This window comes from Mus musculus, chromosome 3, assembly GCF_000001635.26.
Source record: "Mus musculus strain C57BL/6J chromosome 3, GRCm38.p6 C57BL/6J".
NCBI lineage: Eukaryota > Metazoa > Chordata > Mammalia > Rodentia > Muridae > Mus > Mus musculus.
The window spans coordinates 101,507,969-101,572,943 of record NC_000069.6 but is presented as its reverse complement, the minus strand read 5'-3'; the positions used below and the strand labels follow the sequence as shown (position 1 = coordinate 101,572,943).

General features: G+C 46.7%; 1 long non-coding RNA gene across 9 annotated transcripts; it reads left to right on the top strand.

The window, feature by feature from the left end:
- The first annotated feature begins 36,043 nt into the window (after positions 1-36,043).
- On the top strand, positions 36,044-61,389 carry Gm33162. Of its 9 annotated transcripts, XR_867519.3 has the most exons (5): positions 36,044-36,769; positions 51,866-52,064; positions 52,696-52,774; positions 56,332-56,461; positions 60,857-61,389. It is a non-coding gene; the product is annotated as a predicted gene, 33162 (long non-coding RNA). The 9 variants fall into 9 exon arrangements; XR_003954535.1 differs by lacking the exons at positions 36,044-36,769; positions 51,866-52,064; positions 52,696-52,774 and adding exons at positions 55,711-55,828; positions 58,165-58,322 and having other exon boundaries at positions 60,904-61,389; XR_375914.3 differs by lacking the exons at positions 36,044-36,769; positions 51,866-52,064; positions 52,696-52,774 and adding exons at positions 55,711-55,828; positions 58,165-58,322.
- The last annotated feature ends 3,586 nt before the right edge of the window (positions 61,390-64,975 follow it).

Sequence of the window (64,975 nt, the reverse complement as noted above, 5' to 3'; positions counted from 1 at the left end):
TCCGTCTAGGCAATTCACGGGCTCTACAAGCCTCTCTCCCTGACAGGCCATTACACACTCCTCACAAGGTTGCTGCAAAGATCAAATAACCTGCAGAGAGGGCTTGGCAAGTGCCTGGGCCTTCCTAAGAGTTAGATAAAAGTTCCCCCAGCCCCGTTTCACTGAATATAAAACTAGGGAAAGTTTGCTGTTTCTACTTAGTGGAACTCAATACCTACCAATCACATTTATCACAAGCCGGGCAATGGTCTAAGCAAAACAAACAACAACGTGAAGTTCAGAGCTGTGAGGTGACGTGCCCAGTGCCTTGCCACTGACAAGTGACAGAAGGTGACACATCCACCTCCCAACCCATACCCAGGACACTCGGGCATGGCACGTGGGATGCTAATGCTTTGTCTCTAGCATATGAGATGCTTGGAAAGTTTTGACCATGTGGTAGAGAGCCAGGGCTGAAGCCAAGGACCAGAGAAGGGCAGTGCTTTTATGAGGGACAAAGAACAGGGGAGGTTGGAGCTGGCATTAAGACCGGAGCACAGCAAGTTTCTTGGAAACTGAGCACAGCCTGTTGAACAGTTATTCACATGAATTTGCCCCCAGGGCCTGAGTAACCAGGCTGCAACTTGTGTAACCGGGAAGCGTGAAGGCAGGCAGTTATGATCGGAGCAGCTCGGCCTGCCTCTCCCATTGGACCCCAGGGCAGTCAGTCTGGGACAGGCTTTCCCAGAGAAGGTGGCAGATCTGGTTCCTCCTACAGGTTGCAGAGGATAGCTTCTGGGCTTCAGCATTGCAAACTGGTCCCTAGAAGTCAATTTTTGTTCTGTCCTTGCCGAGGCTTGTGATGGTGGGTTTTTGTTTTGTTTTGTTGTTTTTTTAAACACTGTGGATTTCAGACCAGCTTTTCTGAAAGACAGAGGTCCCTTCCTCCTCCCTCTGGCCTGTCCCCTCTGCTCTCCCTTCCCTTCTCTTTCTACACTGGGGCTCTGACTCAGTGCAGTTAATCTGTGTGTAGGAAAGCAGAAATGTCTAAAGAGCCTGCTCAGTATGCGAGGAATCCTTTTATAGTATGAATAATGGCTCCATTAAAAACCTACGGCAAGGTTTAAAACTTTTCCTGGCGTGACAGACAGGAAGGGCATGGGTGCCACCCTGTTGCCCTGGGAACACACACACCCCCACTTACTATAGTAAGAGGCTTCTCTGGGGTGTCTCCCCCACCAGAGCAGACAGCGAAAGCCTCGAAGCCAGCTCTTCACCCCGTGTGTGTGTGTGTGTGTGTGTGTGTGTGTGTGTGTGTGCATGTATGTGTGTGTGTGTGCATCCCCAGGCCATCTGCTTCCATTCCAGAGCACTGGCACCCACAAAGGAGGGAAGCCAACACCCACTGAGCAGCTAATCCTGCCTGCAGCAGGCCGTGGTATTTTGGCCCGTGGTGGTTTATTGTGTCAAATCCCATGGAACTGATGCAAGTGGACCTCCACAGTGAGAAACTCAAGTCTGGAAAGGCTAGTGACTTGAGTAGATGGAAAGTATTGAGTGCTGTCTATAAAACATGTTTTTGACATAGGCTCCGTGGGCATGGATGTAAAAACATCTCAAATCACCATTGGTCATTTTACCCCAGCACGCTCACCCTACATCTGAACTCTCCTACACTCTAACATAGCACCAGTACTTGTAGGTTCTTCCAGCTGAAGATCTGCCCAAGGTGTGCTTGTTCCCAGACAGCAGTGAGGCTGGCAACCAGACAGTCGCTTGCTTAGTAAGTCTCATCCCTGTTCTTCTGTAGCAGCCGGCTGAATCACACTTCCCAACCTCCTGGAGGTTCAGTCAAGGGACTCTTGGAGGCAATGGGATGTGAGCTAGCCTAACACATGCATCTCTCCTCTGCTCAACCACAAGCCCTTAGTGCAGATTTGAATTAAAACGAGCCCCATAGGCTCAGAGGGAGTGAGTGGCATTACTAGGAGGTGTGGCCTTGATGGTGTGGGTGTGGCTTTGTTGAAGGAAGTGTGTCACTGGGGGGAGGGGGCAGACTTTGAGGTTTCAAATGCTCAAGTCACGCCCAGTGGCTGACTCTTCCTGCTGCCTGCCAATTCAGATATAGAACTCTCAGCTACCTCTCCAGCTTGTCTGCTTGCCTACCTGCCTGCCTGCCTGCCTGCCTGCCTGCCTGCCACCATGCTCATCACCATAACAATAATGTGTAGCCACCAGCAGCCAAGAGAACTGGGTTCCTGAAAGGAAAGCTGGGGGTGGTTGGGAAGGATGGACAAGAAAAAAATGAGACCGAGACAAAGTTTCTGATCAAAGCCAGATGCTTAATTCTTAAAGCCGAATATAAAGGGGGGAACCACCCCCCATCCACCACCACCCTCACCACCTCCACCACCCCCACTCCCCCCACCACCCCCACACACACAAGTTGCCCAGATCTTGACAGGAAAACAAGCACAGCTGCTCAGCAGGTAGTGGTTTCTTGCAGGAAGCTGCAGACAAGGCAGGACAATAGACTCCACCCTAGGTGGGCTAGTCCAACTGTGCAAAACAAGGTCTGATTTAGCCCGCTTAAGGGCACAATAATGGACTAAGCCTGTGGACTACAGCCCCAACTAAGTGCCTTTCTTTATAAGAGTTGCTATGGTCATGGTGTCTTTTCACAGCAATAGAAACCCTGCCTAAGACGCCCTTTCACACAAAACAAGTCTCCCTCTGTCTTGAGAGGATCATCTCATATTTCCACGTAACTGTACAAAACATATTATTGTGGCTCATGGTTTCAGGGTTCCAGTTCCCAATTGACTCCATTGCTCTGGGCCAGAGGTCAAGGTGTGTTCTTATCACACAGAGGGAACTGCTTAGTATCAAACCAGCCTTCCTCAGCTGACAAGATACAGATTGAGCTAGATGCAGGGCAACATATACCCCCTGAAAATATATCCTCTGTCACCTATTTCTTCAATTAGGTCCCATGTCTGGAAGTTTTCACCGCCTCTCCAGAACACCACCATATTCCAAATCCATTGGCAGATTAGTTGACTGATGAAGGCAGAGTCCTCGGGTCTGGATCTTAGTGACTGGATCCATCAGCTATGGACCTCATCTTCAACCCCTGTACCTTTAGAATGATGCTTACGTCACAAAACCCAATAGCTGAGTGGTGGGGTAAACAGCGGTGCTCTTTAGCACAGGTTCCTCTTTGACTGTACCCTGAAACCACACAGAGAAATTTAGCCTTGAAAAGTGGAAGCCAGGCATCATACTATTAACACTCCCAAGCCGGGCGGTGGTGGCACACGCCTTTAAAATCCCAGCACTTGGGAGGCAGAGGCAGTCGGATTTCTGAGTTCAAGGCCAGACTGGTCTACAAAGTGAGTTCCAGGACAGCCAGGGCTACACAGAGAAACCCTGTCTCGAAAAAACAAGAAAACAAACAAACTAACTATTAACACTCCCAGGGGACTGCAGCTAATGTAAAGCTAATGTTAAGAGCCTTTGCCTCAAGGCAATGCTCTCAAAACTGTATCTAATCTTCCAGTATCAGCACCAGCTGTGGATTTGCTAGAAAATGTACATTCTTAGCTATGTGTGATGGTGAACACCTGCAATTCCAGAACTTAGGCAGCTGAGGCAGGAGAATTGCATATTTAAAGCTCTCTATCATGAGCTATATAGGAAGTTCAAGATGCAGCCTGTGCTACATCCTGAGACCTTGGCAAGGAAGGGAAGGTGGAAGAGACAGGAAAGGAGAGGGGAGAGTAATGGGAGGGGGGAGGAGGGAGGGAGGCAGGGAGGGAAACTTCCTCTAAGCTCTCCAAGTGAGTCCAGCACTCCTGGAAGTCTGCAAGCCAGCAAACTTCACCTTGGTAACGCAAAACTGGCAAAGGTTGGAATAATTACACGATGGAAATTGTCAAATACCATGGACTGGGCAAAATGGGCTTTCCCCCAGAGCAGCTGTAAAATACCCCCTAGCACACGGATAGGACTGAGCACCAGAAAGTGAAAACGCAGTAGGGTGGCTGCAGCAAGCTATCAAATAAATGCCATGACATGAGACTGCCCAGCCCAGCACTCAGGAACCACTCGACAGCATCCTGTGTGTGCCAAGTCCTGGTACTCAGAGCCTCTGGAAGCTAGGAGACTGGCACTCGGGGAAGCAGAGTGGATGAAATTTCAGATGCATAGTCCATGTACAGAATGGTGTAAGGGGAGCTGTAGAGATGACTCAGCCACTCAGAATACTTGTGGCCCTTACAGAGGACCCAGGTTCAGTTCCCAGCACACATAGGGTAGTTCTTAACCACCTGTAACTCTGGTTCCAGATCTGATGCCTTCTTCTAACCTCTGAGGCACCTGGCATGCACACTATGTGCTATGGCACATGTGCATGAACACCCACTCATAAATAAATAAATAAATAAATAAATAATATATATTTTTAAAATTAGACTTTTTTCAGGGCATGGTAGCACACGCCTTTAATCCTAGCACTTGGAAGACAGACAAAGCCATATCTTTATGACTTTGAGTTCAGATGATTGGTCTACATAATGAGTTTCGGGACAGCCACTTTGTATCCCCTGCCCTACTCCCTATCAAACACATGACCTCTCCTCCTATAATTATTATTATTACATATGTATGCATATGAAATATGGGGATGTGTACGTGAACAACATGCTGGATCTGTTTATTGTTGCCTGTGTCTATCTTCATATGTCCTTAGGCCTGGTCACTTATGGTGAAGCCCATCTCTGGAGAATACTGATTCTCCCTCTTCACAGCCATTGGTACCCATAGCTTGTCACATGGATTAAAGTGGAAATTTCTAGTTTCTTTGGAATCAAATGATGGTTTGTTGGGCCACACAGGAGAAAGGATGTTTTGCTATAGTGGACACATGAAAGGACCTGTGATAAAGGAGTATAAATAGGACCCCACAGACAATGGGAGATGAGCACTGAGCATTCATTTGGTTTGGTCTGCCTCAATATTATTCACTAATAATGACACAAATGTGTTGGTTCACCTTATATAGCATTGTTGAGATCCACTTGTGATAATGTCACCATTGAGAGAAACTCTCCCAAGAACTGCTTGTAGGGTCCCTGCAGCAGCTTGCTGCTTCTGCAGCCTCACCTCAGGCCAGTTGTCAGCCTTTCAGTTTTTTCCGGATTGAACACAGCTGTTGGTTCATGTGTGGTGTCTGCCTGCCTAGAGGACTGCTCTGTAGCTACTGAGTCATATTTGGTGTTTCTATGGGTCTGAACTGCTGAGAAAGAAGATCAAGTTCACCCCCAAAGAACTATTGCTAAACAGGTCTACTTCCCCCGTATCCTAATAACTTTTCTTTTCCACCACCTCTGCTGGGTGGTGGGCAAAAGGAAAGGTTGAACATTTATTAAAAGTAGGTTGCAAAAGACTTGTGCCTACAGTGAATCTTGTGAAAATTTCCCATTCCCATTTCCTTATCAACAGGACTTGGCATTTTGCAGTCTAGCAAACAGTGTATGTGACTATATTGTAAATGAAGAAGGTAAGAAATAATGGGAGAGAAAATAGCAAGCCAGCTTTGAATAAACCAACATGCTTACTAAGTTGGGTATGATTGTGTGGTAATACACTACCCAGAATTTTAACACATGGCAATCTAAGCTACCTTAAAGCATAATTAACTACCTGAGTTCTATTTAAATATTTCTCCCAAAAGAGGGATAGGGTCTGCTGGTCTTGTTTAAATCTATACCACTGGGACTTTTGCCAATTATTCATCAAGTGGTTTAGAAGGCAGGGTATTATTTTACCATGAAAATGGCTCCATTAAGATCCTGTCTTAACAATGTAACTGTGTATGAAATGGGTATAATCATTTGTTTCATTTCATTACTGTGTGTGCTAACTGTGGATACTATATTTTACACTACTGTCATTTCTCAAATCCAGTGGTACCTAATGTGATATCCTTCATGGAAGAATTAGTCGCATTGATCATAACACACTCAGTAAATAAAGATTAATATTCAATAAATGTTGGTAGTGTCTTTGTCATGCTACAGCTAAAGTTCTATTTTCAATAGGCAAAAAAATTAAACAAACAAGCAAAACATAAGAACAAACAAACAAACAAGAAAGAATGGCTTGAGGAGGTGTTTTCAGTCTTGGCCTTTCTACAATTTGAGGAAAAATCTTTGTGGAGGATTCTCCTCTTGTATCCCATGCCATGTTTACCAGAGAGAGAGAGAGAGAGAGAGAGAGAGAGAGAGAGAGAGAGAGAGATGGGGGAGGAGGGAGTTTCACTCTGGCTCACCATTTCAGAGGTTCCATTCCTCCTGAAGCTGGCTCCATGTAGCAAGGCAGTGTTTGTGATGGGAGAGCATAAGAGAACAAAACTGTTCCACCCTTGGCCTCATGGCCACCAAGTCATAGAAAGAGCAGCATGCTCTGCTATGGGGCCTCATCTTCCTTCCTCTTTTATTCCACCTGGGTTCTCAGCCTAGAGGATGATGCCACCCACATTTAGAGCAGTACCCCCAACCCCCACTGGTAACATCCTCACAGACACCCAAAGATGTCTTATTAACAATCTTCTACCCATGTCTCAAGACAGTCAAGTTAAGGTTGACCAGCACATAGCCTCATCTACATTGTGACTGTGAAAATTATCTCTAAACATCACTAGATGTGTTAACATCACCAGATGTGTGCTAGCATCACCAGATGTCTGTTAGAGAACAAAATCACCCTTAACTGAGAACCAGTGATTAAGAAGAGTTTAGAAGCTGCAGGTGCTCGAGTATACCTGTGATGGAAGCACTTGAGACACAGAGGTAGAGGCATCTGGAGTTCAAGGTCATCCTTGAAGGTTGGAGGCCAACCTGGGCTACATGTCTCAAAATGGAAAAGAAATTGGTGGGGAGATTGAAGGGAAGAGACCTTTATTGAACCTCAGCCAATCAGCCCCTTAACAGTTTAGGGAAGCTGTTTGGGTTGGACCATTAATCACTTGGAGACTGTCTTAGTTAGGGTTTTATTGCTGTGAACAGATACCATGACCAAGGTAACTCTTTTTTTTTTTTTTTTTTTAGATTTATTTATTTATTTATTATATGTAAGTACACTGTAGCTGTCTTCAGACGCACCAGAAGAGAGCATCAGATCTCATTACGGGTGGTTGTGAGCCACCATGTGGTTGCTGGGATTTGAACTTCGGACCTTCAGAAGAGCAGTCGGGTGCTCTTACCCACTGAGCCATCTCACCAGCCCCAAGGTAACTCTTAGAAGGACAACATTCAATTGGGCTGGCTTACAGGTTCAGAGATTTCAGTCCATTATCATCAAGGTAGGAGCATGGCAGCAACCAGGCAGGCATGGTGCAGGAGGAGCTGAGAGTTCTACATCTTCATCTGAAGGCTGCTAGTAGAAGACTGGTTTCCAGGCAGCTAGGGTGAGGGTCTTAAGCCTACACCCACAGTGACACACATACTCTAACAAGGCCACATCTCCAAATAGTGCCACTCCCTGGGCCAAGCATATACAAACCATCACAGAGACCACCTGCAGCTATTTGCACTACACTCATCCTTTTCGTTCTCAATGTCTCTGATCATGGCCTCCCTTCTCAGCCACACAACACCCAGAACGTACATCATCAAGCACACTGCTTGGCTTGGGAGTATCCAGGGCTTCTCAACTCCAGTGGCTTCCATCCCTCCCGAAAGACAATAAGGTGCAGTGACTGAGAATACTGGCTCTATGAACTCACTGGATCCTAGCTCTACTTCCATTTGATAGTGTGACTTTAAGATATTTGGCCTCCCTGGGCCTCCGTTCTCTTGTTGGTCAAATGGAGAAAGCACTTCTTCTCCCTGCTTTAGAGCACTATAAGGCGACACAGATAACAAGTGACCAGCATGGACTGTCTCTCACTAAACAGCTCTTACAGAGTACACTTATGTCATAGGCTGTGAACACAGAAGCACAAATCCTGCTACTCAGTATGCTGGGGAAGACAGAGCCACAATCATGCCTCAAGATGATGTGTGGTAATCGTGTGAAAGGCTGCCCCTAAAGGAAGAGCTGAACCGTGTCCTGGGACTGGAAGGAGGCTTCTTGAGAAAAAAAATGGTGGCTTCTGAGAAGCTCCTGCTGGTTGCCTGGTAAATGCACCTCTTCCCCTGGATGCATGCTAGACTGAAGTGGTGGTGGGGAGGGGGAGGGGGGCTTGAAGGAATGTGGGAAGGCCAAATCTTTCTCCAGTTCTTTTTGATATTTTTCTCTATCTTGCCAAACTCCCAGTCTTTTCTTATAACTTATTGGTAGTCTCCCCAACTCCCACAGGGAGAGCTGCTGAGTTTTGGTAGGGATCAAATCCAGGACTGCACACACGCTAAGCAAGCCCTCTAGTGCTGTGCTATGTGTCCTATCATAGCAGATAACCAATTTATCTTTTGATACTTATCTTTTTTAAAAAATGTGTACCTGGGCTGGAGAGATGGCTCAGTGGTTAAAAGCATTGGTTGTTCTTCTAGAGGTTCTGAGTTCAATTCCCAGCAACCATGTGCTGGCTCACAACCATCTCTAATGGGGTCCAATTACAGATATGTGTCTGATGACAGCTACGGTGTACTCACATACATAAAATAAATAAATCTTTTTGAAAAATATATATGTATGTAACACGTGCTTGTGCCTGTATGAAGTTATGTGCATCACATGTGTGTAGATACTCATGGAGGCCAGAAGAGGGCATCAGTGCTCCTGTACTTACAGGCACAAGTGATTTGTTCTTTCTCTCTCTCTCTCTCTCTCTCTCTCTCTCTCTCTCTCTCTCTCTCTCTCTCCCTCCCTCTCTCTCTTTCTCTCTCTCTCCCTCCCTCTCTCTCTCTCTCTTTAAAAAGATTTCTTTATTTTTGTTTTATGTGCATGAGTGTTTTGCCTGAATGTATGTCTGTGATCCACTTGTGTGCAGAGTCACTGAGGCCAAAAGAGGACTTTGAATCCTCTGGAACTGAAGTTACAGATGGTTGAACTGCTCTGTGGGGTCTGGGAGCCCAGCTGGGTCCTCTGTAAGCTCAGTACACACTCTTAACCACTGATCCGTCTCTCTGGCTCCCTTGATGGCTGTTTTGTTTTGTTTTGTTTTGTTTTGTTTTGTTTAATTTCAATGTATTTTTTGCAATATGAACATCTTTCTGTGTTTGTGTGTGGTTTAAATTTTTTTTAATTAAAAACATTTTTGACAGGACTCAGAAACATAGATGATTATATAACAGATATGCAGAGGTTATCATCTATGCTGAATGATCACTGGCATCATGTCTATCTTGCTTCATCTATTTCTGTCTTTCTACCATGACTTCTTTCCGACTTTGTCATTTCACCTATAAACACTTTCATATGCTTCATTCCTTCACAGAAGAGAGCTTGCCTAGCATGCGGGGCCCCGAGTTCAATCCTAAGTACTGAAAGGAAAAACGGAAAATTACTTTTTCGATCATGATGCAGCACTCACGGGACTCTAACAGACACCACCACGCTTACGTTCATTTATCTCTCGTGCCCTCAGTTACACTCCTATTCAAGTCTAGTCTAATCTAATTTCTCTCTGTATTTTAAACATGATGAATATCACCCACTAAACCAAATACATATGCTACTAGCGGTTCATGAGCTATTGTTTGAAAATTAAACTTTAAGTTCCAGACCTCTGTACTGGGGCCTTAGTCAAGTAAGAGAGAGCAGAAGTGGAGGCTGACAAGGGGTGTTTTCTAGGGAAGAAAGCTGCAGAGGCCCACAATGGGCCTGCAGCAATCAGATACTTCCCTCTGTGGAGGGCCTGCACGGAGGGAGGGAGCCCGTGATAAGCTTTTGTGTGCTGGCTTTGTTGCCTCCCATGGCTCTCCTCCCAGAAAACCTTTCTGCTTCTCTTCTCCCAGGATGCCTTTCTGGGGTGCCATTCTGGGAGTGAGGAGACTAGAACTCTTGCTTATCTCGCTTCTGCCTGGACTGTGTGACCCTGGGGGGCCCAGAGACTGCTAATTAGAGATGGCTGGGAAGATTACTGACAGCAGTGCCCAGCTCTAAACTCGATACCCAGTGCCTCAGAGGGCCAGGGCTCACCTTGATAAGTCCCCAAGACAAAGCAAGGGGACAGATTGCTTTCAACAGAGCGTTCAACCTCTGAATACCGTTCTTGTTTAAAGCCCGAGGCTGGGAACATTCCATGGGCTGGCAAGCTTAGTTCTCTTCAAGGTCAGGCCTTCCTCAGCATTTCTCATTAGAGATGTGTCCCACGGCTGGCCCTGATCTTGGCTTTGGGGGCCGTTATATAATTCTTAGGAAGACCTAGAAATGCAAACATATGGTGCCCTCAATTTCCAGCACTGAGGAAGTGCTTGATAGATATTTTTAGCTGGCATTGAGAGACGGCTTCTACACATAAATACATGGGTGCACATGTGTATGTTCACATGTGCACACACACACATACACACTCGAACACATGCACAAGCACTCGCACAAATGCACACACCTGGGCATATGGCCACATTTATTCTGCAGTGTTTCACCTCTTAAAGTTAAATACAACATCTGGAGCCACAGAAAGGGGAAAACATAGACAAGAATCAGTGTGTTCTTTAGGCTGGGCCGCTTGTGGGGCAGGACACAGGCGTGGGTACTATATCTCTGCAGGGCCAGGCCTTCTTGTGCTCCCAGCTTTGGCTTGGAGGGTTTGGGTAGTGTGCGACTTGTCCTTGAATTCGCTTACCAAAGCCAGTCAAACATAGTTCTGTGCACACAACTCAAACATAGTTCTGTGCACACAACGGCATCTGTTTCATACATATAATGAATGAAGGGTTGGGGAGGGCTAGAGATGACTCAGTAGGTAAAGGCACTTGCTGGATAAGCTTGATAATCTGGGACAAAGCCAGATAAGGTGGTGCACACCTGTAGTCCTAGCAGCTTTACAGTGGGATAGGGGTACAGAGGCAGGAGACTGTCTAGCTAGCTTGGAGCACATAGCATAGAAGAAATACCAAAGAGAAACTCTGCTGTAAGAGAGAAGAAAAGAACTGATTCCAGTAAGCTGGCCTCTGATGTCCTTGTACATCCCACAGCACAAGCATGGGCAAAGGAACACCCCGACCCCATAAACAGATAATATTCTTAAAGAACAGAGTTCCCCTTTGTTCTAGGGGGGAATGGAGAAATGAAAAGCCTAGGAAAAAGCTTGACTCAGGAAGAATGGGTGGATGTGGAATATGTGTTCCCCAGAAGTTTGATTAGAGACCCTGGAAATGAAGACTCCGAAAGCATTTTACTGAAAGAAGAAACTACACCATTTACAGAGGAGCACCGCTGTTGGGAACCCACTGTCCAGATCGAACCAGGCTCCCACTCGGCCTCCCTGCTTACTCCCTGTGACCGACAGCAACCTTCTCTTCTCTTCTGTATCTTTCCTTCCCAATATGTAAAGTGGACAGAACCCTGAGGGTTAAATAAGGATTAAGTGAGATTACAGGGCAGGCACCATGGCTACCACACAAAGGGCTTTCTGCGTGTGGCTGGCTGGTACTATGGTGCCCTTTAAACGCAATGCAAACACTCTTCCTCTGCACAGCAGAATAGATGCGTCAGTGTTTCCTTCTCTTACTCTAAAGTCCTGTTTGCTGGAGAATGGAGCAACTGACCTAAGCAGGCCCAAAAGTCAGCTGTTTACAGGAAGCTAACTCAGAACTCCCCCCCTTTTACCTAGAGGCTACAGGGCTCCCTTGGCTAGCAGGGCTGGCTTGCAGAGACTGAACTGTGGGCTTGTACTAGGCTTCTTTTGCATTGTCTGAGCAGTGCTTAGACTTGTGTGTGCAGTTTCCTGGGTATAGCAACTTAGGAGTGCACAAGCGCAAACAACAGACAGAGCAGAGGGTAGGAGTGCCCAAGAGGCCCTGGCACAGTTCCTACTGCGTTTGCTGGATGCCTGGCTCGGTTGGCTCCTTTCTGCTCCCTGCTTATGGTGTAGGCCTTCTGTTTCCTTACATTCATAATAAGCAGCTGCGAAAAATCCTTGTCAACTGCAGGGCAACCTACGTATTATTGTGGGAAAGGTGGAATGGATGCCATTGCCCAAGTCCTGGATAAATGCTCAATTCTGTATGTTTATTTCTCTCTTCGTATTTACAGCGCATCTGTTAATTCCACTTTACAAACAGTGAGGCCCACAAGTAAGCTGCTGATGCCCAGTCACCAAGAGCAGAGAAGGGAGAGAAAATGATGTAGTTTAACCCCAGCTACCATAGTAATGCATCCCTGTACTAATTCTCTCTCTCTCTCTCTCTCTCTCTCTCTCTCTCACACACACACACACACACACACACACACACACACACCATTTCCAGCTTTCCTTTCCTTCCAGTTCTGTCTATTGAGCCCAAGGGGATGATGCTCTGAAGGGTGTTTTGCATGGACAGTACAGACAGTGCCTTCTCTGTACACACTTCTGCATGTCCATGACATCAACCCTACAGCAAATACTCACTTGCTGCTCTCTGGCTCCTTTGTCTAATAAACAACATGAAAAGGTCACAACTCAGAAGAAGCTAGTTCATGACTGGTTTCTTTCATGTCTCCTCCCATCCCTGATGTTCACAAGCCCTGCCACACTGGGACTTCTATATTTAGGATTGACAGACACAGTGATGACATCCAAAGATGCCTGTGTTCTAATAGACCCCATGAATATGAGGGTTACATAGCTATGGGGATTAAGGTATTAAAGTTGATAATCAGATGATCCTCAAATGGGAAGGTTATATTGGCTATTGTATTGGTTAGTTTTGTGTCAACTTGACACAGCTGGAGTTATCACAGAGAAAGGACCTTCAGTTGAGGAAATGCCTCCATGAGATCCAACTGTAAGGCATTTTCTCAATTAGTGATCAAGGGGGAAAGGCCCCTTGTGGGTGGGACCATCTTTGGGCTGGTAGTCTTGGGTTCTATAAGAGAGCAGGCTGAGCAAGCCAGAGGAGGCAAGCTAGTAAGGAACATCCCCACGGCCTCTGCATCAGCTCCTGCTTCCTGACCTGCTTGAGTTCCAGACCTGACTTCCTTTGGTGATGAACAGCAGCATGGAAGTGTAAGCCGAATAAACCCTTTCCTCCCCAACTTGCTTCTTGGTCATGATGTTTGTGCATGAATAGAGACCCTGACTAAGACAGCTATAAAGACATCAAGGTCACTGTGAGGATCCTTAGAGGGAAGGAGAGAGGCAAAGAGAGTCAGAGAGAGACATGACTGTGGAGGGTCATGGAGAAGCAACACTCTGCCCTGACAGTGGAGAAAGAGACTGTACACAGAAAAAACATAAGGCCTTCCAACACTGGAGAAGACAGGAAATCTAATTTTTTTCCATTAAAAAAAAAAAACAAAAACCAAAAAACATAAAAGCAAAAAACAAGCCTGCCAGCACCTGCACTTTAGCCCAGTGAGAGATATGGCGAAGTTCTAGCCTACAAAGCTATAAACTGATGTGTTTGTATTGTTTTAAGTCAGTAAATTTGTGATCATTTTTTACAGCCACCATGAGAAACTCATAGGCAGCCAAAGTCCCCTGTCATTCAATCCTTTCTCCCCACCAAAATGTGTATCATTTTACCAAGGGAGCCACTGCAGCATTGCCTGAAGAAGACTCCCTTCAAAACTCAAATACAGTTCATGATTCTGAGATGCACAGTGTGTCATGCTGAAAACGTCCTTAACATCAAGCCCTAACAAACCCTCTGCACTCTTGCAATCCTGCATCTTCACTCGGTCCTCTCTAAGGCATGTAGACTCCTGCAATTATGTACGTCTTACACTTGAAGACATATGGAATGTGACTTGAAAGGATCAGAAGTAAGTTAACTCATCAGCAACCTTGGAGACTGCAGCAGAGCTCAGATACCACATGGGATAGAACACTTCAAAGGAGAACTTAGTTCAAAGAGGCGATAGTGGGGAAAGGACAGATGCCCTAGAGGTTAAGAGCATTGGCTGCTCTTGTAGAAGACCCTGACTCAGTTCTTAGCACCCACATGGTAACTCACAACTGTCTGTAATTTCTGTTCCAGAAGATATGACATCCTCTTCTGGCCTCTGGGGCACTGCATGCTACACATGGTGTAAGACATATAGGCAGGCAAAATACCATACACATAAACTAAAAATAAATAAATCATCATCCAATTCTTTTTAAAAAGTGAAAGAGGGGAGAGAGCAAGAGAGGTTTGCAGATAGGAGAAGAGACAAGAGAGAATAAGGGAGAGAAGGTAGGAGGAAGAGAGAGGAATGGAGGAAACAAGAGGGAGGGGACAGTGACAGTGAGAGGGAAAGACAGCCAATAGCAAGCCTGAGAGAAGGTCAGGACACGGGAGGATTGTAATAGGGCCTTACAAAGTCTACATTCTGGCATAAAAATTGAATTAAGATCTTCATTTGTTTTCTTAAGCAAACAAGAATCCAAGAAACTTCACAGAATATGTCCTGCAATGGCCGTCTTCATTGCAGAGTAAGTCATTAATCAGGTAAACATAAATAGAATACATAGTTTCAAGTATAAACAGAGCTTCAGTTTACAGAATGGATACACTTATCATCTCTGCATGCCAGCTAAGGATCAGATGGCAGCTAAGGAGAGACATAAAGTAACAAGAAACGAACAGAGCAGGAGTCGAGTCTCTCCTTCTACCATGTAGGGCCTGGAGATTGAACTCAGGTCAAAAGGCTTGGCAGCAAGCACCTTTACCCACTGAACAGCATCCTATCAGCCCCAACGGAAGATAAACACTCAGAAGATAGTTAACAATCCTGGGATGACACTGAAGATCTAATAGATGAAGCTATTTCTTTATAATACAGGAAAGATTTCACTAACCCATAAATAAGGCAGGAATTCTTCATTCAATTTTATTTGAGAACTGGCAGACAAACAGACAGTGCAGTCTAAGGACTTCTTATTTCATCTTCCCTTCTACAAAAATTAGCTATCACCTGGTGTCCAGCCAAGGTCCTGGAGTCCCACTCCATATGCCTGTCATTACAAAGGTGGAGATGTGTCCCTCTGGAAAACAAAAGGCCACTGCCCATACAGAACTCTGGGCAAAAGGACAGCCGACCTTTGAAAGTCACACACACACACACACACACACACACACACACACACACACACACACACACAGCAGTTCTCTGCTCAAAGATCCATCTTTACTCTCTGCAACGTACCAACATAGCTTTTAAGGACTGGAAGGTTTTTATGTTGAGCAGAAAAGCAAGAAGATCTAAAGAAGAAAGCTCACGGGGGGTGGGGGGCGCTCAGCTGAACAGAACATAGGAGATGAGGATTCTCTGGGCTTCCCTTACTCCCTCCACAGTCCTTCGGCACTGAGGGAGAGTCAGCTTACTCTCAGGGTGGTGGGCAGTTCTGCTGCCCTTTAATAGTGTTGGAGCTGACCTGAGGAAAGATACAGGGAGACTCAAATGCAGATGTGATCAGAAAACACAGCAGCCCCACAAAAACGAATGGGCTGAAAAGGCTTTAAAGGGGGAGGGGGTTCTGCAAAGAGGCACACTATCTGTACAAGCACATCTGGAGTTCCAAATTTGCCATGTGGAGTTCTGGGAAGCAATGCCCAATGAATAAGGAAAATGCCCAGGCTATCACTGGCAGGCACTTCAGAGGTTCTCTATGTGCAGGTGTTCCATGGAACCCTGGAGATGATGCAGATGGTTACATTGTAATCATCCTGGCAGGAAAAAAAGGGAGGGTATGTAAAGAGGTGCCCTTCTCTTCCTTCCTTCAGTTAGCAGACTACTGAAACAACAGACCCAAAGAATGGGGTCCCCAGGAACCCAAAGGGAAAGGCTAAAGGCCCTGATGACAGTCAGAGGACCTTGCCTCCCAGGAAGAGAGTGTACACAGTCTAACAACTTATCAGAGCACCTTGCCAGCCAGACCAGAGCTGACATAATGCTGAGGCAATGACGGGCAGGGTGCCATTTTTGTTTAATTCTTTAAATTAATTTTGACATCCTTGGTGTTGCCTAACTCTCCTCCCTTCCTTTCCTGCACAGGCCACACACACACACACACACACACACACACACACACAGAGAGAGAGAGACACACATTTCCCCCATTGCTTGTTAGCTGAATCTTCTGGCTTCTATTTAAAGTTGAACCTTACGTCAGAACCTAGAAGATGAACTTGAGGACTCCTTTATTTGTTCCTCTTCCCAATGTGTCCACACTGACTAAATCTCTTTGCTTCTCTCTTCAGTTGGTTTATTGGGGATGGGAATCCTGATGGATCTGCCATTAAAACTAGGAGACACTCGTAGCTACCTCTTGTCCTTACGCTATCCCAGTCCAAAAGGACCTAACTCTCTCCTGCTTCCTCTCTTTCTCTGCTCAGCCCGGAAGTCCCTCCTACTCGTCCAGTGATTGGCTCTTTTATTCATTAAGGGATTGGTTCACAAGAACAGCACCTGGCCCATCCACAACGGTGGATAAATGATAGAATGTCTCCTTTAGGGCTGAGCCCTCGACAGTCACTTATTCTCAGCACTTAGGCCAGTTATGAGTCTCCACATAACTGGTGCCCACTGCAAAGTGAGGCGTCTCTGACCAATGTTGAAAGCAGCACTAATCTATGATTCCAAACAGTGTCCACCACATTTGCCCCTAAACCTATATAGGAAGTGTGGTCCATGAGGAGGAGCACTATATCCTAAACAACTTAATGCATTTCCTAATCCATTCAAATGCAAACCTGGGGAATATGGACGGGAGTGGGTTTGAGGGAGTGGAACAATGTTGCTTGGAAGAAAATAAAACTAGACCAGAGGAGTTTATCCATATGGTTCATTAAGCAGAGATCCTAGGTTTCGTGTTGTATCTCATAAAATTAAAAGAAGGTGCCCAGGGGGCTCAAGAGATGGCTCAGTGGTTAAGAACACTGGCTGCTTTCCCAGAGGACCCAGGTTTAATTCTCAACACCACCTGGCAGTTCACAACCATCTGTAACTCCAATCCCAAAGGATCCAACACCCTCTTCTGGCCTCCACAGGTCCCAGAAAAACACATGATGCAGACATATATGCAGATAGATCATGCCTGTACATTAAATACATAATAAACAAGAATAAGTAAATAATTTTTGTTTTGTTTTGTTTTTAAAAAGAAGGTAGAAAGAGTTTATTTGAGCAGCTGGCTGTTGATTTTGACCTACAGGTCAAAAGATGCCCTGCTGTTCACTTGGAGATGTCTAATACCCCTAGCTTAGTTTTGATGAAGAGATTCAAAGGCTCAGGGGAGTTGGAATACTTAAGTAGATTTGCTGTTCAAAACCAAATCCTCAGTAAAGAAGCTGTTATTGCTTTCAGCAGTGTCAGTGAGTGGGATAGCTCAGCAAAGGCCACCTCCATAACTCATGTGGGGACCAGCTTCACAACGTCTCACTATAAGAAGCCAGATCCCCAAAGGCCTGAAGGAATCAGGCCATGTCCTCTGCTGTCTTCTCTCTGAGGCATAAGGAATCTATGACACGCTGTGGCCTCACACCTACTATGTATAGTTATGCCCTCTATGCCTCCTGTGACACAGGCTGTCCTGTCACCATGAAAGGATATTGTCAGGTCTTTTCCTATGCTCTCCCATGCTCCCTCTGGGCACATCTCCCTTTCAAGTCCCATCACGACATCACAGATATGATGTACTGCCTCTTTATTATATTCTCTCACCTCAAGGCCAGATCATGGCTCCCGTGATTGTGAGACTCTCTTTTAATGAAGCTCACTTGTGAAGTGTAATTTCATGTCAGCTCTTTTCCTGAGCCAACTGCTACCACTCTCCTATTTTTATAGTGTCTACCATTTAGGAATGATTTCCAAAGGAACTTAAGAGTTTGGGTAGCCAGGACATTGACTGACATTGACCTGGTGGTAAGTCACCCAGGGATATAGCCAAATACATAAAGTTCCCGCATTGGCCACAAACTCTCCAAAAATAGCTACAATCTGTAATCACTACAAGATAATGTCTGGATGGCAGCTAAGTTTGACTGAGATGGACACTGAGTTCTTCCTTTCTGTGTCTGAACTCCATTCCCTGGACAGGAAAAAAGCTTCAGCTCTCTGTAAATGTTTGTATTTCTGAGTTTCCACAGAGGGTGATCTTTTGTCCTGAGTAGCAGTAAAGGTGTTTTAACAAATATATAAAGTAAAAACTACACACACACACACACACACACAAGCGCCCACTCTAATCCTCCATGATGGGAAGATCTGTGAGCTTAATGAATGCCTGATCCCCTGTCACAATATTCCACATAACATTGCTTCTGGCCAGAGAACCAGCTTTACAGCTAAGGATGTGCATCAGTGGGTTCATTCTTATGAAATTCAGTTGCCCTACTGTGTTCCCCACCATCCTGAAGCAGATTGACAGAATGGTGGAATGGCCTTTTAAAAATACAGTTACAGCACCAAATAGGCCAGTAGTGCCGGGCTTGGGCCGGCTTTTCCGGAAGACTGTTTATGCTTTGAATCTCATCTATGGGACTATTTCACCTATAGCTGCAAGTCCAAAGGACCCCCTTTAATATAATCAAATATATTGGTCTGTTGCTCTGGGGAATCCTCACATGAATACATGGCAGTTGTAGCTCTGTTAGATAATCATTGTTCCTTTCTTAAAGAGACAGGGAGAGGGTTTGGATAAAATAATAATACTGTAAAAACGTAATGACGCCTAGTTCTTCTGGTTCTTAGCAAATACTTAAACAGTCATTGCTACCATTTGTGTTCCATATTATAAACGTTTCTAAGATGCACATTTTTATTTACATGAACAAATTCACACTTTCTTTTTACTTTTTTTCTTTCCTAAATATCCACTCTCTTGTCTTTCTCTTCTCTGTCTCTCTGTCTGTCTGTCTCTCTCTCTCTCTCTCTTTCTAAGTTTCGTGTAGCTTAGGCTGGCCTCTAACTCCATAAGCAGCCAAGAATAATTGTGAATTCCTGATCATCCTGCCTCTTCCTCCTGAGTGATCCCTGAATGAGGCGGGTGACCCCTCGGGGCTTCCTTTGCTGGGAGCACTCTACCAACTGAGCATCTGCAATCCTATGTGGGGTATTTCTCTAATCAGATTTATTTTCTTTAGCTGAAACATGAAACATGAAATTCCCAAACCAACGGATATCTGTAACCTTATAGCTCTTTGTGTACTACCCACCCTGTCAAGTTACTTTTCCAAATAATTACGATACATAGCAGGACGGGAAACAGGAGAACCATCACTAGCCCTGGGAGTTGCTATTGGCTTTTTGCAAGAATTGGGTTTTTAGGGACGAACCTTCTACATACCCATCAAGAGGAGTGGGTTGGGTTTTTGCTGAATTCAGGGCAGAGCCAAGTGAGAGAGGAGGAACAAGCCCCAGTCAGGAAAGGGCCTCTGGGGTCAAGTATGAGGATAGAGATAAGGAAGTCAGCAGGTTCTCTGTTGGTGCGGGAAGGGGCAGGGCTGCCAGTTCACAGTGGCCCACCAGGAACGCTGCAGGTAAGCCAGCAAGCAAATGATAAGAGATTGCTGAGATCTAATGGTGATAGGAAGGGTGGGAAGAGGGAGGGTACCCATACCACACACACACATACACACACACACACACACACACACACACACACACAAGAATAATTAGAAGAACCTGATAGGGAAGCCAAGGACCTTGACACTTGGGAAGGAAGCCTAGCTGCTGGCACCCAACGCACTGTTATGTAAGCCACTCTGTCGGGTGCTCAGTGCAGACATGACATAGTATTTCAAGTGTCTCGTGTTATCCCTTTATGCCCTTATCCTGATCTTTCAGTTCTTTCTCCTGCATTCTATGCAGTGAAATGACCCCCCCCCCCCGACTCCACAGATACACAGGTAAGCTGCTCCCCAGGGAGGAAGGAGCTATCCCTTCTGCCTAGAAGATTCTTCCCCCAGAAACCCACTTGGTGCCCTCCTTCATTTCCTTTAGACCTTTACATCATCACCAAAGACTGTCTGGGGCTTAGACCCTGGCCTACCCTGACTCTTGATGCCAGAGCCCTCTTTCCCAGCTCTGAGCCCCAATACCTTCTCTGTACTTTCATTTACTAGGACTCACAGTTTTCACTTCTCTCCATTTAGAAGTGAGAACTTGTGAAAAGAAGGAGAAACAGGAAGAGGAAGAGGAGGAGGAAGTGAGGAAGGAGGAAGAAAGGAAGGAGGGAGGGGAGGAGGGAAGGAGGGGGGAGGGAGGGGAGGAGGGAAGGAGGGAGGAGGGAGGGGAGGAGGGAGGGGAGGAGGGAGGGGAGGAGGGAGGGGAGGAGGGAGGGGAGGAGGGAGGGGAGGAGGGAGACTACCTTCCTGCTGGAGGGATTTTTGTCCCTTTCCTTCACTGACTTATCAAGCATACTGAAGTCTGACATAGTCATACATGTCTGACAAGTAAAGGTACTCAGTCCTTGATGAACAAATGAAGAGCATTGGGTGCTGATGCTTGGTACATGTATTACTGTTTCAGGGCTTACCCCTGGATTAGCCATGCTAAAGATGGCATCAAGGTCCACAGACAGCTCTCAACAGCCCTCTATATAAGAACATTCTCCTGAATGTCTATCAACGGGAAACTGAGACACACAGGGCCAAAAGACCTGGCCTGGACTGCGGCTGCTGCATGGAATGCTGAGTGCCTGTCGCCACATCTCAGGCAGCCTCACTTTGTCCCCATGCTGGGCAATGGCAGGGACGGTGACTAGAATGTCCCTTGTCTAGTGTCCTAGGATGACGATGGTAGGCCGGGACAGCTGTTGCTCCCCAGCATTGGTGTAACCCTGCACCACAGCTGGCCACCGCCCAGCAGATAAGAATTCAGCTTCCAGCCTTGGCTCCCTGGTAATCAGCAGAGTCCAGATCGCCCTGGATCTGCCCCTCACACGCGTGCCTGGGAGGACAAGAGAAAAGGAAGCCGAGAGGGCACAGCAAATGAGGTCAGGGAGAGGCAGGCAATGGAAATTCTAGACTCACCGGGAGCCAAGGGGGGGGGGGGGCTGGGAGGCTGGAGTTGCTGGCTATGCTCAGCGGGCACCCAGTGGGCAGAAATCCCATTGCCTGGTTCTCCTGGGGCGGGGGTTGAAGGGCAGGCTGTATCTCTGTAGTTGTATTGTGATGGCGAAGGAGGAAACGAGAGCAGCTGATCCAGCCGGGGCCGGGAGTGCCCACGTGTGCACAGACCCGCCTTTGTGTTCTGGGCCCGGACAACGGCTGCATTCTTCCCCCACCTCAGTGACGTCCTTGGTGGACATGTCCCCAGTGCACATGGTCAAGAGATTAAGCGGCTATGGATCAGATGATACGGCAGTCCCTCTAGTACCCACTCTGCTTGGGCTGTGGCGACCCTTGTCACCGAGCACAGAGTGGGTAGGTAGCTGGCCCCAGCCCTGCCAGTAAGGCTCACAGGGGTCTCTGATAGCTACAGTCTCTGCCTCTCAGAGGTCAGAATTTCAGAACTCAGGTGCTTGAGGGGCCCTGAGAGCCAGTCCACACCTCAGTGAAGTGACAAAATCAGAGACAGGGACCATCAAAAGCATATCCTGCCCAACCTCAGTGAACTTTCTGCTAGTTAGCCTTACTGAGGTGACAGGATCTGAAGGGGGGTGGGGATGGTGCCAGTTGGATTTCTGGGGGACAGAGCTTCTAGGCACAGGGATACTCTGACACTGTCCCAAGCTGCCAGTGTGTGTGTAGAACAGGAGAAGAGCTAAGGTAAGACCACCGTTCCCATGATTCCCAGCCTCCCACCAGGGGCCTTAGACCACATCCCAGAGGAGCCAGAGGGAGACAGGCGGCTGGCTCCATGGAAGAAAGACTTGTCACTAGTCTGTCTCCTAACCCCAACCGATAGTTTCCGAAGCAAATGGTTTTATGTACCAAAGCCAAAGGCAACAGATGAAGCACCCAGGGTGTTGTTGCCTGCTACCCTGCTTAGTCACACCGCAGGACCACTGATGGCTCAGCTACTTTGGGAAGGGCATCTTTCTCTAAATGTAACAAAAACATCCTTTGACTAGCACAATGGCCACTTCCCCTGGCCTCCTAGGCTCATCCGCTGCTCGCGGCTGGAAAACTTGCTTCTCCTTCCAAGGAAGACAACTTCACACTGTAAGATCTTGAGAGAGAGATTATCCTCTCTAACCCTTCATGTTCTCACCATAAGATGGGGCAGCAGGTAACAAACTTGTAGCCAAGCCTGAGGCTTGAGCTGATCTCAGGATAAGATGGGGTTTATAGTCCCCGCCCTCATTCCCTCACTGAAGTTGTCAACCTGTGGGTTGCTACCCCTTTGCGGGGGGGGGGGGGGGGTTGTATATCAGATATTCTGCACATCAGACATTTACATTACGATTCATAACAATAGAAAAATCACGGTTATGTAGTAGCAATGAAAATAATGTTATGGTTGGGAGTCACCACAACATGAGGATCTGTATCAAAGGGTCACCGTGTTAGGAAAGTTGAGAACGGTTCCCTCACAGGCTACTGTGAAGTTCGAATAAAATAATCAGTGAAACATGAGGATGACAATGACAATGATAAAGACAGCTGCCCCTGCTGTTACGGCTGCTGTGCTTGGTTACTGTACAACTGTGCTATATAAAATATCAAGGAGATACATACGTCATTACATTTCTCTTCACCTTTAATGATTATATATTAAAGTTTCCTCTTTTTTTAGTATACAGATCTACGAAGTTTAATGTATGGACTTAGGAGGGACTCAAAAAGTCCCCTCACACTATGTCTTTGCACTCGCAGCTGAAGCCACTCCTAAATCTGGATCCGTGATCCATCTTCAAGGTGTTTGTCCAGAACACCCCACAAATGAAGTGCCTCCACGCAGAGTCTTTTAAACTTGTAGTTGGAGATAATACATATCTCACACCATAGTAAGAATGATAAGAGAGTCTGCCTCTACCCCATGGCCCCAGTGGTAATCTTGTAAAACAACCAAGAAACAGGGAGACTTCCCCCTCGTGCCTCCTCTGCTTCCACACCCTGCTGTTCCTTAGCTCCTAGCAAGCACTGATGTGCCCTCTATTTTGTGTTTTGTTTGGGGTTTCTTTTTTGTTTTTCTTTGACCCAGTGTAAATCTTTGGAGACATGCCCAAGTCATTGTGTGTATGAATTGGCCATTCAAGTAACTATGGCCAAAAGAAATATTCAGCATATTCCATCACCCCAGAACTCCCTACTGAGTGTTATTCAATGGCATAGATGTGCCACAACTTGTTTTTAGCACTCACTGAAGGACATCTCAGATGTCCCTAGGTTTGGGCTGCTATCAATATGGCTGTTATAAACATTGGCACCTAGAATCTGTTGTTGCTTGGTGTCTGAGACAGGGCCTTGCTGGATGGCCCTGGATGGCCTAGGACTACAGACGGTGCTCAGGTTTCCTGAGCATCAGCATGACTGTCTTGGCTGCTTGGAAGTGGCTCTGAGGGAGGGTTGCTCCATATAACCCCCTCTGCCTTCCTGCTCCAACTCATCCTGTAGGTAAGTCCTTCACCCACACTTCTGAACCATTTGATTCTCCCTAGCACGACCCACTCTTCCTTCAGAACTCTTGTCTTGTCCTTCAGTAATTATTTGTTAGTTTCTTCCAATAATATCTAGCATTTCCTGAGGCCTTACTATGCTGAGGCTCTTTATGAGTTTAGGGATGTGTGTGTGCACGTACGTGTATGTTATATGCGTGTGTGCACATAAGCATGTGCAAATGTATTCACCGGGGCAGGTACATGTGGAAGTCGGGGGCTTAGACCACATATCTCCCACAATTGTTTCTCTACCTTATTCATTATTCTTGAAGCAGAGTTTCTTACCAACCAAGAGTCTGTGAATAGACTGGCTGACCCGCTAGCCTCCCTGGGATCTGCCTGTCTCTGACCACTAGTGCTGGAGTTATGGTTGGGCACTGCCATGCCTGGTATCTACTGCGAGCTAGGGATCCAAACGCAGGCCCTTCTGCATGCCCAGCAAGCACTTTGCCCGCTGAGCCATCGCCCCGACCCCCTGATTTTAATTGGAATCATCTTGTAAGCTAAATCAATTTGGGACATACTTCCTCCCATCCAGTATATTCTGCATGCTAACAAAGGGTCTGACATTGTACAAGCATGCAATGAGTGTTTAATGTCTCCTTGCACCACAGCCTTGACTCTTGCTGCTCTCCAGAAACATCGTTCCTGATCAAATCCACAAAATTATCCAGTCATGTTGCCTTGGGATCAATACTTGGGAGAGAGTGGATGGTAAATTTGGCCGTTGGCTCATTTAATGATTATCCTGACTGAGGTTCAGCTGGGTGCCAGGGTGACATGCGAGTGAGGTGGGCATGAGACCCTCCCTGGGCACGTCCCTCCAAGATTCTACTCGGATGCCCTATATGGACCTGGAGTTGTGGGGTCCCAAAATGCATTTCAGTTTGTACTCCCCAACCACCTGCTTACTCTACAGTCCATGCAGAACTGAAAGAGAAATGAACATAGCTTCCATCAGCTAAACCCTGGGGCTGCCACCAGGAAGTTCTTTGAGAGAAGTTACAGAGCCAAAGGATGCTCCTCATACAAAAGAGGCCCATTTGGCCAGCAGGTCATCCTCAAGTCTCAGAGATACACAAGACCTAGCTAGATTTTGCCCCAGGTGCTTTGATGCTGTGAGACACTAGGTTTGCACAGATGAAGGAAGCAAGGTACCCCCCACAGCAGGCTCGGCTAGCTTATCTCCTTTGCCCTCCGTTGTCTTCTCTGGTTCCTGCTCACACCAGCCACTCCAGGCCAACTCCATGACTGGCTGTCCAGTATGTACAAGGTACAGCAGGCAGTCACACTCCTGCATTTCAGCCCGTAGGCCTTTTCTTTGGCTTTGTTTTAGGGACACATTTCCTTTAAGGATTCCAACTGCCCTTAGCTGGCAGGAGAGATGAGCATTCGCACAGGAGCCTGCTGTGTTAGTGACCAGCAAGAAGCCCCAATCATCAGAGAAGGGCAAAGCAAAGACAGGGCACCCTGGGAAGGGAGGTGGGAGGGGGCATGCCCTCCTCCTGCTCTGCAGGTTGGTTCCGTATGTTTGCTTAGATGAGGAGATCCAGGCCCTCTGAGAGCAGGTGTCAGCACTGTGGTTATTAAGCCTTGTCCTGTGTGCCCTCCATCCTTTCTGACTTCAGTGACCATCCTTTGGACAATCCAATCACTCATGTCCTCCTCAGCACAGGTTCTGACAACCCCTATAATAGGATCCTTTGGGAGCTCAATTAATTCTTCCAGGGAAAGGCTCTGGAGGCCTTAGGAGTGAGACTCGGGCTAACGATCTCTCTGGATGGAATATGGGCCTTCAGTTCCTTCCTTGATGTTTTATTCCTCCCCTCTCAAAGCAAATCTCTCTTACTTTGTTGATCACACGTTGCTGAAGACATCTGTGCTTATCTTTACTTCACTTGCAGATTCCCCCCAAGACCAAACCAACTCTTAAGAAGGTAAATCCAGCATTCAAGGTCAAGGTTGGTGTGCTTTCAACAGCCCAAGGTCTCTCTGAGCAAAATATAGAACAGTCAGTTCTTTCTTCTTTTTCTCCTACTGTGTCTTATCCTTGGCTCTTCAGCTAAACCACGGTCCACAGCCAAACTTGACCCTGAGGCTGACCTCTTTGAACCTCATCTCAACAACAGGATCCTCTCAGGTGGCTATATACGGCTGCATGTGTGTCATCGGAGCAGAGCCGCAGGCAGACAGAGGGCAAACACCTATCTCAACACCTCTGCCTTTGTCTTCGGCTCACTAGTCCACCCTAGGCCCCGAATCAAGCCACTCCCAGCCCCATCTTCCTCTTCCAACGATGAGGGATTGAGAGTCCCGACTCTAGTGTGCAGAGAAACATCGTTTTAGGCTTACACAAGGAGACTTACGAATTCTGAGCCTCAGGATGAAGCACTTGGCTCCTGAGAGGATTGCTTTTTTCTTCTTTCTTTTCTATAAAAATGCAGATAAGCTGCTAGGTATCATGGAGGAGACCTTTTATCCCAGCACTCTGGAAGCTGAGACAGAGGATGGTGGATCTTGGTAATTTATAGACTATCCTCGTCCTTATTGTGAGCTCCAGGACAGCCAGGGCTACATATACTAATACCCTGCCTCAACAGGCCTCCCCTGACAAAAGTAAATAGTGGTGTGTATAAGGTGCCTTGAGGAGAATAGTATGACTCTAACAATAACACAGACTACTACCCATTTCCATTCTTTCTTCTTCCCTTCCACATGACCCACCCGTGTCTGCATCTCTGGGAACTAACCTAGCAAGGACTCTTTCCTTGAATAATATGTAATAAACAGTAAGGAGCAAAAGGTTAATATTTTTCGGAAACACAGTGAATTTTCCATATTTTGTCCCCCTTTGGTTTTGATGCTTGGAACAGTATCAGATATATAGGCAGCGCTTCAAAAACGTTTGCTGAATGCTTAAATGTTCTTACAGAGATCTGTAGAGATGCCTGCATGGTGTCAGCATAGATAAGTGAATCAGACAAAAATCTGACTTTGTTTTTCCTGCCTGCAAAGTTTGCTCATCTCTGTAGAGTCCACTCAAGCCAGAAGCCCAGGGAATCTTCTACATTCCCATCATCCATATCTGATAGGAACCAGCACGTCTAGCTAATTTATTTCCTAAGCACCCTCCTCCAATGGCTTCCTCAACTGCTTCAGGCCAGGGCATTTCTGGACCACCACCACCATATCCTAAGATCCCTCCCTGGCGGCATTGTGGATACAGACAGGCCAACATCATCTTTCAAAACTCTGCCATTGCCTTGTAGTATTAGTTACTTCTCTTGCTGCAAACACCTTAAGGAAGGGTTTATTTTGGTTTGCAGTTTAAGGATACACAGTCCGCCATGGTAGGGAAAGCCTGGCAGCAAGAGCTTTAGGTAGCTGGTAACATTGTATCTACAATGTAACCTCAAACCAGGGAGCAGAGGGATGAATACTAATCTGGTCACTTTCTCCTTTTTATTTACTCTGGGCCCCCAGGTCATCCCATAGTTAGGATGGGTCTTCTCATCTCAGACACCCTAATCTAGAAGCTCCCTCATAGACATGCTCAGATAATTGTCTCCTAAGTGACCCCAGATCCTGTCAAGTTGACAATCGATACGAGTTATCACACTTGCTGAAAGCCCTCATGGTTCCCTGTATCTCCAGGAACTGGCTTAAAATTGAGTTTACTATTAGAGTCTAAAAGGACTCTAAGGATGTTTGAAACTGGAATCTCTGATGCGGGTCCTATGATCTTGAGGTGACTGACCGATAGTTAACCATTGTCAACTTGACTTGGCATTACCTAGGAAATGTCTGCAGAAATGAGTCATTGATGAGTTTCTAGAGAGGCTTAACTGGGGATGGAAGCCCTATCCTGAGAGTGAGCCACACCATTCCATAGACTAGGGTCCTGGACCAAATAAAAAGGCAAATTGGAGAGAGAAGGCACAGGCACCAACATTCATCTCTCCCTGCTTCCTGACTACAGATGCAATGTGGCCTCATGGCCTTGCTGCCACACCCTCCTGCCATCACCAAGTGTTTCCCCTTTCAAACCACCTCCCAAAACAAATCCTTCCCCCATTAAGTTGCTTCTTTTCAAGCATCTGGCCACAGCAAACAAACAAACAAAAACCCAAGTAACTAATAACAAATAAACAAGTAACCGGTACCCGGCCAGATGTCCTCTGATCTCATCCTGTGTAAACACCAAGGCCAAGAAGGAGGGAGCATCAAGTCGGCCTGAGCTCACCATCTTTCTCTTATTTGAGAAAGGGTCTCACTATGTAGGGCTGGTCCTGAATGCATTGAGATCTACCTGCTTACATCCCAAGTGATTTACATCCCAATGAGTAAAGGTGTGAGCCATCATTTCCTACCCTGATGCTGGCTACCCACGTTTACTTTGATTTGTGAGGATTCCTCAAGATGGATGCGGTGATTTGTGTAGTTGTTTCACATACCCAGATGTCTAAGACAGCCCTTCCCTCAGGGAGTCTTTGTGAATACCCTCCCTTCGAGGCAACCTTGTGTCTTTCCAACTTCTGCTAAGTCTCACCTAAGTCCTCCTCTGTGGCTCTTAGTCCCCGGACCCGCAGTCTGGTTGTCAACATTTCTTTCTCTCCCACCTAGGCTTGTTCTCTTCAAGGACAAGATCTGAGACATGCCAGCATTTTACTAAAGCCTCCACAGATGTGTGTGATCTGAGCAGATGAAGGGAGGGGAAGGAGCCTGCACGTAACTGCATGTATTTTCCTTTCTTCCCTTCTAAGAACACATGGTACTGTACACAGAACTGCTCCTAGCCATTGAGGCAGGAAACCCAAGCCATCTCTCTCCCCTGAGCTAAATGGACCACATTCCCACCACCAGGCTCCATAACCAATGCCACAGACCCTGCTGTGCTCTGCTGGGCTCTCTGTCCACTGGGCCAGTAGCAGAGCCTCTGATCTCATCCTATGTAAACACTACGGCCAAGAAGGGCTCCTGCGGGAGCATCGAGTCGGCCTGAGTTCACCATCTTTCGTTATTGCTCAGCTGGAGAGAAAACATTCCACGGCTCCGGGCAAGCTAGACAGCAGATTTTACAAAGGGCTTTAAGGACCAGAAGCATTTCCTGTGGCTAGTTATAAGCTCAAATGAACTCACCACTTGACAACTGGGGTGCTCCTTGTACTTCTTCGCCTTTGATACCCTGTGTACACGTCCCCTTGGAACACCCAGGGTCGAAAACTGAAATGGCCATGTAGATCGTGTGTGTGTGTGTGTGTGTGTGTGTGTGTGTGTGTATTTATGTTTGTGCGTGTGTGCACGGGTGTACTGTGTAGTAGGAAATGCTCTGGATTTTCATTCTCTTTTAACGTAAACCAAACCATGAACAGGGCATATGGCCTGGATTGTTGTAAACATTTAGCAATGTTTTTTTTCTAACCCCAGGTTCCAATAGTCCTTCCACAATCCTCCCCGAAACATGGTCATGTTTGTCACAGCAATACCCCATTACTCTGGTACGAGCTTGTCCTAATTAGGGTTTCTATTACTGTAACAAAAACACCATGACCAAAAAGCAAGTTGGGGAAGAAAGAGTTTGTCCAGCTTACACGTTTAGATCAAAGTCCATCCCTGGAGGAAGTCAGGACAGGAACTCAGGCAGGGCAGGAACCTGGAAGCAGGAGCTGATGCAGAGGCCATGGACGGGTGCTATCCATTGGTTTGCTTCGCATGGCTTACTCATCCTGCTTTTTTTGTTGTTGTTTTGGTTTGGTTTTTTGGTTTTTTGGTTTTTTGGTTTTTTGGATTTTTGGATTTTTGGTCTTTTGGTTTTTTTGGTTTTTTTGGTTTTTTGTTTTTTGTTTTTTGTTTTTTGTTTTTTGTTTTTTGTTTTTTGTTTTTTGAGTCAGGGTTTCTCTGTGTAGCCCTGGCTGTCCTGGAACTCACCCTGTAGACCAGGCTGGCCTCAAACTCAGAAATTTGCCTGCCTCTGCCCTCTCTCAAGTGCTGGGATTAAAGGCGTGTGCCACCACACCCAGCCTCTGCTTTCTTATAGAACGCCTGGACTACCAGCCCAGGGATGACAGTATCCACAAAGGTATGAACCCTCCCCTATTGTTCACTAATTGAGAAAATGCCTTTATAGGTGGATCTCACGGTGGCGGAGGGGGCGGGGAGCAGGATTTTGTCGACAGAGGCTCCTTTCTCCCTGAAGACTACTACTAACTTGGGTCAAGTTGGCGGACAAGACCAGCCAGTACAGTGTTCTACATGGATTGCTGAGAGCATCCATCGTGAGTTCAGTTAGCACAAGTGACTCAGGGCTACTAGAAACTTCCATACAGATGTAAGTATCACATTGCATCACCACAAGGCCACCTTCACGAGTGGCAGGTACTTCTTAAACTATATGTCTTTTAAAGGGATTTCAGATGTTACTGCGGAAGGTAGGGGAATGACTTCCTGGCCAGCATAAACCAGGACAGGAGGTCATGACTGTGTATGGAAGGTTACTTAGCTCCTCCCAGGAGTTGGATTCCACATCTTGAGCATCTTTTCTCATTGGTTCTCAGCAAGTCCCTCTCTGGAATCCCCATCTCAGGTTGTCTGTATTTCAGATCTTCACGGAGCTCCCTGCCTCATTCTGTGGTCACCACTAATGGCTAGCTCTGCCTACCATCCTTGGGGGAAACAGCTAAAAATACCCTTCAGACTTCTATATCACAAGGGTTCTTGTAAAGCCAGAGAAGCACAGAAACACCCACACCTCTGTTAACACGTCATACGACCAGACTCGGGTATTAAAGATGAGTTTGGGGAAGCAGTTCCTAGCTACAGACCTTCAGCTCAACAAAGACTGAAAGCAAACTCTAAGAAAACTCACCACCGACTGTGGACTCGTGACACAGAATGCTCTGAAATTCCCTCTCTCTGCCTGTGCAGGTATACACTCATGTGTGTGCATCATGTGTGTTTGGAGGTCAGTGGTCAACCCTGGATATTGTCTTAGCCGCTTTTCTATTGCTGTGATAAGACACTGTGACCAGGGCAATCCAAAGATAACCCCACATCAGCACCTCACACCAGGTGGAGGGCTGCATAAAGCTCCAGCCTGTTCCACAATCCATCCATCTACCTGGCTCACCTAGAAGGACAATGGGGTACCATCTTGATCTTTAGTGAGAATGGTTAATCATTTGGGGTCTAAGTTGCCTATGCATAAACAACTCCCCAAACTTTCAAAGCTGCCTAGGAACCTGGGAATGTGGCTTAGTGTTAAATTGTTCGTCTGGCATTTATAAGCCCTGCATTGGAACTCCAATCCCACTTAAATCTGAACATGGTGGCACATATTTATAATCCCAACACTTGGAAGGTGGAGGGATGAAGAAGTTCAAAGTCACCTTTGGTTACATAGTAAGTTTTCGGCCTGAGGTACATGACACCCTGTGCAACAATAATAGCAGTGAGAAACAAAAAAAGTTCAGAGAAAGAGAAACAAAAAAGTTCAGAGAAAGAGAAACAAACAGTCCTCACATCTTCTTGATCAGCACAGACAGTTGCTTCCTACCCACCAAATTCTAGTGTCTCTGCATTGGCCACTTTCATATTCATGAGGGATTCGTTGATTCACGTGTTGAACAATTGCCTGGCTGGCTGAAAGGCCAGAGGTGATGGAGATGCTTAATCTCAAGAACCATCCGGAGCCCGTGGGAGAGTGTAGCAGCGCTGACTACTCCATAGGGGTGAAGGAACCCAGGGCCTGCAGGCACCGACAGCAGAGTGCCCTGAGAGCTCAGAACCAGCATGGGGGATGGGGGAGGCTCTAGAACAACTGCTGAGTGGCATGTGAACAGCTGGATAGTGGGAAACACTAAGCCAAGACATGCTCTGCAGGTGAGCCCGTCCTGGCCCACTGTATACATACCTCTGCCCCTCTGCCCCTCTACCCATCACAGCTTCTCTCTGGAGAAGAACCCAAGACCTGCTTTCTTCCCGTGCTCATAGCACCGTTCTCCCAGATGAAACCAGGCCCAGCACTGGTCTTCCTGCATTGTCAAGGCGTCCTGAGATTTCGCATCCCATTGCTCCACTAACAGCCCTGGAACTAGGCAGGAGGCTCACTCAGCCTGTAGGAAAACTATTCTGTTCTGAGCTTTCTTGTGATGAATCCACACACAATGGAGGATCTTGTCCATTTGGGGGTTTTGTTGTCCTACCTAAGAATTGGAGGGGGAGGGGCAGAGACAAGACAGAGACAAAGAAAGGAACAAAAGATAAAGCAATGACATTGATGTCAGCATCAGGAGTCCTGTCAGGGGCATAGCTGTGCCCAGCATCGACTGCCTGATGACTTAATGTAATTAAGATCCCAATGAGACTTGGTGATTTTTCATAATCTTGGTGGGACTTGTCACTTTGAGGTTCCTGAAATGATAGTCTCAGTCTAACTGCAAAGTGGAACAAAGGTGATGCCTTTGGAAGACATGATCTCACCAGCCCTGGGTGGCAGAGGCCCCCGGGGATGTTGGAAGGAACAGCTGTGAGGCACTATGGCAACAAGGTATAGATAGGAAGGGTGGAGCTTTGCTGAGACCTGGCTCCCTGAGAATCTGAATGGAAAGCCTGGGACAAGCAGCCTCTAGTGAGCCTCAGCTTTCTCATCTTTAAAATACGAGTAACAAATTAATACGTTATTAAGTTAAGTTTATTATTACAAACCATACATTTAAATGTTATTAAATTAAATAAAAACTTATGTGTGCCTGTTATTCTAGTGTCCTAGAGTCTGAGGCATGAGGATCAAGAGTCTGAGGCTAGCCTGAGCTACATAGTAAAGCCTTGTCTCAAAAGTGTGGCAGGGATAGGGAATGAAGAGACTTAAACACTTGGAAACCTTTTTCCATACAAATAAAAGAATTTCAAGGAGGACTTACTGACTTATAACTCCGAGAAATAAGAAGTCTAGAACACAGGCCCACACATGAGGAAACTGATGCTAGAGCTGGGGAGAAGTGCTTTCATAAGCACGCGGAACTGAGCGATCCCCAGTACACATGTGTGTGGAGCAGGGAGCCAGGTGTGATGGTCATTAGTGCAATCTAGCACTGGGGAGGTGGAGGCAGGAGGATCCCTGAGGCTTACTGCCCAGGTGGCCTAGTCAAACCTGTGATCTCCAGGTTAACAGAGACCTTGTCTCAAAAAAATCGGGTGAAGAGTAATCAAGGATATACCTGACACCCAACGTCTGCCTCTGACCTTCACACACACGCACACACACACACACACACACACACACACACACACACAATACACATACAATATATGACACCAACATTTCACACCCATACAGACCATACATACATACCACACATACACACACATCACACATGCACAACAATACACATACAATATATGACACCAACATATCACACACATACAGACCATACATACACACTGCACACACACATATACACATACTACATACACGCCACACAATACATACCATATATATCATCTCACATACACACATGCACACCACAGGCACACACATCAACACATCATACACACACATATACACACAACATATCACACAAGCGCACACATACACACCACATATACATACACATATACACACAGCATATCACACAAGCACATGTATACATACCACATACATACACACACACACATCACATCACACATATAAAGTAATTCTTTTGTATATGTGAGAGACAGGGTTTCATGTAACCCAAGCTGATCTCAAACTCACTGTATAGCTACAGCTGGCCCTGAACGCCACCTGATTCTGCCTCTACCTCTTAAGTTCTGAAATCACACATATGAACCACAAGCCTAGGCACTTTTAAGATTTTTTCCCAATCTTTCTTTCCTTTTCAAGGGTGGATTGTGCTCATCTCTTAAAACTTCTGGCTCACTGAAATGACAATTAACTATAATTATAATAAGCAGTGTCTGCACTTGCCCTGTGCCAGCCAGCCTTGCGTCAGCCTCTTACAGGTATTAGCTCTCCTGGGGGGCAGGAATTTTACAGATGAAAAGGGTCAGAGGGAAAGGTCACCTGAGTCAGAGGCAGGTGAGCTGTCCAGAGGCGGATCTGGACAGGGCAGGAGGCTGGCCTATTGTGAGCCAGCATGGCTTCCTAGGCCCTAAAGGACAGACTGCCACCATTCCTCCCTTCCTGGCTACTTCCTGGGACCCTGGTCAGAGGAGGTGTCCAGGGGAAATGGAGCTGCTGCTTCCGGTTCCCATCCCATCAGTGATGCACAGAGATGAGCAGACCCTTATGGAAGTGATGGCTTCAGTGCCCTAGCACACTCCCCTGGTTCAGGGTTTAACCCTCACCTCATTCATTCCATCTGTCCTGCTCTGAAACAGCCCCCACCTGACAGGCCTAAGCAAATGGAGATTGAAGTCCCACGCCTGGAGCAGCACTCTGGGAGGACCTGCTACCTCCTGTTTGTACCACTTTATGTGAGACTGCAACCAGTGACAGAGGAATAAATACTGCCCAGGAAGCCCCTACTGCCAATGACAATAGCCAGTGGGAACTCTGAGGGTTAATCTCTTCACAGTGCCTTGAGATAGACTTAGATCTAGCCTGGGGTTAGGAAGAGGCAGGGGAGGATGGGAGAAAAGGAAGATCAACTGTTCTCTCCAAGATGGTTTGGGAGACCAGAGCCAGCCTGGGCAGATACCATAGGCAGGGAGGCCCCTGGAAGCGCTTCCAAGCTAATAGGACATCCTTTCTCTCAGGCAGACTCTGCAGCAGAGTCCTGCAACTCCACGCTCCACGTAGCTTTGTGGGAAGGCTCTATCCTGCTGACCTCCGGCCCAGACATCTCAAGGACAGTTGCTAGCCAGGTACAAAGTGGGCCTTGTGTCCATGTCTTTGCCTTTACTCTGTCTATGCGGTAGCTTTCTTGGTTCAGGCCTGCTGTGTACCCAACGTTCAGTAGAACCCCAGAGGAGGAGAGAGGGCGAGACAACAAGCACACAGGTAGCATAGCCGTGTGTGGACGGTTAGTGTCTCTGTATAGACAGGGCACAGTATAGGTTCTGGTCTTGTATCTCTGTATCTCAAGATGGACATGAGAATAAATAAAAGTAGTTTAGGCATAAAAACTAGAGAAAATTCCAGAAAGTAAGACTTTAATAGAGCCAGCAATGGAACTAGCAGGCTTGGCCCAAAGCTCTAGATCACAGGCAAAGCAAGAGGCTTAAGTCAAGACTGGGGAGTTCATGTACAGACACTCCCCGTATAGGTACCCAATGTATGGGAGAGAGGTTAGTTAGGCATGTGTGTGTGTGTGGAGAGAGAGAGAGAGAGAGAGAGAGAGAGAGAGAGAGAGAGAGAGAAGGAGAAGGAGAAGGAGAAAAGGAGAAGGAGGAGGAGGAGGAGGAGGAGGAGGAGGAGGAGGAGAAGGAGAAGAAGAAGAAGAAGAAGAAGAAGAAGAAGAAGAAGAAGAAGAAGAAGAAGAAGAAGAAGAAGGAGAAGGAGAAGGAGAAGGAGAAGGAGAAGGAGAAGGAGAAGGAGAAGGAGAAGGAGAAGGAGAAGGAGAAGAAGGAGAAGAAAGAGGAGGAGAGAAGAGAGAGAAAGAAGAAGAGAAGAGAGAAGAAAGAGAGAAAGGGAGAAAGAAGAAGAGAAGAGAGAAGAAAGAGAGAAAGGAGGAGGAGGAGAAAAGAGGGAGGGAGGGAGGAGAGAGAGAGAGAGAGAGAGAGAGAGAGAGAGAGAGAGAGAGAGAATGAACAGAGGCTGGGGACAAGACACATCTCTCCCAGGTGTGTCCTCATCTAGGCTCTACCCACCTTTCACCACCTCCCAATAATGCCATCAGATTATGAACCCACCAGCCTATTTGTCCAGCTATGAAGGCAGCCCCAGCCCCATATGAGTTCTGGGGGCTGAATCCCTATCTTCTACAAGAGCAGTAAATGCTTTAATGACTGAGCCATCTCTCTAGTTGATCTACTTTTGATTAGTCTCCAATCCTTTACTCTTCAAACATGATTGAGTGTTGTCAGACAGGCTCCCACACGTGGTACTCCCATTCCAAAGGACAATGATGTGATTGTGTTAGCTGCTACCATTTTTCCTAACCTGAGGTAGCAGCAGCTCAGATCTCAATACTAGGCCGGGTCACCTGCTAGTTCTTCATGCACTGTTGCAAAATATCACTCTTAAATATCTGTGGCATTGCCAGTGCCAAAGACCACTCTGGGATGATGAGCATCTAAGAACCTTCCATAGCAGGCTGGGACTCCACCTGTCTTTCCAAACAGCCTCCATCCAAGGAGTCGTGTCAAAAGGCTTTTAGTGAGTAGCTCTGAGTTGGGACAGTTCTGATAAGAGTAATAATATTAACCATTTGAAGGATAAGATGTATGTGAGAAGGTGGGGTGGGGCAGGTAGGTGTGTGCCATTGGGGACTTCCACGTGCCACAGGAGTGAGAGAGAGTGCCAGAGTAAAGAAGAGGCCTTAGCCTTTTCAGAAAATCACCTAACCTTCTCCACCATTATATTCACATTCAAAAAGCCAGTTGGACAGCAGCTGCCCACGATGACTTATTTATAGCACAAACTATAATTATGCCCCTTCACACCCAACCCTCAGCCTCATGGAACTTTAAGGCAAACATCCCAGAAGGCTTGTGAGGTGCCTGCTGATACTGTTTCCACAACAGATGTCTCGCAGCTGTCTGTCATCTGTGGCTCTCCAGGCTGTGGGGCACCGGAGCTGATGGCATAGGATGCAGCCGGGCAGGCCCAGTGGAATACCAACGTTCTGTCACCTTATCCCTCTTATGTACAGCCCAACAACAGGACAGCCTGGAGAGGCCGTCACTCTGCACGTTCCTGAGAACATTAAGGACATCCTATGATCTGAGCACCAGCGGCCTATGGAGAGTGCACAACCCTGAATCCCCAGCAGGCCTCACAGGCTGCATCCAACTAACCCAACAATGGCCAGCTGTGGATGGACAGTCCAAGAATCCAGTACCTGCTGAGTCCCTCAGGGCTGGCTGGGTGTCTCAGCTGCTCTTCGGTATAAACTGGAATCCTGAAGAAGTAGGCGCCAATGGATGTGCTGGCAAAGTGAATTCAAGCAGGTAAAGAATAAATAACTTCCTTCTTCCATTTTCCTTATGTAGGCCTCCAGCAGTAGGTATGGCTCAGATTAAAGGTGTGCCTCAAGGCCTGGATTAAAAAGGCGAGATTCTATCTGGATCAAAAGATTGTGTTATTCCACCTCAAAATCTGGATCAAAAATGTGTGTCTTCCTGCTTCAAGATCTGATCACAAGTGTGCCCTCCATGTCTAGATTGTAGTTCATGCCAGATATAGTCAACTTGACAACTGAGAATAGCTATCACAGCTCCCTCCTTCAATCAAGCATCTTTGATGGACAATGAGATTAAAAGAAAGCCAACTCCTAATGCCGTAGACCAGCAGTTCTCAACCTGTGGGTTGTGACCCCATAGGGGACCACAAATCATATATCCTGCATATTAAATATTTATATTACAATTATAACAGTATCAAAATTACATTTATGATGTAGCAAAGAAATAATTTTATGTTTGGGAGTTACGACAACATGAAGAACTATATTAAAGGGTCGCAGCATTGGGAAGGTTGAGAACCACTACCATAGACCATTAGTGTAGAAGAAATTAGACAGTACTGGTCATTGGCTCCATTAGTCCCATTGACCCACTTAAGAAAGGTGCTTATGCCGGGTGTGGTGGCACATGCCTTTAATCCCAGCACTTGGGAGGCAGAGGCAGGCAGATTTCTGAGTTCGAGGCCAGCCTGGTCTACAAAGTGAGTTCCAGGACAGCCAGAGCTACAGAGAAACCCTGTCTCGAAAAACCAAAAAAAAAAAAAAAAAAAAAAATATATATATATATATATATATATATATATATTTAAAAATAAACAAACAAACAAGAAAGGTGTTTGTTTATTTGTTTGTTTTGGAGTCAGGGCTCCAAAATTCCCCTACCCTTTTTTCTTCTGTTTAAAACCATATCAAACTCTTCTATTATGGTGTTAGTAAGTAAACAGTACTGCTATACGTAAAGTATGAGTTCTAATTTTTTTTATTTGTTTGCTTGTTTGTTTTATTTTTTTGAGACAGAATCTCATTATATAGCCCTGGCTGTCCTGGAATTCCTTATGTAGACTAGACCAGCCTTGAACTCACAGAGATCTGCCTGATTATGCCTCCCAAGTGCTGGGATTAAAGGCGTGTGCCGCCACACTTGGATAGTTTTATAATCTTAAAAGACAACAAATATGCATAATTAAACACATCTAATAAAACAAAAACCAGACCCTACCCTTGAAAATCCTGGAGAGCAAACTTTAGGTCCACACTCTCCTGGATCTTGCTAACTCCAGGACAATGCTGTTTTACAGGTTAGGGCCTGCATTCCTACCTTTTCCCAAAAGCAAAGCATCTTAAAAGAAGGAAGGGTTTATCTCCATCTGAAGGATGCAGTCTGTCACAGTGGGGAAGGCACCTTGGCAGCAGTGTGAGGCAGCTTGTCATCCTGTATCTCTGGTCAAGAAGCAGAGGAAGGTAACCATTGGTGCTCACCTTGCTTCTGCCCCCTTCATTTAGACTGGAACTCCAGCCCCTGAGATGGTGCTGTCTGCGATCCTTCAGTTAACGCTCTCTGGAAGTGCCCTCAAAGACACACTCAGCCATGTCCTCTAGTTTTGGCTCTAAACTCCGTCACGCTGACCTTGAAGAGAAACCGTTACGAGGGCACACGTCACTTTTTAAAGGTTCCTGTGGTGGTCAGATGTCTCTGCTTATCTCATCTTGGGGAGTCAGGCACTGACTCTTCTTCCCCAGGATCTCACTATCTGTCAGGGAGCTGTAATGAAAAGTGGTTGATGTCTTACTCGCATGCGGCTGGTTCTTCCCTTCTTCCTAACTCTAGGTCTCTCACAAGTCTTTCTGTACCAGTCCAAAGGGACTAAGTTGTCCTTGACAAGAAAGGGGTGAAAGGAGCCCTCCCTTCATGCGGAACATGGGTGAACAGTAGTAGTTTGCCCCACCAGACGCCATTGTATCCCAGGGCTCAAGGATGAAGGGGTGCTTTCGAACCCCACCCTCTGTCTGTGTACCTGTGCCCATGCTGATGTTATTTATGTTAGCCACCTTCAGGTCACTGTCATATGAATGAACAGACACCCACCCACACACCATGAAATATTGTTCAGTCTTTAAAACTGACATTAGACATAACCCATCATGGCAGGCAAGATACAGAGGCATGAGCAGCTGCACTGTGATGGTGGTGAGTCAGGAAATAGAAAGTACCAGAACTAGAGGTGGGGCAAAACCTCCAAAGGCTGCCTTGGTGACCAAGCAGCCGCTGCCTCCCAAAGGCTTTGGAGCCTCTCAAAACAGCACCCCTAGCAGGGGGACAAGTGTTCAATATATGGGTCCATAATAAGACATTTTATATCCCAACCAGAAGAGAGAGCTAACTATAAAGTCAGGCCGCATCTGAAGGAACCTGGAGAAGTCAGAAAAAATAAAATAAAAAATAAAATCCCAGTTCCATCAAATGGAACAGGCCCTGCCATCTAGACTGGGGAGTGTAGGTTCCAGCCAGTGTCATCATCCCTCTGACAGTGTATAGACAGGAGTAGGCCAGCAGAGCCAAGAGCTGCTGTACTGACCTCAGTAGATGGGCAGCTGGCTTTCTGTGTTTTTAAGCACCTTGCCAAGAGCTCAGCAGGCTTACAAGCCACAGTGGCGACAGCTACTGAGAGCAAGTGTCATTTCAGTTGCTGTTTGTTCTGATGTTTTCTGGTTCTTATATTCCTGATTCCACATCAGAGGTCCTTTCCACATTTTGTTGTTGTTTCTGCCTCCCTAGTACTGGGATTACAGGTGTGTACCATCACTCTTGGTTTCGAGGAGAGAAGAAGAGAGGAGAGGAGAGGAGAGGAGAGGAGAGGAGAGGAGAGGAGAGGAGAGGAGAGGAGAGGAGAGGAGAGGAGAGGAGAGGAGAGGAGAGAAGAAGAGAAGAGAAGAGAAGAGAAGAGAAGAGAAGAGAAGAGAAGAGAAGAGAAGAGAAGAGAAGAGAAGAGAAGAGAAGAGAAGAGGAAGATGGAGGGAGAGAGATAGATAGATAGATAGAGAGAGAGAGAGAGAATGAGAATGAGAATGAGAATGAGAATGAGAATGAGAATGAGAATGAGAATGAGAATGAGAATGAGAATGAGAATGAGAATGAGAATGTCTAGATGATATAGGGAGGAGCCTCTGGGGTAAGGGCTGCCCAGTCCCTGGGCTGGAAAGTTCAAGGTTGGGGGCAGGGTATGCCAGGTAGGGACTGAGGGAGGCCTGGAGAACTAGAGGCCAGGTCTGCTTTGATATGTAAAATATGCTCCTTAGTCCCTTGTCCCAGGGTCCAGAACTAAACAGCCTTAAACAGTAGAGGAAACCCCTCCCACCTGAACTGCTTGAGAGGCGACACTGTCCCACTTGTATCGTTTGAGAGGCATCTGGGTACTGCAATACCAACACTCTGGGCCACACAGGGAACAAGGGGAACAGGGCATTGCTGCAGCCAGCCCAGAGAGTTGGGCCTGCTAAGCCATCACACACAATAAGCCTGGCTGGCAGTCAGTTCCAGAGGCCTGAAGTACTGAGGCAGCCTGGAACCTCTGCATGCAACAACAGCACATAGCATCCAAGAGGGTGCTGCCTTCTGTCTTTCCAGACCCCGCCCAAAAGAGAGACTTCTCCCTAATCTAGTCCCAGCATCCACCTCCAACCCTGATGCTGTGTCTCCATCTACTCCACACTGGACACAGCTGCATTTCAGAGACTCCGGGAAACAGATCCACGGATCTGTCTTCTCCTTTTGCCTGCTTGCCCGCTGGCTCAGGAACAGCTGGATGTCCACAGTATGTAAACTTTGGCCAATCGCTCTGCGGGTGTCATGGTCCCTTACTTACTGAGGAGCTAACTTGGCTTCTGAGTCCCAAACCAACAAGTTCATGGCTGATGCCTGTTTGAGAAAGGACAGAAATCAAGACAAAACTGCTAAGAATTCATAAGACATCCACTAGGCCCTTCCCGAGTTCTCATTAAAGGTAGCTTTACAAAAGAGCTCACACCTCCACAGCTGTGACTAAACCAGCTGACCACATGCATTCACAGACTCATGCACGCATGCATCCATAGGTGATAAATACATATTTATTTTATACATATATACAGAAGACGCACACCTGAAATCTAGGGACTACATGCAGGCTCTGCTCTAAGCACTTGACAAACACAAGATCTTTCCGTCCTAGCAGCTCCTGCCACATCTACCCATATGCGTGAGGCAGACGCTAGACATGTCTGTATTTTATACAGGAGAAAGCTGAGCCACAGAGCGACAAAGTAGCTTTTCCAGCTAATAATTAGCAGAGTTAGGATCCAGGATGCCCTGACTGACCATGATGCAGGCTCTAATGTAAAATACTGGGCCCAGCAGGGATCTTGGCAGGTGGCAGGAAGCCACTGGTGTGGTTCCATCTTTGTTTTTCCTGGGGAGCAAGCAAGCGAATGGGTGCTCCAGACACTGCAAAGGTCTCCTGATGGAAAGAACTGTTCTAATCCTTCCTGGGACGGCCTCCTCCCCACCTCCCCCTGCACAAGCAAGGAGTCAGCCCAGCTTTTCTCCCCAGCCTCCTTCCTCCCCAGGGCAACTTGTACAGCTGCTCCACTGTCAGTGTGTTCAAGTTCAACTTGACTGAAGACTGCCTTAATCCCCTGCCCTCTAGTACCCCTTCTTTCCATCTCCAGTGTTTCTGCTGTTTTTCTCCCCCACTAAAATTGGCGACTCATCAGATTAGCATCTTTTGGTGCTGGGGAGGGGGTGTCATTTAAAAAAATCGACATTGGTAATATTAAGAAGGACAATAGGCCAAGGAGCCTCTAAATGCCAGAGGTGACCAGTGGGCTAGTTCTGTATGAATGTTCCTTTGTCACTCTCATCGAGTGACAAAGTATCTCCAAGTGATAGGCTAGCAGCCAATTAAGTTAAATAAATATGTGCTTTAAAAGCAGAACGCTTCAAACACTCGCCAGCTGCAACAGGATGGAACTGGGAGGTCTGATTGAACAGGCTCGGCGAATGAAATCTTTACAGACCTCAGCAGAAATAAATGCACAGATTTTCAGTTTTTAAAGAAAACGCACACGCGGCTGTTTGAAACCCACCCAGTGAATACTCGCTGCTTCTGAGCTGGACAGTGCTTGGGTACCAAATGCGGAGAAGAAAGCTTTGTGAGAGGAAAAAGCAAGCTGCACCTGGTATGCCCAGCCACATCTCCGATGGAACAGAGAATGCCTGTGGGTTCCAGGAAGAATGCCGACAAGTACCACAGATGAGCTTCTGTTGAATGTATTACACTCCAAATATTACATAGGGAATACGTATCAAAATGTTGTCTTTTTATCTGAAATTCAAGTATAACTGGGCATGTTGTGGTCTTTGTTGCTAAACAGTGACTTTGAATTCAAGATGGATAAGGAACCCCCATAACCCAGGAGTGGAGAAGTGATTAGCAGAAGAGAATCCTCAGGGCTGGGTATGGGGTTCAGTTGGGGGGAGTGCTGGCCCAGTGTGCCCAAGACTGTAGGTTTGATCCCCGGCACTGTATATGGGCACACACCTAGAATCAGTACCCAGCAAGGTGAGACCAGAAAGATCAGGAGTTCCAGATCATATGTGGAGACTTGGTGGCAAGCCTGGGATAAGTGAGTCCAGGTCTCCAAGACCAGAATGCTCTCCTGCGGTGTCTCTGGTATGAAGGTGGGTTAGATGGAAATTCAAGCCTTTGGGATTTTTGGGTTTTTTTTTTAATGGCACAGGGTGGGGCAGAGCTGATTGGGAGGGTTACTGGCAAAGTCACAAAGCACAGAATTGTCAGTCTCTGGCTGTGTTCTGCAGGCCCGAGAGCCGTTACAGGTAATGGAGAGGGCCCACAGGGAACAAAGGCCACACAGCAGGCTCTTCAATTCTTCTCTGCAAACAGAAGAGAGCCAGTAGGTCATAGTAGTCGTCACCATCAGAAGGACCTACTATGCGCCAAACACTTTACAACAAAGTCACACAGAAGCCTCAACAGTATCCCTTCCAAACAGGCATGATTAGTATCTCCTTGTGGGCAGGGAAACTAAAGGTCAGAGGTCAACTAGTTTACCCAGCATTATACTAAGGCTTGCATGCCACAGAGCTGGGTCCTAACCCTGTGCCCTTTGCAATTTTTTGCTCTCTCCCTGCCTGTCATTTGATTCTAGGCAGGTAGAATCTTGCCAGAACTGCAGGTGATCCCATTTGCCTCTGCTTAGCCTCCTCTTGTGGTACAGAGCCTCATCTGTGATTACTGGAGATTTTTCTTTTCTTGCAGGAACATAGCTGCGGTCATGATGAAGTCAGTAGAAAATGGGTTTTGTAGTTTAGAAACTCCCTTTATGGTCAACCCCAGGATATCCAGTTTTGCATAAAACAACAGATCACTGGAAAAAAAATTTTTAAAGAAAACTAATAAATACTCCCTTTAGAAAACAAGACAAGGAGGTGGGTGGAACCCGTGGACTCTTTAGACGGGTCTCATCGTCCCAGTCATGGCAGCATTGACAGCGGGTTTTCTCAGCTGACCCAGGAGAGCCCTGTTGGTTGTTGTTTCCCCATAAGGGCATAAACTGTGAGGACAGAAGATAAAAGTGAGCCATGAGGGCTGCCAAGCCCATGCAAGAAGCAAGGAGGCTGCACTTAGAAAGTGCTCCGGGCTGGCTATGTGCCCCCAAAGCCCATGTGTTAAAAACCTAATCCTGAAATTCCGGGTTTGGGCAGCAGCTCAGCGGTGGAGTGCCTGCCTCTGCAGCACAATTCCCTGGAGTCAATCCCCAGCGCTGCCAAGGAAACAAAGGGCAAACAGCAAACAATCCCGAATCAAAAACAACCAAAGCACCTCATTCATCCTCAAATTCATGGGCTAGGGAGACTTCTAGTAAGACTTTACTTTCAATTTGTTTTTATTTTATTTTATTTTTTTTAATGGATTAAAAAAATACTCTAGAGGCTAGAGAGATGGTTTAGTAGTTTAGAGCACTGCCTGCTCTTGCAGAGGACCCAGATTCAATTTGCAGTACCCACATGGTGGCTTATATCTAACTGTCTATAACTCCAGTTCCGGGGGATCCAACCTGTCTTCTGACCTCCACGGGAACCAAGCATGAATGCAGTGCACATACATGTTGTGTACAGGCAGGAACTGGCACACAGACATATTTCTAAACAAAAATAAATCAATCCTTTAAACGGATACCCTATTATTGGGGCAATCTGACCTAGACCTTTTAACCACTCCCATGGTTTGTTTGTGGTAAAAATACATAGAACATAACATTTGCCACTTAGCCATTTTTATGGTACGGGGCAAAGGTCTTAAATCACGGATACTCAGTGATCCTCGCCAGCCTCAGCCAGCTGTAATTGTAGAGGAGCACAAAGGGGCATGCGTGTGTTCATCCCCTGCCTCTTACAATGCCCAATGCCCTCTCCTTAGGGAGACTGAGCTGCTGCCTTGGCTCCCCCTACCCCCCCACCCCCCCTCCCCGAGCACACTGCACGGGGGGGGGGGGGGGTGTCTGCCTCTTTATTCTTCCATTTCACTCTCTGCTCTGTAAGCAACACTCTTCTTCAGGGAGGCCATCCCAGCCCTTACCCCAGGAAGTCCCCACTGGCTGCTCCCACACCCATTCTCCCCACTGGCCTCTCTCCTTTCTCGAGGTTTGTTCCCCTGTGAATCAGCAAACTTCCTGGGATCCCTTCCCCTGGCACAAGGCCGGGCTGGCTTCTGACTCTGGGATCTGCAGGCACTTGTTTTATTCCCTAGCTTGGGTCTGAGTGTCAGCTGGAGAGCTGTTTACATGTCTGTGGCCCCTAGAGACTTGTTTGCACAGGGCACTTACCTAAGTGGAGCTGGTTCCAAGCCCAGAGGCCCCTAGAGCCCTTCCAGACCTCCTCAGCAAGGGTGTAATTAGGGACTGAGGACAGTTGTTGCTTAAGTAGTTTTATACTTTCCAAAAACAGTTCTTCCGGCTTACTACCAAGCTTCAGGGCCCTTGTCTATCATTGGAGTCTCAAGCCTGAGGTCTCCAGTAATGTGACTTGCTCCAGTTTTAGAGTAAATGGCACAGTCTAGAGTGGTCCCATTATTCATGGTCTCAGGCCAAACCCAGTGACATGCATGCCCTAATCACAAAGCCTGCATCTCTACCAGGCCCTTCTTTTTCTTATCATGGTGTGGGAATAAAGTTGAGCTTCCTTCATATCTGCATTTGTTTTGGTTTTTTTTTTTTTTCAGGGACCCTTAATTGTGTGACACAAGGCTGTTCATTTTCAAAGGCTGAACAGAATTATAGTTCTGCTTCTTGCTTCCCTTCCCTCCCCTCCCCTTCCCTCCCCTCCCCTCCCCCTTCCTTCCTTCCTTCCTTCCTTTCTTTCTTTCTTTCTTTCTTTCTTTCTTTCTCTCTCTCTCTCTCTCTCTCTCTCTCTCTCTCTCTCTCTTTCTTTTGACAGGGTCTTATTATACATCTCAGCTTGCCCTAGAATTCGAAATCTTCCTGTCTCAGCCTTCCAAGTACTGGGATACTAGGTGTGTACCACCGTGCTAAGCTATTTCTGAATTATATTGCATGATCTAGTACCTTCTTCACGTTAAGGGAAAGCAGTCTAGCACAGAGCATTCTTTGGGGTAAAGTCGGGTGTGTACAATGCTCATAACACTTATCACATAACATTAAGAGATTCTCTCTACACGTGATGGTGACGGTGGTGGTAGGGATGAAGACGTCGATGGTGACAGTAATGAGGGGGTGTTTGTAGTGCCTGTGACAATGTTGAGGTGGTGGGGTGCAATGGTAGGGAGGAACCTGCCGAAGATGAGGAGGAGGGAGGAAGGGGGGTTGTAAGGGGAGGCACATTCGACCATTATAAGTGCTCTTGATCAGTAGCCCTTATCAGCTTGAAAGATCCACCATATAACCCCTCCTTTCACTGACTGTCCCATGAGCATACTTTAGAAGCATTGGAAACCCCGTGGGTTTTGTAGATAATGGTGGGGGTCTGAATTGAGAAAATGCAGAGCTTTCTCACAGAGCTTTGGGGTAAGATACCTGTAGAGGTTTTTACCTACCTGGTGTTTTTAGCTCACCTTGGAACTCTTTATATGGGGACGGAAGTGGGGGTGGGGATACAAAACAAAACAAAACAACACGATGAGAATTACAGGTTGCACCCAGAAGCTGCGTGAGGAGAAAAATCACGTGGACGGCAGATCAAACTTCAGGCTTCTGTTTCCTGGTAACCTGGACTCCTGGAGTCCGCTTTCCTCCTCTTCCACAGGAGAATATTACCTTGACTTGAGCAGCTGGGGCAGGTCAGAGAGCCTGGCACAAGGGTCATTTTGAAGGAACGCCAGCTTCTTTGGAACTCGTACCACTCCCAGCACAAAGTCCAGTGAGACTATGCTGCCTGGGGCAGTTTCAAATACTCATGTCTCCAGTGGTCACGTCCTGCCCTGACTGCTTTTCATGAGCCCCGGGATTGCTTATAAGAACGCGTTTTGCAGGCTGGAGAGATGGCTCAGTGGTTAGGAGAGCATATTGGCATATTGTTATTGCAAAGGAACAGAGTTTGATTCCCAGCTTCTACAAAAGTGAGCTCACAACTGCCTGGAACTCCAGCTCCAGGGGAGCTGACTCCCCTTTCACCTCTCACACATATACACACTCACACACATACACACAAACACAGAAAAAAAAAACTTAAAGAATCTCATGGGGAAGTAGACAGATAGCTCAGTGGTGATGAGCACTTGAGTTTGGCTCCCAGCACCCAGGTCAGGAAGCTAACAGCCACCTGTAATTCTAGCTCCATGAGATCCAGCCCCCTCTGCTGGTCTCCAGAGGTGTCCCCCCACCCCACCCCCCATCAGTCAATAGTAAAAGTGTATATATATATTTTTTGTTGTTGTTGTTGTTTTTTTGTTTGTTTGTTTTTGAGACAGGGTTTCTCTATAAAGCCCTGGCTGTCCTGGAACTCACTCTGTAGACCAGGCTGGCCTCAAACTCAGAAATCCGCCTGCCTCTGCCTCCCAAGTGCTGGGATTAAAGGCGTGCGCCACCACGCCCGGCTAAGTATATCTTTTTTTAAAAGAAGCTTTATGATTCTTAGCACTTAAGATATCAAAGCTTTAGGCATGTGAGGAACTGAGAGGAAGGGAGGGAGGGAGAGAGAGAGAGAGAGAGAGAGAGAGAGAAGAACTCAATTGGTTGAATTCCCATGGAGTGGATGGACATTCTGGTGGACTTCATCATGCAAAATGATTCTATAACTTTTTTAGACTGTCAGAATTGTTTTTTGTGGTGGTGGTTGTTGTTTTGCTTGCTTGCTTGTTTGTTTGTTTGTTTGTTTAATCTGGCCCCAGTTCTTTCTTATACCAATCCGTAATCCCCATGTATGCCCTCTGGTACCTGAATAAAACATTGAGATTCCGCTACTTGGATTTGGCCTGCTGCAATATTTATAGACCATAGTCACGCCTTCACATAGTCATTCATATGCATAGCACATTTTCTTTATATATGGGTCCTATTCATTTTTAGTAATTATTTGGGAATTCTGTACAATGTACCTAGATCACACTCACTTCCTATTCCTCCCCGGTCCACCATCCCATCCTCACACACCCTCCCCGCCCCACAACAAAAAAAGAAAACAAAAAACTCCACCAAGTCTAATTTATATTGCCCATATACTCACTGGAGCATGGTCAAACGCCCAGTAGGTCAACCCCTTAAAGAAAACCGTCCTTCCCACCCCCACCGGAAGCCATCAACTGAAGAGCTACGCATCAGCATCCTTAACACAATTTTTAAGAATACTGCTCAATAGCTTCCAGTGTGGACCATTTCTTTTGGGGAGGGTGGGGTGTGTCACAGGAGCCTTCAATGTCCCTCATTCTCCTTTATGAGTCTGCAGTCATCGATGCCACTTCAAAAGAAGCTCCCTTGCCCATAGCAGCTGGTGGAAGCACGGACCATGGACTTCCATATGGTTTCTGGTGGCAGCACGAGTCACGGCCATCAACCTGATCCTTGGTGGCAGCACGGATCACAGCCATCAACAGGCCTTCCACTGGCAACCCAGACCACAGATGGCCTCTGGCAGCAACGTGGATCCGATCCTATTTAATTCACCTATTTACTCTAATCTTTCCAACCAGATGTAGCCTTGAGATGGCGAAGTTCTCCTAAAAGGCTTGTGACCAGAGAGCATTCTTGGTCCTGTAGCCTGCAGTGTGTGTGTGATCCAGGCTCTGGATTCTAGGGTACAGGGACCCCAGGATGTATCCTTGAACAGCTCCCACCCTCAGATTTTAGAGGCACAGCTGTACAGCACAGCAGGCATGGGGACGTTCATCTGGAGCTCTAGGATATCTGTTTCCTAGGCTTCCGTTGTGTTCAGGCTCCTTCCTGTGATGGCATCAGGAATCCTGATAACAGGACCTTCAGTGAAATATGCACCAAAGAGCGCTAAGCACATCCCCAGAGACAGAACTGCCTGTTTGTCCCCGGAAGGCTGTCCCATTTCCTGGCTCTTCAGGCTTCCGGTTCTGGCAAAGGGACAAAGTTGTAAAGGGTCAGTTGCTCTGCCACCCTTATGTGCTTAGACACTGGCAATTTTGCATCGGGAATTGATTATTGTTCTTGCCTCTTTTGTAGGACAAGGGGCCAGTTAATAACAATGAAGATAATTCCTTACACTTCTGTGGTGTTTGTGGTTTTTTTTTTTAATGTTGTCTGAGATTCAAGTCTCTCTCTTGAGGTAAGCATACCAGGTCTTACTGTTGACACTGAAAAAAGGCCCAGAGAGAGTAAATAACGTGACCAGAGATATATAAACCAGAGATATATAAAAAGTAAAGAGATGTCTTATTGGCTTTTTCCTAAGATCATGCACAGGATCTGTTTCTTTCCTCTCTCTCTCTTTCTCTCTTTTTTTTTTTCCAAGACAGGGTTTCTCTATATAACCCAGGCTGTCCTGGAACTCACTTTGTAGACCAGGCTGGCCTTGAACTCAGAAATCCGCCTGCCTCTGCCTCCCGAGTGCTGGGATTAAAGGCGTGTGCCACCACGCCCGGCTCAGGATCTGTTTCTTACTAGGACTTCTAGCTCTTCCAGCTATGCTGTTCCAGCTTCGTGTACTGTGGAGACTGTATAGTCTTGTACCACATACTCCTGTCTTCATGAATCAAGCTGTTCCCTATACTTTCTCTGCCATGATGGATTGAGACTCTTTGAAAACTATAAGAAAATGAAACCCTTCTTTTTTAAAGTTGCTTCTGCCAGGTGTTATGGCCACAGTGACAGGAAGGTAACTAGCGCATGTGTGTATTATGTTTAGAGCCAACATTTTCTTTATTCCTTCATCTGTCGATAGGAACCTTGTTTGATAACCTGGGTATTGTGCATGGTGGGGCAATAAACATGGGACCACAAATACTGTCTTGTTATGATAATTGCATTCCCTTTGGATATATCTCCAGTGGAGGTTTCTGGGTTATTTTTACCTTTAATTTTTTTTTCCTAGAAACCTCCATGCAGGTTTTGATAAATGATTATATTAATTTGCATTCCTGTCAGCCCTGTATAAGAGCCCCCCTTTTCCTGCCCCCTTCTTGCCTGCATTTGTTATATTTTGCTTTTGTGATAGCTATGCTGTCCTGGGTGGCACTGTCACACTGTGGCTTTGATCTGTTGAAATACTGGCATTTGCATAAAAATGGGTAGCACCAGAGGACACTGTGAAGTGAAAAAAGGCAGAAGGATGAGCACTGCTGCTAGAGTAGTAGAGGTGTTATGTAGAGTAGGTGCGTCTCCTGGAAGGAAGAACGTAGCATGTGGTTATTAACGGCCGAGACGTGGAAGGGTGAGGGAGGAAGCAGGGTGTGGGATACTGGGTACCAAAATGCTGGCAGATGGGAAGAATTACATTTTTTTTTTTCCAAAAACAAGAAGGAAGGGGTTAAGGAAGCTGTCTAAACTCAGAGAAATGACGAATTCTCTAGAAGATGGAAATGGCCGTTATCCAGGATTGATCGATTCCTATCCTGCGCATCAGATTATCATACAGAATATAATTTGTTCTCTGTCCGTTAAAAACAAAATACTAAAGCCTTCACTGGGCTTTGGTTATATCAAAAGTCACAGACAGTTAATAATAAAGGAATATAAAGGGAACAGTTCTAGAGTCTAAGTGACTTGCCAGGCCTTGGCCTGGCTGCTTTTACCTCCACTTATTCATTATTCATCTCTTGAATAAATATTTTACTGAGCACTTACCATGAACCGCTTTGTGCTGGGCCCTGGGGCACAACAGTGGACAAGACAGACTCATCCCTATGTCACAGAGCTTATTGTCGTGTGGGGTTACAAACAAGACCCTGGAGACTAACAGGCATGTGCTAAGTGCTGCAGGAGGGAAAGCAGGCTACTAGACACACTCTCCACGGGCATCCAGCCAACCAGGACTCAGCAGCCCTTGCCAGGAAGCTCAACTTGGACCTAAGGCCCATTGTTTTTGCATAGACTGAGAATTTATTCAGATAGCCTATAAGGAGGTTGAGGGCATGGTCCCATTAGCCCTTGGCACACGGAGAGCATTAGGGAACCATTGCTTAACACATACATTTGCCTCTACATGAAACGTCTTCCTTCCTCCCTCAGCTGGATTCTGCACCCTTGCACCACGCGGGCTTTCACTGTATTGACGCCCATCAGAGACTCCATTGAGTATAATGCCTGTCGTAGCCCTGGTAACCCCTAATATCCAACCCACACTTTTGCTCTAATATGCTCTCCTTCAAGCTTGGAGCACTTCCAGGCTAGGGCCTGTTTAAATGACCTGTTTTCTCTGCACCAAGTAAAGGCCTGTGATACTATAAGAGCAGGATGCATGTTTACTAGTTGCCCAAATGAGTAATGCTCAACCTTCAATACCTGACTGAAAAGAGAGAGGAAACTGATTTTACACACATGCACACGCATATACATATATCATGGTGGTTTGAATATGCATGACCCGGGAAGTGGCACTATTAGGAGGTGTGGCCTTGTTGGTGGAAGTCTATCACTGTGGATGTGGGCTTAAGACCCTCATTCTAGCTCCCTGGAAACCAGGCTTCTATCGGCCTTCAGGTAAAGATGTAGAACTCTTAGCTCCTCCTCCACCATGCCTGCCTGAATGCTGCCATGTTCCGGCCTTGATGATAATGGACTGAACCTCTGAACCTGTAAGCCAGCTTCAGTTAAATGTTGTCCTTATAAGAGTTGCCTTGGTCATGATGTCTCTTCACAGCAATGCAAACCCTCACGACTATCTATAACGTGATCCAATGTGATGGCCTCTTCTGTGTATCTGAAGACAGAGACAGTGTGCTCACATAAATACAATAAATAAATCTTTAAAAAAATAAAAAGATGAACCCCAAACAAAGCCTTCAGTTGCCAAGCTAACATCCAATAGGGCTCAGGTGAGGCTGGTAGGAGGAAGGGCAGCCTCATGCCAAAAGAATGGGAGTCGGATGCTAACTTTATGTGTGGCTTTGTTCATTTCTTTTAATATGAGTATTCTGCCTGTATAGATGCCTGTGCACCATGGGCATGCCTGATGGAAATGTCAGAAGAAGCTGTTGGGTCCCCCTGGAACCGTAGTTACAGATGGTTGTGAGTTGCCGCATGTGTGCTGGGAATTGAACCCAGACTCTCTGCAAGAGCAGAGCACGCCTCTGGCCACTGCTTAGCCATTTCCCCAGCCCTTGGGTCTCCTTTGTTTGTTTATAACACATTACTTACATTTTTTTAATGCACATGGTCCCGCCAGATGATTTATTTGACACTCGAGGGAGCAGGCAGAAGACATCTGTAGAAGATTAAAATCTGTTTCCCACAGGGTAACAGCCAGCCAGAAGTCCTTGCCTGCCCAGACTACAGGACTTCATGGCAGGCTTGAAAAGGGGTTTTTGTTTGTTTGTTTGTGTTGTTGTTGTTGTTTTTGTTGTTGTTTTTAACCACAAAGCCTTGTCCGGTAAGATTTGCAATCTTTCAGCTTCACAATGATGTGGAAGTGACCCACTCGGGAGAAACCACTTTGGAATTTCTGACCTTTTGATCTTTTGCTGTGTGACTGGCCAACACCACCGTAGTCTGCAATAGTGGGCAGAAACAGTACACCAGAGTTGCCAGTTAGTCCCAGTATCACAAGTAAGACCACAGTGCTGCGAGTCGCTCACCCAGAGCCGGGAAGGGTAAGTGTGGTGTGGTATTGATGTATATTTACAACATACTATGTGGTTTTTTGTTTGCTTGCTTTGGGGGAGGAAGGGAGGAGAGTACAACCCCATCACAAGTCAAGAAATATCTATCTAAAATGCCTTAAAGTATAATTATCTGTTTCGATCATGAAGCCCTGTGCCCTGCACTCCCTACACAGACCCTTGGTAGTCCTGTGGGGTCTGCTGTGAGCACACACATCCCAAGGGGCACTCAGCTCTCTCTGTAGGGAGGATGCTCCGCAACAGCCATCACTGGGCTTGAGACGGCCAGCCGGAGGGCTCTCTGCTCACTGAGTCTCTTCCCTTCCCAGCGTGGCTTCTTCTTCCCTTGGCAGTTGAACTTTCTGTACTCCATTCCACCTTCGCTTTGTATGCTGTCTCGAGTCTGACCCAGCTTTGAGCTCTCCATTGTCTGGGCTTTCTCAGCCTCCTCGCCCTTCCACCTGTGGCAAGCCTGCTTTACAGTGGGAGAAACTTTTCAAGGTCTGCCATGACGTTCTGTAAACTGAGCAGGAAAGGACAGCCCCCCCCCCCCCCACCGGGGGCTGTTATCCTGTGGGAAACAGATTTTAATCTACAGATGTCTTCTACTTCCTCTCTCCAGTGTCAACCTCACAAACAGGCTGTAGAACCAGAATATGATGTTTGTTTGCCTGGATGACTACGGAGGTCACATCCACTTGGTATGAGGTCCATACTCTAATCCATGACCTTTTTTGTTTTGATTGGGTTTGGGTGTTCCCTTAAGATTTAAATATGCATTCAATTATTCTTATGCGTTTGTGCATGAGCCTGCGTGAGTTTGTGTACACCATGTACATGAAGGGGCTGACAAGAGCCAGAGAGTGTTAGATCCCCTGGGATTGGAATCACAGGCACTTGTGAGTAAGAGCAGGAGGTGCTCTTACCCTCTGAGCAGTCGCTAAACTCTCCCTTTCCCTTTAAGAGATGGGGTCTGACTGTGTTGCCCAAACTGGCCTCAAATTCCCAGGCTTAAATGATCTTCCTGCCTCAGCCTCCTGAGTTGTTGGAGCTACCAGTATCTATCACTCCTTCCAATCACAATTGCACAATTCCAGTGAACAACTGCAGAATTGCACAATTGCACACTGTTCACATACGATGAACGCCCTGGTGAAGTGTCACATTGAGCAATCGAAGAGTCAGGGCTGAGGTTAGACCTGAGGATGGACCATCATGTCTGTGTCCTTACCATGATGTCCACTCTACCCACTGCTGCAAAGCAACGGGACATGGGCCAACATCAATGTTTTAAAGTAGAAAATTGAAGAATCCAGGAAGTCAAGATAAGATCACAAAGACACAAGCGACAACTCGCTCCAGTCTGAGTTTACTCCAGAACTTTTCTCCCATTCATCTGAGAGTGGCTCTCATAAATCCCCATTCTTGAGGATACTGCTAACATTGGAATATGCAGACACACTCCATCAGTTACACAGGCCTGCAATTCTAGTACCAGGGAAGCTGGGGCAGAACGATCATAAATTCAAGGCCTGTTCAGGCTACAAATTGATTTCATTGCCAGCAAACACACATACTCAAGCACACACACACACACACACACACACACACACACTTGTGTGCACATCCACGTGTATGTCCTACGTTTCTCAGCTGAGCACTCTCAGAAGCTGCAGGCATTGCTTTTCCAGCCCAGCTGTAGCACGTGTGGTCCTGGAGCTTACGGAGGGCAAAGTCCCAGGAAGAGGCCATTGTTTCCCTCGCCTTTTGCTGATAGCATGAGATCAGCTATAGGACATGGCAGGTCTCCAAGGCCAAGCAACAGGGGCAAGAAAGCACTAGGTATCGGGAAGCAGTAAACTGTAGGAGGACTCTGTAATGTAAGCAGCAGAAGGCCTGCCTTTTCTGGGAAATGCATAGAGGACTGAACGCTTGAGTGCCTAATGGGTTTTGAGGCCCCAGTAAATGTCTGTGGATGGGAGCCAGGAGCAAACAAACCGCTGCAGCCACAAGCCACTCAATCCATCTCAAGGTCTCTGTTGAGAATGCCTGGACAGGCCTGATTACTGTTGCCTGGGAGGTTCTGGGGACATCCAACCTCAGCGGTGCCCGGGAGGCCATATTTACTATACATCTTGCTATTAAACACTGAGACAGGTGCCTACACACATCATCACAGTGAATCATCACCACACACTAATGGAGTAGGGTTTCTTACCCCCCTGTGTTACAGACATCCAGAGTGAGACAGAAGGAAGGTAAGATTGAGCATCTACTAAGACAGTGGGGGTTACAATCCGTGGGTTGCAACCCTTTGTGGGTCAAACAACCCTTCCACAGGGTTCACTGAAGACCATGGGAAAACATGGTCTTTAATTATGATTTAGAACCATAGCAAAACTACAGTTATGTTGTAGCAACAAGAATAATTTTATGGTTGGGGGTCAGCACAACATGAGGAACTGTATTAAAGGGCCACAGCATAAGGAAGGCTGAGAACCACTGTGCTAGGAGATAGGACAAATTCAAAAATCCATTTTATCTGCTTCTAAAACACTTCTTTTTAAAATCATATATATTTAGTATTATTACTTGTTTGTTTTTTCAAGACAGGTATTCTTTGAGTAGCTGATCCTGGAACTTACTCTTGTAGACTAGGCTGTCCTTGAACTCAAGATCCACTGGCCTCTGCCTCCTGTGTGCTGGAACTAAAGGCATATGTCACCACCACCCTGCCCCAAACACTTAACTTCTCATCAGTGAATTCAGGCACTACTTAACACCAGGTGTTAAGTTAGAAGATGCTCTGGCCTGAGACAAGAAAAAGGAACTAAAAGGCTCCACTTGTAGGAAGAGTCCTGAGGAAGCTCCTTAGTAGAAGAACAGGTTTCTTTGAGCATGCCGGCCCTCAAGTTTAAAAGAATACTGACATATTCCCATAGCCCTCATGTAAGAGGTCCTACTTTATAAATCTCATAAAAGTCCTAATATAGTTCCCTTGTGACATATGAGGACATCGATCTCCAAAGAAACCAAATAATTAGACCTGGGTCACATGACTAAAAAGAGGCAGCCCTTGAGAGTGTCAAAGGTGAGTCGTCGACCTTCAAAGACACGTGACCAACGTGTAGCTTGGCTTAGTCCTTTGCCTTAAAATAGAGGAATTTAGTAAGGACAGGAAACAGGGACAGAGAGTCAGGAGTAGGGAAGGCAAGGAGACCAAGCAGAGGAGGCTGACCGTAGTCACCTCCTGGAGGTGACAAAGAAATATAGCCCCTGCCCCAATAAACTCAGCCATTGCTGTCAGAGCAAAACAGGATCCTGTGCTGTCATCAGCCAAGGAAACACAGGACATCTTGTGGCATCTCCAGGATTTCTCAAGCTATTGTGGGAGCCCATCCACAGCCAGTCCCTGGCCTTCTGGGCAAAGTCCTAATCATTTCCACTATGCCGCACCACAGAGCTTCTGTCTCCTTGGTAACCACAAGGCTGTGGTCAGCGGCCAGCTATTTAGCACATGCCACCCTGCAGCCATCTTAGTTTTGTGACTTCAAGGAAACACTGCCCTGGTCATGTGAGCTTAAGAGGAATGGAAAATTCCAGGTCAGCGAACAACACACCCTCCAGGTATCCTTTCCGCTCCAGCCCTGCCTTCCGAGGCTCCCAGGTCCTTTAGCCCCACCGCCTGTTAATGTTTCACTCTGGGGAGACTTTAGGGAACAAAGAACACCGAGCTGGCCTTGAGGGGACCAAAGGTAGGCAGCCCAGGGTTCAGCTCGTAAATTGGAAAAGCGCAAATGTACTCTGGATGAGAAGGCACTGGCTCAGCCTCCAGGGAACAACGGGGCTGCTATTCATAGAAAAGCCTGCTATTAGCATTTGCCTGGCATTTGAGTTAGGCTCACCTAACTGCCTTCCCCATAGATGTGAGTCACGCTCCTCTTTCACAAGTGGGGAGTGGCTAGGAGCTGGGGGGCAAAGGAGAATGCTTATCTGGGCGTGCTGAGGGAAACGTGGGGGTCGGGAAGGCCTTGCACAAGAATGTCTCCTTCCCCCTGGCAAGGAGAGCCTTGATCCAGAGATTCATCGGAGAGTAAAAGCAGCTGGCCCTCGTTCAGGTGCCTCCCTGAGCCCTTCTGAATGTTACTCCTCGTCCAGGTTTTTGGCAAGCATAGGGGAGGATCCACAACTCTCCCCACTAGCAGCATGGGCTGGCCTTCCACTCTACTACCCCATCATTTCCTGTTTTCCAATACAGATTGCTGAGCTCAGTTGCTGAACACTGAGGGGCTGAGGTTGCACTCGACCGTTCATGATCAGCCCTCCACCCACAGTCCTGCTACCTGGAGAGTCACAGAGGTCCTAGTGTGGTCCTGAGCTGAGGGCAGGTGAGAATCTGGGCCCATCATAGTCCAAAGTGGCCAGGGCAGTGGTTCTCCACCTTCCCAGTGCTGAGCCCCTTTAATACACGTCCTCATGCTGTGCTGACCCCAGTCAGAAAATTATTTTCATTACTACTTTGTAACTGTAATTTTGCTACTGTTATGAATTGTAATGTAAATACGGGTTATTTGAAATGTGACCCCTGTGAAAGTGTCATTTGACCTCTGAAGGGGTCACAACCCACCAGTTGAAAACAGTTGGGCTAGGGAATTTAAGCCTATCAAACAAGGATCCTTGGAGAGAGTGGCCCCAGTGCCTCACCAGAGACCCAGCTCCACTCCATAGAATCCTGATGGTTCAGGTCCATCTTGGGCCCAGAAAAAGAACTCCAGCTCTTAACCCAAAAGAATGTGATCTCAGGAGTCCCCAAGACCTGCGCGCACCAGCATAGCCAAGGTTGATCTCCTGAAGGCCACTCTTTCCCTGAACTGCCTGCTTCACTAACCGTCACCAACCTGTGAGCCCAGAGTGACTTGTGTACCATGATGCTAGAGCCACAGTCTCATCCATCCCTGTACCCCTCAGCTGCGGTTTGTCTGTGTTTCATCAAGGATACACCCAGATGTAGTCTCTGATGGAAGTATTCCATGCCTGTATTTTCACAGTCCCACGTGTTAACACACAGCCAGCACGAGAGCAAGGATTCCATGTGTTCTCTGCCCTTAAACATGTGTCTGGCGGCTAGCGAGATTCTCCAGGGCCAGAGACCTTGAATCTCTGCATTTCTGAATGGCCTCGTGCTACCTCTGACAACAGACTAAGCATGTCACCAAGGCTACTGAGCTGAGTTTTGAGTAAACTTTCTAAACAAGTCAATCTGACGGTGTCATGGACATAGATGTGGCCATCTGCTGTATCTGAAATTGACATAAACGGACACGCTATGACATATGCTGCGATATAGGAGCTGACAACAATTTCACCCACAGGAAACAACTGACCCATTTAGAAATGATACTTTTTTTCACCAGTAAAAGATGATCCATTGAGTCGAGGCCACGACACTGAAGTTCTCTTCTGAGTCTGGCAAATCACTGTTTCGATCTAAGCTCACAGGTCTTAGATCGACACAGAGCTTTGCAGAACAGCTGAGATAAGTACCCAGAACGGTATGTTGAAACCTTGGTCCTCAGCTTGGGACACTATTGGGACATGGTAGAACCTTTGGGAGGTAGAACGAGTGTAGATAAATCACTGGGGTGTGTTCTCAGAGAGATGCTGAGAGCGTGGCCTCTTCCTGTTTCTGTTTCCGGGTCACCATCAGCTTTTTTTTTTTTAAGATTTATTTATTTATTTTATGTATATGAGTACACTGTAGCTGTACAGATGGTTGTGAGCCTTCATGTAGTTGTTGGGAATTGAATCTGTAGAACCTCTGCTCGCTCCCATCGGCCCCACTTGCTTGCTCCAGTAAATCCCACTCTCTCAGTCCCTGTTAGCTCCAGCTCAAAGATTTATTATTATAAATAAGTACACTGTTGCTGTCTTCAGACACACCAGAAGAGGGCGTCAGATCTCATTATGGGTGGTTGTGAGCCACCATGTGATTGCTGGGATTTGAACCCAGGACCTTCAGAAGAGCAGTCAGTGCTCTTACCCGCTGAGCCATCTCGCCAGCCCCCCACCATCAGCTTCTACCTCATGACAGGACCAAAGCCATGAGGCATGAATGAAACTTGGGATGCCATGAATCAAGCTTTCTTCACTATGAGCCATTCTCTCAAGCGTTCTGCTTTCTTATGGAGCCTCCTGAAGAGACGCACACTGCTCTAGGACTGAAACTGGAGCAGCTGAAATCTCTCTCAGGTAGGAAAGAAGGGCATGGTTAGGAGTGCTTTTCCAGAGAAGACAGTAGAAGGATGGACAGACCCAGGGAGGCAATAAAGTAGCCCAGGCTGGAAGGTAGTAATGGAAAGATTCACTTGATAATGAAACAACCCTTCCTCGTGCCGTTACTGTAGTGGGTGGCATGGTGGAAGTCCCAGATCAGGGTGACACCTTTGACCAGGCCATTTGCTTCCACCTAAGTCAGTTTGTCCCAAGGATTCCCTGTGTTTGAAAATAACTGCCCAGATTAATTTCTCTATCAGTTCCAGAGGCCAGAGATGTGAAGACAGGCTTTGTCCACGTGCAGGGCAGAAGGTAGAGCTGGGAAGCTTGACCCCAGCTCAGCAGTCAGCCTCCAGAGTCTGGCCCCAGGCCAGGCCTAACCACACCCCAGCATCTCACCAGGAGAATTTAGACAGACCCTCTCTAGCGCTTTCTCCCATGTGACTAAAAACCTTATCATCCTTAAAGTTGTAAAATCACCAAACTTTGACCTTATTAAAGTCACATTGCTCTGGTCTTGGCAACCCTAACGGGATTTTACAGGTTGGCCTCTACTAGAGTCCTTGACCAGCCCAAGGTCTGGCAGGGTCCATGACGGATGACCTCTGCCTTCAGGGATGGCAGCCCACCCACATTCTCAGCCTCCCATGCCCATCCAGTACCAGGGTCACCGTGGCCTTCCATAAAGGCCTTCTGTTTTGTTACTCATGGAAACGGAGACAGTTCCAGGATCCTGGGCTCTGGGGAGGCACATGAGTATCCTCCCGGCAGTAGCAGCTGACGGTATTTTCTTCTGGATTAATGAAGCACAGTGGAGCATTCAGCGGCTTTGTAATGATTAATATGTCAACTCGGTTTCACGGGAGACGCAAGCAGGAAAGTGAAATTTGAACTGAGGAGGAGGACCAGCAGAGCCAAGGAAAGAACAAAGGGAGAAGCAGCAGCAGTGGGGGCGGGGTGGGGGTACCATGTCACCAGGCTGAGCCCCAAGCTGAGAAAAGGGACCGAGGTCTTCTGCTGCTGTAGAGAAGATTCTGGAACAGCGCTTAATCTTCCACATACTCGGGTGTGAAAGATGTGGACCCCACGGGGATTGAGTTTTCCCCTCTCCCAAGGGGGCAGAAATCGCACAATAGTTTTGCTTTAAGTGTTGAGGTGCAGAGCCCCTAGCTCTCCAAAACCAAAGACAAAGCTGCTCCCAGCTGGTGATTCTTAGGCCATGTCACCCCTGTCAGTAACCCCTCTTTAACACTTTCTAGCGAAGTTGGGAAGGTGGCAATGGCATCCTCTGCTGAGCCCTGTGGGACCCAGTCCTTAGGCTGTAGAGGAGGAGGTCCCCTCAGCCACTCCAGGATATTCATGTGCCATACAAGGCACTCTGCATGCAGTATGTGAAGGTACAATAGAGCCACAAGACATGGGTGTACTGAGAGACTGGTGACAAACTGCCATTAGGAAAGACACTAGTGATGGAAACAAATCTTTGAAACCAAACCAAGCCTTTCCTGCTAAATATTACTCTCCAGCTATGATACATGTTCTGTGCAACCAACAAATGGGTCTGTGTGACTCCCACCATCTACTGAAATTCAAGGGTCCTAGATTTCATCTTCTCCTTACTCTAAGCCTCTAGTCATGGGCCAGAACTCCACGAGCTCACTTGTGGACATATGCTTCTCTAATCAGAATGAAAAATTCAAGTTCCACATGCCCTTAAATGACCTGTCATGGGAAATTGCACAAAGATTATTAACATGCCCTAGTTTGTGTGATGTGCAGAGGAAAGGATTGGCCAATTCCTGAAATTTCTTTTTTTTTTTAAATAATTTTTAATTATTTATTTAATATACATAAATACACTGGAGCTGTCTTCAAACACACAGAAGAGGGTGATAGATCCCATCACAGATGGTTGTGAGCCACCATGTGGTTGCTGGGAATCGAACTCAGGACCTCTGGAAGAGCAGCCAGTGCTCTTAACCTCTGAGCCATCTTTCCAGCCCCCTGAAATTTATTTCTGATTATAATTTTTTAACATTTCATTTTGAAACAATTTCAAGTACACAAAAGATTGCAAAAGATTTACAAGAATCACAATATCTAAAGAGTAAAAATAAAATGAACATCAATAGATGAATGAGATGATGAATAGAGAACATGGCAGATTCACAATGGGATATGGCTCAGGTTTCAGTGTGCTGACATGTTCTGACACATGCCACAACATAAAGACATTAACATAAGCAAAAAAACGTCAGCCACGAGGTTCCTAGAAGAGGCCAGATCAAAAAGAGAGAAAACTGTTAGGAGTTAGACAGAGAAACAGGATTTAATGATTATGAACTTTCAATATGGAGGGATTAAAAGGTTCTGGAGATGGTTCATCATAGTCTTTATTTTAAAATAATCTGGAGATATTATTGCCACCCACCCATGTCAGTTGGCTTCCCTTTACTGTAACAAAATGCCCAAGACAATCATAAGAAGAGAAGGTTGGTTTTGTTCCACAGCTGTGAGGAGCCAAGGATACCCTAAGTAATGTGTATCATGGACACAGGCTCAGCGATGCCAAGGACACTCCGCCTCAGACCAGGCTAGTCTTCCTCTGGTTCAAGTGTGAGTGCATACAACCCATTGACCAGTGTGTGAAAACTAGGAGCAGCAGTTTCCTCCTCCAGATGACTGCAGCCTCAGACTGGTCCCCCCCTCCCCCCGGAAAGACCTCCGACCAGGCCAGCTGACCTCTCTTCCTGTGCTGTACATAAATAAAAAATAAAAATAAAAGTAAGGCTCTGCGTTCTTGGGCCTGGTTAGTATGCTCCATCAGATCGAACATGGCCCATCTGATCCCAGCTTTTCTGTATGTGTGTCTGTTCGTCCTTTATTTCCTCACCACCCCCTCAGGTTTCCAAGACCAAGCTAGGCTGGGCACAGTGCAGGGCATCAGAGCTTCCTTCAAGAGACCAGTCCACTTCGTCCCATGGCTTTGGAACTGTGGAGAGATAGAACATGAGGAGCGTGTATGGCAAGAGGCTGCACAGGAGGCTGGAGAGGTGGCTCAGTGGTTAGGAACACTGGCTGCTCTTCTGGAGAACCTGAGTTCTGTCCCCAACATTCATGTGGTGACCCACAACCCTCTGTAACTCCAGTTCCAGGGGCTCCACTACTCTCTGGCCTCTACTAGCATCAGGCAAAAACACATGTACACATAAAAATAAATAAATAAAATAAGGAAAAAACCTATTCACCTCATAGTAACCAGGAAACAGAGAAATAGGAGAGGGCCAGGGTCCCAGAATCCCTTCTGATGACACACCTCAGTAACCTAACTTCCTTACATTAAGCTCCACCCCCCCAAAGGTTTTTCCAAGTCCCAGTAGTGTCACAGGCTTGGGACCAAGCCTTCATCACATAGGCCTTTAGGGGAATGTTCAAGAGTCAATTGATGGTGCTATGCATGTAGAACTGACTAAAAAGGCAAGTTTTATATTCTGTGTATTTAGCATAGACATGCAAAAGTACAGAGAAGTCCCTGTACATCTTTCACCCAACCCCTCAAATAAATACAAATACAAATACAAATACAAAACTATAGCGTGCTATGCAAATCAGGAAAAGATGTTGCTGTAGTCCACAGCTCACTCTGACCTAGCCAGTCTTACACGTACACACTCCGTGTACACATCACATTCCTCTCTATGAATGCTCGGTTGTCTGAGACTTTATCACCTGTTTAGCAGTGGGTGACCACACTCAAGATCCACAGCTGTTGGGACCATCACAGCGCCAGCTGCCCATAGCCACACCCAGCCCCTCTCTACAATCCCTAATTGCTAAGAGGATTCTCATTCTTTATCTCCAGATGAATTTGAGCATTTTAAAAATATAACAGAACAAGGCCATAAAGTATGTGGCTTTTTGAGACTGGCTTTCCTTGTTCAACAGAATTGCCAAGTTGCTGAATATAATAAGTATATGTCAATATTTTGTCTTTTTTTATTGTTAAATTGTATTCGATGAGATGGATGCAAATTTTTAATTAGATTATTATGTCCAAAATTAGCTTCAAAATTTAATTTTCTGCCCACATTAATGCCACTGGTAAAGAAACTTGATTCCACATGGCCACTGCAGGAGTGACTGTCCCAGAGAGTCACCGGCGCGTCCTGACTCCCACCCACACAACCTTTGCCTGTGCCTCTGGTTGTTTCCCTGAAGAAAAGAGTGCCAAGGGGCAAGCAGTCCTCACTGTAGACTTTCACCTGTGAGGATCCCACGGACAGGCAGCGCAATAGGATGGGAACCTGTTTAGGCAACGGTTTCTACTATCCTGAAACCCCACGTCACCCCCAGTACTCAGTGTAGAGCAACTGCCTGGCATGCACAGTACAGGCCTGGGGATCAGTCCCCAGCATTTGTGTTTGGAACAAGACACTTTCTAATTCTCAGAACTGGGTTTATATATTTCCACCACACATTACAGTACGAGTCTCATTGTGCTGGGACTTAGCTGTGTCCCTTTCTGTGCCCAGCACCCAGTGAACTCTGTTGCAGGGGGTGGTGGTATTGAAGCAGGCAGGACAGAAGGGGGCAGGGCTTAGAAAGATGAGTAAATCCAGGCAGCAAGACTTCCTATCAATTAAAAGCCTGTTCCCTCCCTCATGGACAGCTGGAGCCTAGAGTCCTCCGGACAGGAGCAATGCAGCCTTTCCCTCCTGCTCCTCACTACCACCCTGCACAGCTCCCCCCGCAGACCCAGAGAACCCCATGTTCTGAGTAGTGTGGGGTTTCTGGTTTCTTACTGCAAAGCAGGTGGCAGGATAGGTGAAAAGGACAGGCTGGGTCAGGGCAGGGACAGAGGTGGAGAGAGGTAGCTCAGAGGACCCTCAGCCACCTAGAAATGCAACAGCAGAAGGAAGGCCCCATGGGCCATGGTGGTGCACGCCTGCCATCCCAGCATGAAAGGCGCTGAGACAACAGGATTGAAACTATGAAGTAAATAGCTAGATCCTGTCTATACAAGAGAGAGGAGGGAGGGAGGGAGGGAGGGCTACAGAGACAGAGATTGAACACTCCACATACCATAGTACACACCTGTAATCTCAGCTCTTGGGAAGCAGAAGTCGGAGGATCATGATAAGTTCCAGACCAGCCTAGGCTGTAGAGTAAAATTCTGTCTCAATAATAACAATAATAATAATAATTTAATTAAAATTACCCTCCCCCCAATCAGAGCAGGGGCTGGAGAGATGGCTCGTCAGTTAAGAAGTTGTGGTGATTGTCAGGAAGACCTGAGTTCCATTCCCAGCACTGGGGAGCTTACAACAACTTGTAACTCCAGCTCCAGGGGTCTGATAGCCTCTTCTGAACTCTGTGGGTACCTGCACTTACATGTGCACGTAGACAGACACATAAACACACAATTAAAAATAAACATTTTGGGGCTGGAGCGGTTAAGAGCACTGACTGCTCTTCCGAAGGTCCTGAGTTCAAATCCCAGCAACCACATGGTGGCTCTCTGCCATCTATAATGGGATCTGATGCCCTCTTCTGGTGTGTCTGAAGACTGTTACAGCGTACTTACATATAATAAATTAATTAATAAAATAAATAAACATTTTAAAATGGTAGAGCAGCAAGCATTGTGACACGTGCCTTTAATCCCAGAACTTGGGAGGCAGAGGTCGGCAGGTCTCTGAATTCAAGGCCAGCCAGGTCTACATAGTGAGTTCTAGAACAGGCAGGGGTGTATAGAGACCCTGTCTCAAACCAAACCAAACAAGAAAACTGCAGGGGTTCTTGGGACCTTTCCTTCCATCCTCCACCATACATTAGCTTCCCAGCTTGTGACTGGGCCATGGGCAGCTCGAGAAACTTGTGTTTCTAGTCAATAGATGGGGGCTCATAGGGTAGATGTATAGGTGGGTCCATAGGATATATACGGTGTTAGTACCAACGATGTCTCCATACCTATGTGGCACCTTCCAGGTGTCCTTCATGAAGCTTTGGTGGAGCAGCAGACAATATGGCAATGGAGCAAAAGACCTCTGGCACCAGTAAGGGCTGTCATTGTCCCATTGAGATTTTGAAGATTGCATCCTGGCCGAATTGTCAACCTAAAGTTTGGTGTATTTGGCAAGAAGTCCTTTCTACAGATCTAGCTTTTCTTCAACACATTTAATACCCCTTGGCCACTATCTTGTAGACAAAATATTCCATGCTTCTGTGTGTGTGTGTATGTGTGTGGGTATATGTATGTGGCACGGGTTGGGTGTGGGTGTGGATCCATGATGCAGGTATGTGTGGAGCCAGAGGCCAATGTTGGGTATTTTACTCTGATACTCTCCAACTTCTTTTGGGGGACAGGGTCTCTAACTAAACCCGAAGCTCACTGATTTGACAAGACTGTCACATGAGCTTCAGGGACCCTCCCGTTTTCACCTCCTCAGAGCTGGGTGGTTCCATGCCTGGCTGTTTATGTGGATGCTGGAGGATCTAACTCAGGTTCTCAGGCTTGCTAGGTGAGCACTGCCTGAGCCATGGTCCCAGGCCCCTGGGGCCTTTGTACTTCTTATTTTTTAAAAAAAATCACAGAGCTCTTAGTCTCCAAGGCAGGTTCCAGCAAACCC